Here is a 72,089-nt window from a genome sequence, read left to right as displayed (position 1 = left end):
TGCGAACCGCACTAAATTGAGTGTGGCCGCAGTAACTTCAATGCGGACCGCATTAAATCCCATGCGGCCGAATTGCCTGATTTGCCTGAGTTGCATACTCTCCGTACCTCACTTGTGCGGACCGCACAGAATGGTGTGCGGCCGCACTGTCCTTGTTTTTCCTGAGCTTTGTCTTGCCTTGATACTTGTGCAAGTTTTACTCCTTTTTGAGCTGATCTTTGACATCTTGTCACTTTGTTGATCAAATCTGCAATCAAGCATAACTTGTGAGCCTTTTGGGACTATTTTGTATAAATTTCTAATCAAAACTAAAGCAAGAAGGAGTATAAAATATATCAAAATCCCTAGTTATCAACTCCCCCAAATTTAAGCTTTTGCTTGTCCTCAAGCCGATTCTTGTTTTATAAAAAGATTATTGATTCTCGCAAGTATTTACCCCCTTGTAATTAGCAACTTTCAATATACATACAGCGGTGAGTGAAGAATCTTAAGGCTATAATTATCCTAAAAGTTGAGGAAGGATTAGATTTAAACATTTAGGGGACAAAAATATTATACAGTAACAAATTATTTTAATGGTCTCCAACATAATAACGTGAAACCTTAAATGAAAAACTAATATAGTATATATATACTCCTCTATTTAAGAATTAAAAGGAAACAGCTTTACTGCCAAGCTGCTCTCTTGTGTGTGTATGTGTGTATTCTGTACGTATATGGGTCTTTCCAGAATGTTTGTTTGAAGTTCAATGGGTTGAAGATGTGTGTGTTTTATATTAACATTTTCTATCAAATTGAGTCGGTCTCTATCCAAAAGTTTGTAGGCCTCAATACAGGGAAGATCTTGAATGAGTCGAGAAGTTGAATCTTCGTGAGTAAAGAATAATGTGTCTGGTTACAATATTGATCAGACCCTGTTTGAGTTCTTCACCCGCTAGAAATTACTTGTTCTAATTTGTAAGGACCTTGGCTTTTGGTAAAAATGTTTGATCAATAAGTCAGGAAGTGGGTAGAGTTTCAAGCTTAACTTACATATTCTGGATGCACCATCATAATTTAAAGGAACCAGATAGTAGCAGTAAAGCCACAAAAATTCTTTATTCATACGTTAGAATACATTCCTAGTATACTATAGAACAAAGTGATGACAAAAACTTCACTTCAAACATTTTTGTACAGAACAATCCAAGACTCCTATGTGAGCTACTTGATCAATTATATATTTTATCCAACTAGCAACACCACTATTCTGTAACTTACTGAAATATTATATTGAAAGAAAAGGATCATCAGCTGAAATGGGAATCACTAGCTCTACACCATTCTTCAGAGAGAGCATCATTTTTATGAGTGCTGAGAAGCAGTTTTTGCTTCTTGCTTGGATCCTGAATTGGCAGCAGTTGTTGCAGCAGCTGCACCTACTTTTATACCTCCAGCAGCTTTAACAAGCTTTAACAACTTCTTGTTTATTTTAATATTAAATAGAAACATAGACAATCTAGAGCATGATTGGATGTACAAAAGGTTGTATGGCCGAAGGGGTATTAATTCAAGTCTCATAACTGGTGTGAACAATTCTCCAATTTGCTTGTTCTCAGCGCAATCGCATGAGTGGTGACAATGTTAGATGTCCATGTAAAAAATGTCACAACATTAAATACATGGATATTGAAACTGTTAAATTGCACCTTTATCAGTATGGATTTGTTGAGAACTATTTTCTTTGGAAGTATCAAGGAGAAAAAAATGTGACCGGTCAGATGTCTTCTAGTGGTGATTTGTGTGGTGGCGCTCAACCTGAATCGGGATATGAGAATCCATATCGACAAATGGTCTTGGATGCAGCTGGACCCAATTTTGGCCATGGTTTGAGCTGGCAGTCTTATAATAATATTGAACCTGAGTCATCTCATTCTTATGAACCTTCAATGGAGACGGAGCCTAATCCTTCAATGGAGGCGGAGCCTAATCCTTCAATGGAGGAGGATCCTAATCCATCAATGGAGGAGGAGCCAAATCTTGAGTGCCAAAGGTTTTATGATTTGCTACAGGCCGCTGATGCAAAATTATACCCTGGTTCTTCCCTCTCTTAACTCACAGTGGTTTCTAGGATGCTAAATATTAAAATGGAGAATACTTTATCACAAAGAGGTTATAACCAAATGATGCAATTGTTGAATGAGGATTTACCAGAAGATAACACAATGCTTGATAACTATTACGAGACCAAGAAGCTAGTGCGTAGCTTGGGTTTGCCAGTTGAAAAGATTGATTGTTGTAATTCTGGATGTATGTTGTATTGGGGTGAAGATGAGGACCTCACATCTTGCAAGTTTTGTGTCCACCAGAGGTACAAACGTCGTGTCGGTTCTCGTAAGCGGAAATTAATCCCATATAAAAAATGTATTATTTTCCTTTGATTCCTCGATTGCGGAAATTATATGCATCTCATGCTACAGCCGTTGATATGAGATGGCATCACGAGCACATACAAGAGGAGGGTGTAATGCGTCATCCATCAGACTCTAAGTCTTGGAAGCACTTCAACAAAACTCATCCTTTTTTTGCTGCTGAACCAAGAAATGTGAGGTTGGGATTATTTACTGATGGTTTGCAGCCCTTTGGTCATTCAGGAAGGAAATACTCTTCATGGCCAGTGATTGTCACTCCATATAATTTGCCTCCAGGTATGTGTATGAAAGAGGTGTACATGTTCTTAACTATCATTGTTCCATGGCCAAACAACCCTAAACAAAAAATTGATGTTTATCTACAACCTTTAATAAAGGAATTGGCTTTGTTGTGGGAGATGATCGAGGCCTACCCTGCACTACTATTGAGTAGCGAGAGAGGGACAAAGCAGCTTTTACCCGATTTAGAATCGGGATCGATTTCCACAGAGAGCTAGAAGTTGGAGTCGGATATCTATCTAGTTTAGGATTATGTATGTGTTCCAAATTAGACTTCTAAACATTTTTGATTTTTTTTTTTTTTACTTATACTTTTATCAAACTACAATGCTAAATTAGACTAAGGTATGCTAAGAGTGAAATATTACGGGTTATTCAAATGGCACTAGGGTAGTGACTTTGGCCTAGGTGGTCAATTGACTGATACTTGAGTCTAAGACATGATTGACATATTTGGGGAGTATTATATAACCGTTGTACGATTTTACCCACTCTACACTTCTCGGTGGTGCAAGTGATCTTGCCAGAATTGACTTTCTCAAGACCAATTGGGTATGCAAATTTGCACAAGCAATCAAGGTTCAAGTCAGTTGTTACTCTCTCGAGGTTTAGCCCTTTAATTGGGGCTATCAATCTCTTGAATACGCCCCAATTCCTTGTTGGACCAATTTCGGAAACTTAGGCTCTCTTTCTCAAGAAGAGCCCAAGTCAACTAAACACAAAGTAGTGTTTGCAACCACTAATTCAGCAATTAAACATGAAATTAGCTCAAATATCAAACACCAATAGTCAATCTAGCCCTATAACACAAGACCCGTCAATTACCCACACTAGGGTTGAGCCATAACCCTAGCTTATGGGTCTAGCTACTCATAATAAAAGGATAAAAACAAGAAATAGATGAATAAAAACTCATATTAATTAAGTACTTAATGAAACAAGAAGATTCAATGTTGAAATGTAGCTAAAATTTCTCAAAACAGCTAAAAACATGAAATCACGAGCACAACTCTGAAGAGAAAACTATCTGATGACCTAAAAATGAGAAAATAAGCTATTTAAACTAAGCTGAAAAATATGGACAAACATACCCCAGCGGGGCTAGTGCAGACCGTACAAAATCACATGCGGCCACACTAAGGCTCTAGACTTGAAAATCGAACTCTCTGAACTGGGGCAATGCGGACCGCACAGAATGGATTGCGTCCGCGATGGCTTCTAGTGCGGTCCGCATGAAATGGAGGGCAGACCGCATTGGCTTCAATCTCCAAAAATAGCAACTCTCTGATCCTTGGTTGTGCGAACCGCACTAAATTGAGTGTGGCCGCAGTAACTTCAATGCGGACCGCATTAAATCCCATGCGGCCGAATTGCCTGATTTGCCTGAGTTGCATACTCTCCGTACCTCACTTGTGCGGACCGCACAGAATGGTGTGCGGCCGCACTGTCCTTGTTTTTCCTGAGCTTTGTCTTGCCTTGATACTTGTGCAAGTTTTACTCCTTTTTGAGCTGATCTTTGACATCTTGTCACTTTGTTGATCAAATCTGCAATCAAGCATAACTTGTGAGCCTTTTGGGACTATTTTGTATAAATTTCTAATCAAAACTAAAGCAAGAAGGAGTATAAAATATATCAAAATCCCTAGTTATCAACTCCCCCAAATTTAAGCTTTTGCTTGTCCTCAAGCAAACAAAATAAGACCCACCCCTTAAGAGAACATCCAAGAAAATTTCAGCTGTCCTAAATTAACCTCATCTAGCATCAATTGGGACTAACAATTGCCCTCAATCCAAATGAATCATTAACAATATTTACCCTTTGAAACACCATGGATTAAGTGCGACACAAGAGCATCAAGAGTTGACTCAACACATCAAAGAGCTCTTTCTATTACTTCGGTCATTGTGGAACCCAAACTCACACATCCTCAAATCTCCCTAAGCAAACCTCACCTTTAGAATAGTGGCACTCAGAATGAGGTCAATGGAAGTTCATTCATCTCTCTCAAGAAAAAGTCGCAAGTCCGGCTCTAAGTACCATATGCTTGCCCCTTATATGAGTCATCACTAATGTAAGCTTCATTCAACTCAAGATCAATAGGCTTTTGTGGAGACATGGTGAAGGCATTTGGTTCAGGGTAGAAAGTGTTTGGTCTAAGTAGGTTCCATCTTCCCTTAAGCACTTCTTTTGTGTCATCTGGCACACATTCACTTGACTCTTTGAGTTATTTCACTTCTTTCCAAGGGGTTAGAGAGACACATTGTCACTCTTTTTTGTTCATTTCAATTCTTTTCTTCTTTTTCAACTTTCCACACCTTTTATTCTTTGTTTTTCTTGACTCCCTTTTTATTCTCTTACACATCGAACATTCTTTTTGTCTTTTTCATTGTCTTTCCTTTTCTTCATTTTTGTGCCTTTTTACCACTTTGTTGCAATCGTCGTCTCTCCCCCCAAACTTATACTTTTGCCATATGCTAAAGGAAAGATCGGGTGCCAAGAGAGGGTATCTTTTAGAACGGGTATAGGCTTGTATCATGGTTCTTGAAGGAAAAAGGTCTAAGGCTCAAAAGGGTTGACTAGTATCATTGGTAGGTTATGGAAGTGTTTAAGCTATCATTTGGACCAAGGAGATCCTATAATCATGTCTCAAGTCAAAATTCACTTAGGATTTCGCCTCAATAAACATTCAGGGAATGTTCTAGACCAATGGCTCGGGACTTGGACTTGCAATGCGATTACTCACCACACAAGCTATGGGATTACTAAAGACACAGAGTCGGGGGCCCACAACGACCTTAGATAAGACTTGAGCACACAATGGTCCCAAAAAACCACTTGATGATTATCGGTCAACACAAGAGTCTCAAGGTCACGACTTTCACCATCCTAAACACAACAATTTATTTTTGACCATAAGATCAAAGGCAAATGTGCTAGGACCAAGTGAAGCTTTGCTTGAGGCACCCTTAACCACTAAATACTAAAAACAAAAAGAAAAACGGGCTCAAACCCTTAAGAAGGTTGTCACGCCATCCATCATTGGGAAGAGCCACCCGGTTCACACAAACTCCACCTTTGGAAAGAACCGTGGCATTAATAAAACCAAAGGCTTATTGCAAACTTCAAAACAAGAAGCTACAAATATAAATAAGAAGCTAAGAATGAAAAGTTGCGGAAAGTAAAATGAATATATACAAGAGGGGATTTTGTCGAATATACAATAGACGGGATGAATATGTACAATGTAACATAACTTTATATACAGACCCAAAGTAAAATAAAAGTGCGAGAAATGTAGCGAAATGTTAAAATTATATACAAACCAAAGATGAAAAAATAAAGAAGACACAAAAAGTATCAAACATATACAATCATCTGAATCCATAAAAGTAGGGCCTACCCCCTCAAATGAAAGCTGGCATTATCCCCAATGCCAACTAAACTAAGTAAGCACCAAAAAGGGAAAGGGAAAAAGAATATAGAGACTCCCTATGGCCTGTCTGCCTGCATGGGCTCCTGAGTGGTCCCTGGGTCCTCACTGTGCTCGGGAACCTCAGACTGGTTCCCTATGGCCTGCTACTCTGCTGCTGGGACCTGGGCCTGGAACTGGACAGGCTCCTAAGGTGCATCCTGTGGCTGACTGGAGGAGGCCTCCGGTGGGTATGCCAACTGGATGACTGCATCGTCCGCTCTGGGAATCACACTCTTACTCTTGGGAGGCCTCTAGGACTACTCGGGCTGGGAATGAGCTGCTGGTACTGGATCCTATAGCAATAAGTCCAAAGGCAGCTGGTCTGCCTTCAACCTGTCAACATCAACCCTTAGCTCCTTCACGGACTCCTTGGAAGCTCGTGTCTTTCTCAATTTCTTGTGCTCCCTAGCAAGCTCCTTGAGAGCCTTGCTGTGTGAATCAACTGCATCTGTGAGCACCTTATGAGAGTCGAGGATTTTCTGTTGGTTGGCCAAAATCTCCTTGAGGGCATCCTCTATGGACTGTGGGACTTGTGGAGGCCGAGGTGCCGAATGAGCCTCTATTGTAGTAGTGAGGATAGACAACTTGGATGACGTTGTCTACATCCAGTTGTTGATACTGAGAAGAGCCTGGATCAGTCGGTGTGTAGTCACTGGATAAGCTCGGGAAGAGAGTATTTTTGGGTCAGCTGAAGTGGATGGGCCAGGAGGAATATCTGTGGAGGTGGAGGCAGGCTGAGTAGGAGACACTACCACAACTGGCTCTTCAGACTGGCCAGTTGGAGCAATAGTTGTTCCCTTAAAGTTCTTGCTCTTTGGGTTGTCATCCCCCTGCATGTTGTACTAAGTGAATGGGGCCTTCGCTTTGACCTTGATATCAAATGGCCTCGTTTAAACTTTGAGGTCCCTGAAGTACATAGTCAAAAAGCTGGGGAAAGGGTAGTTTCTGTCACTCTCACTGCCCACAATTGTGATTATCCTAGACATTACATTTCCCATATTGATTGGGTACCCCGCCATAATCGAAGCCACCAAGACTGCCCGGTGAAGGGAGGGAGTTATCATGAGTAGTGGGGTCCAGTCTGCTGCACACAAGTATTTCCCACCCCCTTGACTCGAAGTTCAAACTTCTTCTCAGAATCTTGACGCACGCATTCAACCAATCGGGGGTGGTACCTGGGATTGCAGATACTGTGCCAACCAGGGACGGACCTCCTCTCCCATTTCCATTTTCTCCATATATAGTGTCTCATCATTCTCATCAAATCCAAGGTAGACATTTATTGTCTTTTCGTCAAATAACACCTTCAGGTTTCGCACCTTGATCACTTTGGTGCCCTTTTTGATGTGGGCAACGTTGGTGTAGAATTCCTTGACCAAGTGCTCGTTGGCATCCACACATTCACCCAGAAAGTACTCCCAGCCAACTCTCTCCCTAAACTGCCTCCTCACATTGGGGTTGTAAGGCAGTAAGTATTTATCCACAAAACTCCTCTCGGGGATCAACTTCCTCACCGGCCACCAATCCCTAAATTTGTGATACGCCACTTCACTCACAAACCGGTCTTGCCACGCCTCCGGTTTCCTAGTTCTAGCAACACCTCCCACTTGAGGTTCACTTCCTTCTCCAGCTACTTATTCTCCTCCTACTTCCTTTTCATGTCCTACTGCACCCTCTCCGGATAATGAAGCTATGGGAGAGGTGGAGTATTCCCCACTACCTTCACCTGAGCCCTCAGACGACCTAGAAGAAACATTTACTAACGCTTGGGCAGTGGGGGATGCTGAAGGTGTGTCTCTTTGCCTGTTCCTCTCCGACCTGTCAGGGATGTACATTGGCACGGAGTCTGAAGATATCTCCCGGGAGGGCTTGTACTCACTCCCAGACATGTCAATGGCTCTATCAGCAGTTTTAGTCAGTTTCCTGGTATTCTTTAGTTTGCCTGGCTTGAGGAGTCAGTTTTATCATTTTCTGTTTCCCTCCCCGAGAGGAATCTCCTCTGCCTGGTTGTTTAGATCTTTTACCTCATTGTTTCACCATTGTCTGCAAACACAATCCAATAAGCTTGTTAGTATCAGTAGAAGAAGTGAAGAGCAGAGTTGCAAAAAGAATTGCAGACAGTTGCAGAAGTTATGCAGTGCGGACCGCACAAAATGGTGCGCAGCCGCACAGAGGTCAATGTGGACCGCACAAAATAGCAATGTGGTCCGCACAGAGGTGGGGTTCAGACTATCCACTCTCTGTATCCAGGCAGTGCGGACCACACAAAATGGAGTGCGGCCGCACAGGGACCAATGCGGACCGCACAAAATGTAGTGCGGCCGCAGTCTCCAAACTTCAGATTTCAAGGTTATCAGGAATGTGGTCTGCATAGAATGATAATGCAGACCGCATACAAGTATCGTCGACCGCACATAATCGACTACGGTCCACTCTGAGTGCCCAGTTGCGGCACTAACTTAGGGTTCAAAATAATTTGCTTTGAAGTTGAATCTAACACCTAAGTAAGGTCCCTAAGTGATTGCCCATTGATTTTAACTATCTAATGCTACTTTAATCAAGAAATCAACTACCCTAACCTAACCAATTGAAGAGAATACGTGAAGGAAAGAAAACTAGGCAAGAAAGCAAAAAGTAAAGGAAAAATAACAAAATTAAAACAATTAAAAAGAAGATGGTGTTACCAAATGTAAGAAGCAATGAAGATGAACAAGTCCAAGCAGTTAATTGCAAGTAAAAGAAATGATGAACAGTATTTTTAGGGGTTCTGAGAGTCAAAGGTTAGAAAAGTGTAACAGGAGGGCCTCATCCCCTATTTATAGAAAAGGACCTGGGGCCCAGTCTTACCAACCAATGCAGAGCACACAGAATCGACTGCGGTCCGCACCACACAGCTTGATTTAAGTTTGAGAAGGCAACCCACTGCGGTCCGCACAAAATGTCATGCGGCCGCAGTGGTCCACCACGGACCACACAAAATGTAGTGCGGCCGCAGTGGCAAACTTCAGAGAGCTGGACATTTATCAGTGCGGTCTGCACTAAATGTAGTGCGTCCGCATTGATAACTTCAGAGACATGAACACTTTTTCCACTATGTCCTGCACTATACCAACACAATCCTGTAGCATCTCACACCCAGTTAGTCCAAAAATAAATCCTATAGTACAATGAAAACCAAATAAAAACAAGAAGAAAACACATGGGTTGTCTCCCAAGAAGCGCCTGATTTAATGTTGCGGCACGACGCAGGTCACTATCAAATCATTTGAGATGAAGAAGTGCCACCACATGGCTGTCATCAATTTTTCCCAAGTAGTGCTTGACCCTATGCCCATTCACTCGGAAAACTTCACCATTTTTGTTCTTTAAATCAAGAGCACCAAACGGGGTCACACACACCACTTCAAAAGGTCCACTCCATTTTGACTTGAGCTTTCCTGGAAACAGACGTAACCGGGAGTTGAACAAGAGAACCAAATTACCCACTTTGAACTCCTTGCTATGAGCATATTTATCATGAAGGTACTTCATCTTGTCCTTGTATAAAGACGAACTGGAGTAGGCATGGAATCAAAATTCATCAAGTTCATTAAGCTGCTCCATAAGAAGATTAGCTGCCACATCCCATTCAAGATTTAGCTTCCTCAAAGCCCACATGGCCTTGTGCTCTAACTCAACCGGTAGATGGCAAGCTTTCCCAAACACCAACCGATACGGAGACATACCAATCAGAGTCTTGTAAGCAGTCCTATAAACCCATAGAGCATCATCCAACTTCTTTGACCAATTGTTTCTATTTGCATTGACCCTCTTTGACAATATTCCCCCCGCTCTTTGGCATTCGTCGTATCTCTTCACAAAATCACCCGCATCTTTGAACAAAGTTGGCCAATCAAACCCACAACTAAGAACTTTAGAAGCCATCCTCACCCCACTGTAATGGCCACCATAGGGAGAGGAATGACAAGCGTCCAAGATAGTCAATTGCTCTTCCTCCGGGACACACCTTCGGATCGCACCATCCATGCAAATCTTGAACAAGTACGGCTCATCCCAATAGAAATCCAAACTATCCCTCTTGAGCTTCTTCCTTGGTTAGAAGAGAGCTCACACGGTACTATACCAGTCACAAGGAAATTAGCAACATTGGCAAATCATGGCATATCATTCATTGACACCGAAAGGAGTTGTTCGTCGTGAAATGAATCATTGATCTCTAGGCCGTCACGAGGCCTCCCCTCCTCCTCCAAGCGGGGCAAGTGGTCCGCCACTTGGTTCTCACTACCCTTCCGGTCCACAATCTCCAAATCAAACTCTTGAAGTAACAAGACCCATCGCATCAGTCTAGCTTTGGAATCCTTTTTCGGCATCAAGTACCGGAGTGCGGCATGGTCGGTATGAATAATAACCTTAGCACCCATAAGATACGGCCGAAATTTTTCCATTGCGAATACAATAGCCAAAAGTTCTTTCTCGATCACCGTGTAGTTCACTTGAGCATCATTTATTGTCTTGCTCGCATAGTACACCGGATGAAACATATTTTTAACTCTTTGACCCAAAACTGCCCCAACCGCAACATCGCTCGCATCACACATGAGCTCAAAGGGTAAGCTCCAATTAGGCGCACTAATGATAGGAGTGATGGTCAACTTATGCTTGAGAAGTTTATAGGCTTGCATACACTTTTCATCAAACACGAATTTAGCATCTTTTTCCAATTACTTGCACAAGGGATTCACTACTTTCAAAAAATCTTTGATAAATCTCCGGTAGAACCCCGCATGCCCAAGAAAACTTCAAACTCCCTTGACAGATGTAGGGGAGGGAGCCTTGAAATTACATCGATCTTTGCTTTATCTATCTCAATGCCATGCTTCGAAATTTTATGCCCAAGAACTATTCTTTCTTCCACCATAAAGTGGCATTTCTCCCAATTGAGGACAAGATTGGTTTCTTCACAACGGGCCAAAACTCTATCAAGATTGTTCAAGCACTCATCAAATGAATCCCCTACAACACTGAAGTCATCCATGAACAACTCCAAAATGTCTTCCACCATATCGGTAAAAATGGCCATCATACACTGCTGAAATGTAGCCGGTGCATTACACAACCCAAAAGGCATCCTAGAAAAGGCAAAAGTGTCATAGGGACAAGTGAATGGGGTCTTCTCCTGAACTTATGGAGCAATCAAGATTTGGTTGTACCCAGAATACCCATCCAAGAAATAGTAGAAGGCATGCCCAGCAAGTCGATCTAACATCTGATCAAGAAAAGGCAAAGGAAAGTGATCATTGCGGGTTACTTTGTTCAACTTGTGGTAGTCCATGCATACCCTCCAACCGGTGACGGTTCTTGTAGGAATCAACTCATTTTGTGAATTTGTAACCACGGTCATGCTACCTTTCTTCGGTACACAGTGCACTGGTAAAGTCCAAGAGCTATCAGAGATGGGGTACACAACCCCCGCATCCAACCACTTGATCACCTCCTTTTTCACAACTTCTTGCATTGCCTCGTTCTACCTCCTTTGATGCTCCAAGGAGGGCTTTGCATCATCTTCTAGAATAATCTTGTGCATGCAGAATGCGGGGCTTATTCCCCGAATATTAGCTAAAGTCCATCCAATTGCCCTTTTCCGCTTTTGAAGCACCGCCAATGTGGCATCAACCTGCATGTTAGTAAGGCAAGAAAAAAGAATAACTGGCAAAGTAGAATTTGAGCCTAAGAACTCATACCTGAGGTGTGGAGGTAGGGGTTTCAACTCCAACACCGGAGGCTCCTCAATTAAAGGTTTGGTTGGTGGAGTCTTTCTATTCTCGAGATCCAAAGATAATTTCCTAGGCTCATAAGAATAAGAGTTCATTCCATGTAAAGCATTCACACATTCCACACGGCTTGAATCCTCATTTACATCAAGATTCAACAATACGGCCTCCAATGGGTCCTCCACATTGATCATTACACTGGTGTCATCAATTATCACTGTTGTGACGAGGTCAACAAAAGATCACACCTCAGTACTGTTGGGCTGCTTCATTGATTTGCACACATGAAAGACCACCTTTTCATCACCCACCCGGAAGGTGAGTTCCCCTGATTCCACATCAACTAAGGCCTTCCCCGTAGCTAGGAAAGGTCTTCCAATATGATAGGAACTTCACTGTCCACCTCGCAGTCCAAGATCACAATGTCAGCTGGCAAGATAAATTTGTCCACCCGGACAAGCACATCATCAATAATACCCAATGGTCTCTTCATCGATCTATCCGTCATTTGTAACCTCATGGAAGTTGGCCTAGGTTGCCCAATACCCAAGGTTTTAAAAACTGAGTAGGGCATCAAATTGATACTAGCCCCCAAATCACATAAGGTTTTGGCAAAGTCTGCACTCCCAATGGTGAAAGCACCGGGATCTTCAAGCTTCGGGGCCATTGAATGCACTATAGCACTAACTTGGTGAGTCATCTTTATAGTTTCACAATCCATAGAATGCTTCTTTGTGACTAAAGGCACATTAATGGAAAAGCTCTTCATCATGTCAATGAACTTTTTAAACTGATTCTCATTTTTCTGCTTCATGAGCCTTTGAGGATAAAGTGGAGGTGGCCTTGGAAGGAGCCTTGGCTTTAGGCACAACTGGCTCCAGCATGTCTATTATGTGTTCCCTAGATGGGTTCACATCATTTTGAGTTTTCACCTCGACATCTTGAATATCAACCCTCACTTCTTCATTCACATTTTCATCAATCACATTCTCAACCACCAAAGGAACTTAATCCTCTTGCAACTCAACATCATCACTCAAAACTTGCTACCGCCTCGTCCACTCCTTGTAGTTACCGCCATTACATGATTGTTCCCACCCTTCGGGTTCACTACCGTATCACTTGGTAGAGCACCCTTAGGGCATGTATTCAAGGACAGAGAGATTTGGCCTAACTGCACCTCCAAGTTTCTGATAGAGGTATTGTGGGAAGCCAACTGTGCATCAGAATCCGCATTCTTCTTCATCATCTGTTCGAACATCATTTCAATTCTACCCATATCATTGCTAGAAGAACTAGGACCTTGAGATAGAAATGGGGGCGAATTGTTCAGTTGTGGGTACATTGGGGGCCTTTGAAAGCCTTGCCCCCGGTTTCCTTGGTTTCCATTATTCCATCCACCTTGATTGTTATCATCACCCCAATTGTTGTTATTACCATTCCAATTTCCTTGGTTGCTTTGATTGTTGTTCTGATTGCCCCAGTTATTGTTTTAGTTGTTGTTCTCCCAATTACCATTACTTTCACTACTGAAAAATTAGTTTACGGTAACGGTTGGAAAACCGTCCCCATAGACTGCCAAACAATTGACGTAGGGATTTTGGAACGGTTTACCACCCATTACATTAGCCGACGTACCCATAGGTCTACTGGAATGGTTCTTGCAACGATTTGCATCGCCGTGATAATAGATATGTCTATCGCAATGGTTTTCCCCTTCTCTGTTGGAACGATTATTTTTTTCAATTGGAACGGTTTTAAACCGTTACTATATTGTTTACACAACGGTTCTTAACCGTTGCCATATTATTTAAAGCAATACTTATGTAATCTATTGCTATGGTTATGTTGGATATAGCAACGGTTTATTTAAGCTATCGTAATGGTTATATTTGTATTTGGAATGGTTTTGTAGATCATTTTAGAACAGTTTATGGGACCTATTGCAATGGTTTACATTGTCTACTGGAACGTAATTTGTATTCTATTGCAACGGTTCTGGTAGGCTATTGTATCAGTTCAATTAAAACTAAAATATAGCACCTGTTATAAATAAAATTTATACATATAATAAATTATAATAACACTAAAATTTAAATATATCATAAAATGAAACAATTAATAATATAAAATTATCCATCAAGCAAATAATAATATCCATAAAGCAAATGTCCTACCCCATGAGTGCATAAGTTTAGTACATTTCAAGAGGGTAAACAAGTTTCAAAAAATGTTGGTAACAAAAGATTCCTAAAACATTCATCTATAACAATTCAAATTATCTCAAGTAAGGTCTAGTTCTTCAACGTCTTCATCATCCATTTCTTGATCTACTCCACCTAAAAAAAGGATAAATAAAGTTATTATCCTTCAAGAGAATCCGGTCTAAGAATACTCATAGCACAAATTGCCATGAAAAAAAAAAAGAACAGAGAGCTAGCTACTATTTAGAGTGCAAAAAACAGAGAAACCCCTCAGTTATTACACTCTTTTACAAAAAGCTAAAGCAAAAAAGTGCCTTCTCTTTTTCTTTTGCCATATTCTTTTTGCTCAAAATGGGTTGGAATATATATATCCATCATCGTCAACTTATTTCATTTTCCAAATAACATTCTCATTACTTGCTATAAATCAAACTCAATTATTTGCAGGGGCACACACCATTGGCCAATCACAGTGCTCTTCATTTCAGAACAGAATATACAATACATCAGATATAGAGGGACATTGCAATGTCATAAAAATGGAGGGAATGGAAGTTTGGCCCCACTCGATTTGGTCACGGACAAAAAACTTGACAACAATTATTTCAAGAACCTAATGCAGTATGTTCCCCATGGCGTGATGAATGTTGTCTTCTCTGCATCTTCCTCATCCATTAGGATTTGATGATAGCATGCATAGCAATCCACAAAAGACTCAATTTCATGTTTGGTGCAATTGTCAATCAGAATGTGGATATATGGCAGTGGAAAGTTGTCCTTGGGACTCGCCTTGTTGAGATCACGGTAATCAACACACACCCTGGTCTTGCCATCCTTCTTTGGCACAAGTACTACATTGGCTAACCAAGTGGGATACTGAGTAACCCGATTGACTTTTGCATCAAACTGCTTGGTGACCTCTTCTTTGATCTTCACACTCATATCAGTCTTAAATTTCCTCAGCTTCTGCTTTACAGGAGGGAATGCCGGGTCAGTGGGCAGTTTGTGAACCACCAAATCAGTGCTTAGACCTGGCATGTCGTCATATGACCATGCAAAAATTTCTTTGTACTCAAACAATGCCTTAATTATCTCCTCTCTGAGTTGAAGTTCAAGATGGACACTTATCTTAGTTTCTCTGATATTATCTGGGTCCCCTAAATTGATTACTTCTGTATCACTTAGGTTAGACTTGGGTTTTTATTCAAAATGACTTAATTTTTTACTAATCTCTTCAAAGGCCTCATCCTCATCATATTTCGATTCATCATCACACTCTATTTCTTGAATTACTATTTCAGAATTATATTGGCTTTTAAGACTGGGCCGGAGATTCCTCATGCATGTCATGCCATTGAAACCAGCATAAAAAGAACTGTACAAGGAAGAAAAGAAAAACAAAAATAAAACTATCAGGAGGGAAGAAAAGGGAAATTGCATTTCATTAAAGATAACAAGGTTTATACATCCAAACGAATGGAACATAGAATCTGAATTACAACCCTGGAATAATCCGGATAAACTGAAAGAAAATCAAAGCAAACTACCAAAACTCCCTCCGAGTAGGAAGAGGAGTAGCTTCCCAATTGTTAATCTTTGCACTATGCCCAACAAATTGCACATCCGCCTTGCTAGTACACTCTCCAGCTTCCAACATGTTCACATCGGTGAATAACCTCTCGAACTTTTCAATCAAATCTCCATCCACATCAAACACTGAACTGGGAACCATCGTCACTGGGTGCTTTCGGGTACCAGGCCTGACAAATGATCTGGAAAGACGCGAGACGGGCTTTGGAAGGGCCCATACCCTCTATTTCATTTTTCTGGCTCTTCTCACGTCTGCGACTGTTGTCTTGAATCCCAAACCAAATGTATCTAAGTTTTTAGGAAGAGAAACCGGTTGTATGATGCCTTGCAGAGATGCACCCAAACCTTTACCAGGTACAAAACCATTATTCAACATTTCAAAAGCCACCATGGCTAATGCGGCAGTTACCTTTGGAACTGGAACGCCCTTCCCCTCTGGAATTTTCTCAACTGACACTGTGTCAAAAAACTGATAGGCCCATGGCCCCTTGTCGTCTTCAACTTCAATGAATGGTACAATGGCATTGCTGTGAGCACACAGATTATCCTCACCGTGTACCACAATTTCCTGTATGTCCCATTCAAATTTAACCATCTGGTGCAGGGTGGATGGGATCGCTTTGGCAGCATGGATCCAAGGTCGACCTAATAGCAGATTGTAAGAAACAACCACATCGAGCACCTAGAACTCCATGGTAAATTCAACTGGCCCTATTGTAAGCTCAAGCACTATGTCACCGACTGAATCTTTCCCTCCACCGTCGAATCCTCGAACGCAGACATTGTTCTTGTTAATTCTTTCATCATCCACCTTCAACTTGTTCAGAGTGGAGAGAGGGAAAATGTTCACACTGGAACCATTGTCGACCAGTGCCCGGGTAACAACGGAATCTTCACATTTCACCATAAGATAAAGGGCTCTATTGTGCTCAGTGCCATCCACGAGCAATTCATCATCAGAAAAAATGACTCTGTTTACCTCAAAAATCTTGTTGGCTATCTTTTCCAAGTGGTTTACTGAAATTTTGTCAGGAACATGGGCCTCGTTCAGGATTTTCATCAAGGCCCGACGGTGCTCGTCTGAATGGATTAACGATGAAAATAGTGAAATTTGAGCAGGCGTCTTCCTCAACTTATCCACAATAGAATAGTCTTGCACTTTCATCTTATTCAAAAACTCTTCTGTCTCTTCTTCGGTCACAGCCTTCTTCACTAGTACTGGGTTATCTTTAAAGGTTTTGGCTTTTCTTAACTCTTCGGAGGCAAAGAATCTCCCCGACCGAGTCAATCTGTGTGTTTCATAGACTTCCTCTTTAACTTCTTTTCACTGGTAAGTCACTGTCACCCACTCATAATTCCACGGGACAACCTTGCTGCTGACTATTGGTAGCTGGGTTACAGGTTTGATAATGACAGGATCTGTGCGAGCACCCTCCACAATTACCACAGGTTTGTTCACTACCCCTGGTACCATCACTTTTTCTTTTTCTTGTTTCACTGCAACCTCACTTGAGGACCCCTTCTCGACTACCACAGATGGTTTACTATCTATACCTTTCAACTTGATCACTGACTTCTCATTTGTTGGCTTTTCAATTGGCCTGACCTCATTGGACCGAATCATCATGATAGTCTGTGAAGGCTTTTTGGGCTCTCCTCCCCTATGCACTATCTCGATCATATTTGTCTCATGATGGGTCGGCAACGGATTCTGGTTGATATTAGGCGCCTCCGGAGCTTGGACCTCAATCCGATTGGTATCAATAAGCTCTTGAATAGCTGTTTTCAACTACCAACATTTCTCTATGTCATGCCCCAGAGCACCAGAACAATATTCGCAACTCACAGAGTGATCAAGATTCCTCGGGGGAGGATTTCGCAGTTTTGGCTCGATCAGACTCAGCATACCCAATTGTCGCAACCTGTGGAACAAACTGGTATAGGATTCTCCCAATAGAGTGAAGGTTTTCTTCTTCTACAACCTCTCGTTCTTAAATGCTTGGTTGGGCTGTAAACCTGATCCAGGAGGGTTTCGTAAGCTCTTTGGGGTGGATAGGCATTTTGTGGAGCTGGGTATGTATTTTGTGGGACTGGCGCATGCCATTGTGCGTGGGCCGGAGGTTGGCTGTATATTTGGGCATGGCGGACGGAAAATTGGGGGTCTGGTGGTAGGTAGTAGTGTTATGGTGGGCTATATGGGGTATGAGGGTAGGTTTGGTGGTGGGGACGAGGCTGATTATAGTGGTGAGGCGAACCTCTGGGTCCGAACCAAGCTCCTGAATCAATCGTTGCTACATCCTCTTACTTCTTCTTTCCAATTACTCCCCCAGTTCTGCTTTAAATGGCCTGGGTGGTTGTCTTAATAGCTGAATAGTTCATGATTTTGTTTGTCTTGAGCCCTTCTTCTAACGTACTGCCCATCTTTACCACTTCACTAAAGGACTTGACTATAACTAATACCAGATGACCATAATAAGTAGGTTCTAAGGCCTGCAGAAAATAATCTACCATTTCACTTTCTTTCATTGGAGGGTCAACCCTTGCTGCCTGCTCTCTCCACCTAAAACCATACTCCCTGAAACTTTCATTGTGCTTTTTCTCAAGTTTCGTCAAAGATAGACGATACGGAATAATCTCGAGATTGTACTGGAAGTGACAAGAAAATGTCTGGGCTAGATCATCCCATGTGTACCATCTTCCGTGATCCTGCCGAGTGTACCACTCCAGTGCCGAACCACTCAGACTTTGACTGACATATGCCATTAGCAACTCGTCTTTCCCACCAGCTCCCCTCATTTTGCTACAGAAACCACTCAAATTCGCCACTGGATCACCATGGCCATCATACAAATCAAACTTGGGCATCTTAAACCCTGCCGGCAATTGCACATCTGAAAATAGACATAGATCTTTGTAAGCCACACTTACTTGACCTCCCAACCCCTGCATGTCTCTGAATGACTGTTCTAAGCTTTTAACTTTCCTGAATATCTCCTCCTTTTCGGGATTTTTGGATGGTTTCTCAGCTTCCACAAGAAAGATCAAAACGAGGAGTGTAAGAATAGGGTTCCGGAGCTTTGAAAGTGAGCTCCGGGGGGTAGTACTGGTTGTCATGAGCTTGGACAAAGGCTCGCTAGAGGATCTGTGGAGTGTAGCGGGAGGGGGCGCAACAAAGACAGGAGTGGCTGGTGGAGGAGGGTATGGAACTGGTTTGGGTGGTGGAGCGGGTGGTGTTTGGGAAGTTGTGCTCTGTTAGTGTTAGTAGATGGGAAAGCTGGGGGACGAATCGGTGGCAGGGTAATCCTGAGACTGAGCCAGTGGCGGGATGAAGGCAGGGTTGGCGGGGTAGGCTGGTGGTGGTTGCCCCTTTGCCCAGGCTTGGTACATTTCGGTCATCTGCTGCTTCAACTTATATATCTCTTCTTTCATCGAATTAACATCCAACTCTTCCACCTCTCTTGAAGGATCGATGACACTCGCATCAAGTTCCTGACTGGCCATGTCAATTTGTTCTTGGAACGGGTGTTGTATGGGTGAGTTTCCAGAATGCCATACAAACTAACCACCTACCTGTTACTTGACGATAACAGCAAACTTGTTAGCGATCAGGGTTTAACAGATAGGCAACCGCACATTTGGGGAATAAATGCACCTAAGTAGTTAACCGTTTCTATTAAGCATTTGATCGGTTGCTTGCGTCATCCCGGCTTTTCCTTATTTCTATTTACAACTTCCCTTTTTCTCTCTTTTTTCTTTTCATTCTTGCCTTTGCTTTTTCTTGGTTTTTATTCTCTCATACTTCTCTCTCTTGTTTTGCCATTGCTCTTTTCCCACAGTTTCTTATTTTCTTTCTCTTTTCTTTTCTTTTTCCCTCTTGTTTTTCTCTCCTTTTCTTTTCCTCTTTTTTCTATCACTCTTTTTCTTTCATTTGGTTATGGTCGAATCTTATCGAGATTTCCTACGTATCATGACCCCGCATGAATCAGACCGAGCGTAGATCTGGGAATAAATGTAAAATAAGTAATAAAATATTTTGGGATTTTCAAATATTCATAAAAAGAAAATGCTTTGATTACAACGACTCAAAAACTAACATACTCAAAAAGACACTAACGGACTTTGATGAAAAGATTAAAATACAGACTCAAAAATAGACTAACAGACTTCTATGAAAATTACGAATACATCAATGCCTCAACTGCTCCTGGGGTCCGCGGGACATCATTCGGTCTCGCCACGGGCCTACGCGCTAGATCCCCTTGGAGGTGATAGAGATCTTCCATTATCTGCGAACAAAGGTCATTACGGTGGCAAAGAACATGGATCTAGTCATATCCTCACAACTACTACACTTCATCGCGATGTAGTCACTGATCTTTTTGACTCTCTCTCTCTTATGACACCCTTTTCTTGCAACAAACGCCCAATCTGCTGGGCCCTGGCTTCCAAAGTTTGTTAGGCTACATGATTCTGTTCTTGAAGTTGTTGCAAATCTCTTTCTAACTGTGCCATCACTATGTAACAGTGTTCTCTTTCTGCCTTAAAGTCTTTTGCCTGCTTGATCATTTTGTTCTCTGCCTTAAAGTTTTTTGCCTGCTTGATCATTTTGTTCTCAAAGATGATGACCCTTTTCTTCAATCCCACAACCTCATTGTCATATTTCTCTATAACTGTCTAACCAGGCGCGCTCGTTCTTCTGCATTCTTAGCCAATTTTGTTCGAGCCCTGGCTAGTTCATCCTCTGCTTTGTTCAAATTGAAGCCATACTCACTCACCTTCTGCCTAAGGTTCTTTAAAAGTTTTTCATCATTTGTACTTCTGGCGGGATTTTCAGCTGTTGTTTTCATTTCTCGAATCTGGGCTCGAAGGGCCTCATTTTCTTTGGCTAGCTTTTTCTTTTCACCCTCATCTGCCGCGGCTTGTAAACCATTCTCAAATTGAAGATCCTTGACTTGCTTCTCTAGCATGCTTATGGTAACCCTGTACTCATTTTCCTTGGCCAACCAAGCCCACTGTTCTTGTGATGCCTCGACAAATTCCAGAAGATGGGGTCTTTTGGCCGGCCTCCCAAACTCAATTTCCCTTTTATACCAAGCAAGGTACCCTGGCGAAACTTCACCTTTGGATCGATCATGTACACAGGTATTTGCCGTCAAGTATTAACACTCGCTCCAAATCTGGCGGACTGTTGCTTCATGAAACTGACCATCAGGACTAATCTTGACTACTTGAGCATTAAGATCTTCATCTTTTAGAACTATTTGGCATCTCCCCAGCTGTCTCAAAACACGGTATGGGGCATAAGGTTGGATACTCCTGAGACCGATCAAGAGGAAATAAGGCCCGGTAGCTGGCATGTATATGATCTCATCTACAGGAAGCCATCCAAACGTCCACTCTATTTGGTTTGCAGTGATGGAAAGGAAGTGTGATACCCATCCTATGACCCCTTCTAGCAAGCTGATCCCATCAACCCTTGTATAAAACTCCTCTATGCGGGTTTTCTCTATCGACCCATAACTCATGAATTGAGGACGGTGGCATAGATGTTCGATCATCCACATCTGCAGCAACAAGTTGCATCCCTCAAAAAAGTCTCCTCCGGTTTTGCAGGCTGTGAGAGTGCGGAAGATTTCAGCTACTATCATGGGTGCGAGGGTGCTTTTGGCTTGAGTAAACAAAGTGCTGACGACCCCAGCTATCCGTATATCGATATTTCCCTCTTTCCTAGGAAACACCAGAAGTCCCAAGAAGACCACCATAAAAGCAAAACACATGTGTTCTTCCCATTTGAGACGGTTCCCTTTGCTACAAATTTTGTTTTCTGGATTGTTAAATCCTCCTATGTGACCGTATCTCTGGTATATAAACTGTGGAGTGGAAAATCCCGCGGCCAAATCTGGGTTGTGGACCCCCTTGCTTATCTTCAAAGAATCTAGGAATTTGTGCACATCGATGACTCTTGGAGCAACCAGATACTTATGTCTTAGAGGAACCTCAGCGTTTTCAATATATCCGGCTATTTCTTCCAAAGTTGGGTGAGTTCAAAATCTGAGAAATGAAACACGTTGTGGGCCGGGTCCCACAATGTAACCAACGCCTTTATGATGTCTCCTCTAGGCCTAATCTTCAATAACCCGGTGAGACCTCCCAAGTATTGACTGACCATATATTGCCCTGATTTACCCAGATCATCCCACCACATATGCAGCTCCAAAGGGATTTTGTTCATGACTGTTATTGGCAACTTTTGACTCGTGCTCATTCTGCACATTTATTAATGTGATTAAGAAAAATCATGACTCATTTGACTCAAGAAAAGTTAATAATTTTTTTTCAAATTGACATTTCAAAAATAAAACCTGGCTTTGCAAATACGGCCTTTCAGCACTTCCGGGGAGAAGATTTTAAGGTTGTGCTTGCTAACCGGCCAAAATTCAAAAAAGAGATCAAAGGTGGATGTTCTTGCAAAAACGGCCTTCAGGCGTCCTTTTAGGGACATTCAGCTAATTTTGACAAGAATGGCATCGCCTTACTTATTCACCACAAAGACAATAAAATTTTGGTTCTTTTTAGGCTATTTTTGTAAAAAGGGAAGTTGGACCCGATGGGGGTTGCCTACGTATCCCACATCCGGTGAGAATCAAACTAGCGTAGTTCGGGTAATTTTGACAAAACAAAAACCAACTCTTTTTTTCTTCTTTTTTTTTCAAAATGAAACAAAAAAAAAATCAAAATTTCGGTAGAGTTTCAGTATATTTTGGACATCGGTTTTTCAAAACAGAAAATTATCTCTCTGAGCTTTCTCATTAACTTTCCCTAAGTTTTCCTCTACAAGTCGGTCAACATGCAAATACGAAGCAACTGAATGCACAAGTAGCAAGTAAGATGCATCAGGATGGTCTTTTTATTTCGGGTACACCTATCCTAGATAGAACCAACCCCTGTGTTGAGTCTCCAAAGTCAAATCCATATGATGCAAACAAACGTTCTACTAGGGATCCGGCATGAGGCTGAGTTATTCTAAGTTCAAAACCTAGGTATGTGTTCTAAACTGTGTACCCGAGCGGACAACTCGAGCCGAGGAGGGGGCTACGTACCGAGAACCAAAAGGCCATCCGGCTTAGTAACTTGTCCGAACCTCTTTCTTATTTCAAGGTATGACACTAACAGAATAGGGAGTCTCGACCAGCGAGCACATCCCCGAAGATGAGAAGCAACATTTAGCACATTAGGCCCAAACATGCAATAAAGTGAGATAACAGATAAAACCAAATATAACAATTTATCTTAGCTCAAATTCTTAACCCTGAACCAGAGATTTTGGGTTTGTCCCCAGCAGAGTTGCTAGAGCTGTCACACCTCTTTTTTTACCTACACCCTCATAAAGGGGTATATAAGGGAGTTTTTTTCCAACTTAAAGTGACAATCAAAACGGGATTATTTTGTTTAAAATTCAGAGTCACCACTTGGGATAGTTTTATGGTGTCCCAAGTCACTGTTTCAAATGCCGAATCGAGGAAAAGATTGACTCTGTATTACAGTCCGCGAATACAGAAATTCGGGTAAGGAATTCTGTTAACCCGGGAGAAGGTGTTAGGCATTCCCGAGTTTCGTGGTTCTAGCACGGTCACTCAACAGTTATAATTGGCCTATTTATTTGATTTTAGTACATGTTTTAGCCTATGGTGCAATTTTAAATTATTAACTGCTTTTAATTAATTTTAGGAAAATTCAATGTCATCTAAAATACGTCTTGAACCACGTCACATAAATGCACCTGCGGTCCATGACATATTTTATCTAACGTTGTTAAGATTTGGATTTGGGTCACATAAATGCACACCCGAGTTTAGGAAGGTAAATTATTAAAATAATGCGCCTAAAGCAACTACGCGTTTGCAACTCTGCGAGGGGCATGGAAATTGGCGCGCCTCGATTTCTAAGGATTCAAGTATTAATTAAATGAGGGCCATGCATTTTGAGATTATTGTTCGGCACGGCACACATTGATTTATTAGAAGGACAATACTTAATTAAACGGGTCTAAGATGTTTGAGCATATTCTAGATTAATGTTCTAATTGCTCTTACTAGCCATAAACCCAAGTGGGATCAGCGGGTATTTTAATTACATGAAGAGGTTTGGGCCAGCTACGGGTCCAATGCTATTTGGAGACTTTTCAAAGGAAACCAGACCAAGCCTGGTCCCAAAACCCATATTTGATTGTCCCTTACTGCTGATTCAGTGTGAGAAATAATTGGGCTCAGAAGGAAGCCCAGCTGGGCAGCATGGTTACGAAAAGAAGGGCAATTGTAATCGGGCCAACGATGATGGCCCCAAAACATGATTCAACCAACACACTTGAGACGGCATGTATTATGCAAGAAAATTCTACATTTGAGTAGATATTAATAATCTTTAATTCAGATGCAAAATAGCTTTTAAGACCAACATAGAGTTCAAAGTGAAGATTCAACCTCTAATTGCAACAGTACATCCTTACACAAATTATCCACTAATTAACAGAACCCAAAGACCCCCCAGCTCATATTGAATTCAATTCTCACCCTTCAACAAGATATGAATTTCATATTTCTTCTAAAGCAAACAAGATACAAAAGAGCTGAAATCGAATGATGAAAATTACTATTTCTGAAATTAAAACTCCGGGAATCATTCGACAGTCTTTAAGCTCACATGACAGAGAAATAAATGAAGGACCATGCTAATTAACAGGATAAATGGATCTTAAATCAACACTTAAAGAACAGATGACCATCCCCATGAACACTCAACCATAGTCAAGGCAAACACCTTTAAAGGAACCCCCCCCCCTCACGAACCATATATCAATTTAACAGTCCTTTCCATGCAAATACCTCCAACTCAACAGACTAATATACTTCATGTTTCCCCTTAAGACAGAATGTAGCATGAAATTCCTAAAAAATATATTACACTACTACTACTTCAGAAAATGAATAGGTAAACTAGTCATTGTTACATTATACTACTACTTTTGAAATTCAAAAAAAAAATAGCTAACATTCATGGTTAATAGAACAACATTCATTTCTGAGATCTTCAAGAAATTACAACACTCCAAACTTGCATCTCATCGGTTCAGAAAATCAGGGAGTACCTGGAAATTGAAAAGGAAAGAAAGAAGTGAGGAAGCAATAAGCAACAGCAGCCCAGTTTTCAATACCCAGGAAGTAGGAGACCAAACAAACACACCAACTTGATTCAGCCAATGGAACAGTAACCTCAACAAACCAAAACATCAAAAACCAGCTATTCAAAACCAAAAATCAAGCCATTTTCGACCAAAGATTGAAGGATGTGAAACTTTCAAAGATTTTAACTAATAAAAAAATCAGAATCCTCCAGATAATACAGAATTTGATCAATTCTATCAAAGAAAACTGCTGGAAATCAGTGTAATTTTTAGAATTATTCAGCCGTTTTGTTTTCTCAGAATTTTCTCTATATTTTTCTGCCTTGAAAGGCAAGGAAATGTGCCTTTATAGGAAAGGGATTAGGGAAGCAACTAGGAATTAGTTTTTGCACTCTAGTCCCTCTCTAATTCTCATTTTAGCTTAGGTGTCCCTATTTTGATTTTCCAGCATTCAAAACAAACTCATTCCCACTTCCTAGAAACTTCTATTTCAGTTACAATAAGATTCCCCTATCTAATTACCACAAATTACTCCTTTACCTACTGTTATTTACCCTCCTCTAACCCGAACTTGGGCCCCAAGCAAAGACGGGCTTCTAATGCCTCACGTCTAACTTAACATAGGCCCTAAACCTAATCTCAAATCGGCCCAGTAATGAATCAAGCAAGGGCTGACAAAAGCTCAAAAATAATTAACAAGTCCGATTTAAACCAAGCAGAAATCCAAAATCAAGCAAAGACAAAATCCAATAAGGTACTAATCCTAATTACACAATTTTTTAAAAGCTAAAACCATTAATTCTATTAAACTAAACTGATTCGAATCACAAGCAAATACGAGAACCAGAAAAAGAAAACAAGCAAAGGACAAGAAGAAAAGAATGAGAGAAAGAAAGTACTTATGCAATCCGCCATGAATAGATGAAGACGATGAACTTGGCCAAATGTTCTTGGTCCGGTTCGGGACGAACAAATCTCGACACGAGCCAAAATTGTCGTTAATCAATTATTCTAATCAAGAACAATCGCTTAACGAAAGTTCTGAGTCAAGTCGAGTCTTGAAAGCATGGGAATCGAAACGTTATTTCTTTTCTAATTTTCAAACCCAGACTTGAAGTTAATATGTGGGGATTTTGGGGAGATTGGCACCGGATTATTCTTTGAAGGAGTATGGGGAATGGATGGTGAGAATTTGGGGGTAGTTTGGAGCTGGAATACCGGTGACAATGGCAGATTAGGGTTTCCAGTTGGAGAAGGCAAAGTACAAGGATGTTTGGATGAACTGAAGGTCTCTGAAGTTTCGGACCTTATTATGTGAAAGGGGGGAGGGGGGGTTCTTCGCCGTTGGATTGGAACGAAATCAAGGGCTGGGATTCAACCAACATTAAACGTGGTCGTTTGGTGTTACTGGGGTGACCGGACCGGGTTTGGCTTGGGGTTGGGGCGAATTTTGGTGGGTTTGGCCGGGTATTGGGGAAAATGTATTGGGCCTGAGGAACAAACAGATGTATTAGCCCAAACTCCTATTTCTTCAGTTCCCTTTCTTCTTTTTCCCAATTAACTCTTTTTAAATCCTTTTCCTTCTTTTTCCCTTTTTTTATTTTTTTGAAATAATGAAAAATAAACCTATACTAATTCCTAAATTAAATTAATCCTAACACTCAAATTAATTAATTACCACAATTAAAACAAAACCAAATTAAAGGAAAACTACCAAAATTCAAAGCTAGAATTAAAAAGGGAAAATAATTTATTTTTTTTTGAATTTTCCATTTGTGTAAAAACAACTAATTTGCTACTTGGCCGGACAAATGTGAAATTAAACCCTAAATGTAAATGCAACGTATTTTTGTATTTTTCATTAGTTAAATAAAGTAAATATGCACAGACAATATGCAAACAATACAGAAAATACCACAAACATCCACAAAATTGCAAATAATAATAATAATAATAAAACTATTTTGTTTTGAATTTATGGGAGTAATTCATATAGGGAAAAAATCACGTGCTCACACATACCATACACGTAGTGATGGAGGCTTTACTTACTCGTTCTCATATAACGGTTGAAAAAAGTAAGGAAAGAACAAGAAGCTTGCAGTTGCCAGAGACATGAGTATTTCTAAAATTGATACTTCAAAACTTCCTACATGGAAGTACTTTAAACCACTAGGTTAAGCTAAGTAGTTGTGGTACCTGATAGCCAACAACATTCTTATTTGACAATAATGAATCATTTTCAAACAATCCTAGTACTGAAATTTGACAACAATTTAGAAATAGCAAATATATTGCTAAGCAAGCTAATGTCGATTTAACTGAACGGTGAAAATGATCAATAAACAGCATTTATCAACAGTTCTTTCACCACATTTCAGTAATAACAACTTAATAATCATACAAATGTCCTTGGATGCATAAAGAAATTTGAATTAAAGTATTCTTAAAACTAATAACTCAATATATTTAAAATTGGAACTAGCTAGTATTAGTTACTTACTTCTGCACTGTCAATTCGTAAAGACTTAATAATTTGCGTATATTAATGGTGAACATTATCTCTTGACATTATTTTCCAATTGCATTGTTGAAATCTAGCATCATTTCTAGATAACGGTGAACAGTAATATCTAGAGAAACTGTAATTAATCTGGTTATATTGGCATTTCATGTTGTACTAAATTGGGTGCTTGTGACAAAACGCGGACATGGCCTACTTGGTTGTCAATATTGTTTAGAAAATCAGTAAGATATATGATCAAACTATTTTATAAGAAAAAAATAATTGTATCATGAGAAAGTAAGGAAGTTACTAGATCATGATAGCTGATGCAAGTGACAGTTTTAAAACACCACCAGATCCTTTCATAGAATCCCCAATATTCATAGAAGATATAAATGTTATTGAAAAATTGCATAAAGATAGCCATGAACTTTAAGAATGAATCAGAGGGAGTGATAGAAAATTACAAACTCTCAAAAACTTAGATACTTTAAATTTCACATTTATCTCTACACTGGCATACAAGTCTCATTGAATATTTACTGGCATACACGTCTCTAGTTAGACTAAAAAACTCCTTAAAAATACAGAATTGAATGCAAGTGTAATTGCAATAACTAAACCTTAGTCCAACTAGTTGGTAATTTCTAAGACGTGGTTGTTGATTGCCCCAATTGCCTTGAGGTCTCCATTGTTGTTGGTTGGAAGAGTTGCCCTGTTGGCCTTGATAATTATTCACGTATTAAACCTCTTCACTTTGTTCATCATAACCATCATTTTGAAATCCACCACAGTCATCATCAAATTGCTCAGAATTCTCTTGGTTTTGTTGCCCTCTATGCCTTCTTTTGGTGACAAGCATATTGACACCCTCCATGGCATTCACTTGGCGAGGATTTTGAACTTGTTGCAACTGTGCCTTTGCTAGTTGGTTCATCGTAGTTGTCAACTCAGCTATAGCTTTCCCATGGTCATGTAATTCCTTGTGCAAATGAGTAACTATGGAGTCACCCTTGGGCACATTGGCTCTACTTTGCCACGCAGAAGAAGTGCCAGCCATCTCGTCAAGAATATCACATACCTCATCATACGACAGCTTCATAAAGTTGCCCCCAGCAAGTTGGTTCACTATGCATTGGTTTGTTATATTAATGCCCCGGTAGAAGATTTGTTGGATCATAGCCTCGGTCATATCATTGTTGGGGCATTCTTTCACCATTGTTCTATAACGCTCCCAAATCTCATGCAAAGGTTCCATGGGCTCTTACTTGAAAGCCAATATCTCATCTCGCAATGCTGCCATATGCCCCGATGAGAAACATTTGCAATGAACTTGTCCACCAACTCATCCCAAGTAGTGATGGAATGGTCGGGAAGTCACTCGAGCCAATCCAATGACTTCCCTCTAAGTGAGAATGGGAAGAGTCTCAACCTAAGAGCATCCTCGGACACATTAGTCTGCTTGCTCCCCCAACATGTATCCACGAACCCCTTGAGATATTTGTAAGCATTTTAATTTGCAGCGCCCATAAAATACACACGCTGCTCAAGTAAGGTCAACATCACATTGTTTATTTGAAAATTGCCCGCTCGGATTCGGGGTGGGACAATAGCACTCGCATAGCCTTGGTTCGGAAGCACTCTGGGAGCCACTCTTGGAGGTGGCAGAGGAGGGTCTGGAATATTGTCATTAATAGTAGCATTGGCCTGGAAGCCTCTCCATTGTCCTTGAGGTACAAGAGGCACCTCATCATCTCCGACATCATCTACCTCCTCCCCCGCAATCACATTTCCAAGAGAGTCATTAACGTTGTTCGCTGCCATTTGGTACCTGAGTTGTGACACAAACATGTTAGTAACAAAGAAAGAAAGAAGAACAATACACAAAACTAGCTAAACAGATAGCCAAGACCGTTAGCTCCCCGGCAATGGCGCCAAAAAGTGATTGAGGCATACACTGCACTACTATTGAGTAGCGAAAGAGGGTCGAAGTAGCCTTTACACGATTTAGGGTCGGGATCGATTTCCACAGAGAGCTGGAAGTTGGAGTCGGGTATCTATCTAGTTTAGGTTGTGTATGTGTTCCAAATTACACTTCTAAACATTTTTGGATTTTTTTTTACTTCTACTTTTATCGAACTACAATGCTAAATTAGACTAAACTACACTAAGAGTGAAATATTACGGGTTGTTCAAATGGTTAAAAAGGCACTAGGGTAGTGACTTTCGCCTAGGTGGTCAATTGACGGATACTTGAGTTTAAGATATAATTGACATATTTGGGGAGTATGATATAACCGTTGCACGATTTTACCCACTCTACAACTCTCGGTGGTTCAAGTAATTTTGCCCGAATTGACTTTCTCAAGACTAATTGGGTATGCAAATTTGCACAAGCAATCAAGGTTCAAGTCGGGTGTTACTCTCTCGAGGTTTAACCCTTTAATTGGGGCTATCAATCTCTTGAATACGCCTCAATTCCTTGTTGGACCAATTTCGGAGACTTAGGCTCTCTTTCTCAAGAAGAGCCCAAGTCAACTAAACACAAACTAGTATTTGCAACTACTAATTCAGCAATTATACATAAAATTAGCCCAAATATCAAACACCCATAATCAATCTAGCCCTAAAACACAAGACTCATCAATTGCCTACACTAGGGTTGAGCCACAACCCTAGCTTATGGGTCTAGCTACTCATTATTAAAGGAGAAAATAAGAAATAGATGAAGAAAAACTCATATTAATTAATTACTAAATGAAACAAGAAGATTCAATGTTAAAATGTAGCTAAAATAACTCAAAACGGCTAAAAACTATGAAGTCACGAGTGCAGCTCTGAAGAGAAAATTATCTGATGACCTAAAAATGGGAAAAGAAGCTATTTATACTAAGCCAAAAAATCTGGACAAAAATACCCCTGCGGGGCTAGTGCGGACCACATGAAATCACGTGCGGCCACACTAAGGCTCTAGACTTGAAAATCAAACTCTCTGAACTGGGGCAATGCGGACCGCGCAGAATAGATTGCGGCCGCGATGCTTTCTAGTGCGGTTTGCATGAAATGGAGCGCGGACTGCATTGGCTTCAATCTCCAAAAATAGCAACTCTCTGATCCTTGGTTGTGCGGACCGCACTAAATCGAGTGCGGCCGCAGTAACTTCAGTGCGGACCGCATTAAATCCCATCCGGCCGCATTGCCTGATTTGCCTGAGTTGCATACTCTTTGAACCTCACTTGTGCGGACCGCACAGAATGGTGTGCGGCCGCACTGGCCTTGTTTTGTCTGAGCTTTGTCTTGCCTTGATACTTGTGCAAGTTTCACTCCTTTTTGAGCTGATCTTTGACATCTTGTCACTTTGTTGATCAAACCTGCAATCAAGCACAACTTGTGAGCCTTTTAGGACTATTTTGTACAAATTTCTAATTAAAACTAAAGCAAGAAGGAGTATAAAATGTATCAAAATCCCTAGTTATCAGGAGACGGGTGTAGAAGCATTTGACATCTCAAAAAAACAAAATTTTCAATTAAGGGTCGCTTTGATGTGGACAATCAATGACTTTCCAGCATATTCTATGTTATCTGGATGGAGAACTGTCGGTAACTTAGCATGTCCTTATTGTATGGAGGAAGCACAACCCTTTAGATTACGTCATGGTGGGAAAACAACTGACAGTCATAGAATATTTCTTGACCAAAATCATCCGTTTAGGAGAGATCATAAAAACTTTCGTAAGGGTTAGACTATTAGAAGGCTACCACCACCCCTTAGAATAGGAGAGGAAATCTTGGACCAAATTTGTGAGTTGGGACTGAGGAAAGTAACTGAGCTAGATGTAGAAGAAGTTAATGGGAGAATTTCTAGGTGTTGTGGATGGAAAAAGAGAAGCATCTTTTGGGATTTTCCTTATTGGAGCTCTAGCATGATCCGACATAATCTCGATGTCATGCATATTGAGAAAAATGTCTTTGAAATGTATTTAACACAATTCTTAATGTTGATGTCAAAACAAAAGACAATCCAAAGGCACGTGAAGATATGGTAAACTATTGCAATCGATCGCAATTGCCAAGGAATCCTATTGATGGAAGCTATCCCAAAGCTGCATATACAATAGAGAAGAATCAAAAAATTGCCTTGTTCAATTAGTTGGAAAATGTGAAGTTTTCAGATGGGTATGTTTTGAATTTGAGCCGATGCCTAGACACAGACAAATACAAATTATTTGGCATGAAAAGTCATGATTGCCATGTTTTCATGCAACGATTAATGCCTATTGTCTTTCGTGAGCTACTTCCTAGTAACGTGTGGCAAGCACTAACAGAATTGAGCTTATTTTTTAAGGATCTCACCTCGACTGTTCTTCAAGTGGTGGACATGGAGAGATTAGAGGCAGAAATCCCACAAATGTTATGTAAGTTAGAGCGTATATTTCCCCCTAGATTTTTTAACTCAATGGAACATGTGCTTGTACACCTGCCATATGAAGCAAGGATTGTTGGACCTGTACAATATAGATGGATGTATCCTTTTAAGAGGTTATGAACTTTTTATGCTCTTATTATGACAAGTATGCTACACATGATTTTATGAATTTAATGATATATCCATTTGCTTGTATAGGTACCTTCGAACTCTTAAAAAAATGATAGCGAATAAAGCTAGTGTCGAGGGTTCAATTTGTGAAGCATACTTGATGATGGAATCAACACAATTATTTTCTCATTATTTTGAACCTCATGTCATGACACGTAATCATAATGTGGCCCGTAATAATGATGGTGGTGTTATGGAAGATCTTGAAGGAAATTTATCAATATTCACCCATCCAGGCCGACTATGGGGAGAAGGAAAAAGAGAAGTTTGTCCCTCGAAGAAATCAAGGCAGCCCAAACTTATATTCTACTAAATTGTGTAGAGGTTGAATCATTTGTAAGGTATCAGTTTTTAATAATAATAAATATATCCATATAGTTTGAGTCTGTATTTAACTTATTTTGTTGCAATGAAGTATGTACATTCAACGGTTGCAAGAAGAATTCCCCAATCTATCTTAGGATCAAATAAATGAGAGTCTCGAAACGTGTTTTACTATTTGGTTCAAGGAATATGTAAGACTATAAAAATTATTATCTTTTAATTATGTACTTGAATTGGCTTATTATATTTAACTAAGTCTTATAATTTTTTTTGAAATAGATTTGATGCAACCACATTGAGAACCAATTCTTGCCATATTTTATTTAGATATGCATTGTTTCATATCCTTCTTTTATTTATTTATTTTGTAGATATGCCTCGAGGTAGAGGTAGAGGTAGCGCAGGCCGTGTAGGTAAATCTTCTGTTAGGGGTAATTTTGCTACTCGTGAAAATATGCCTACTGTTCCCATTCCCACAATCAGTACTCAACAAGGTGGTACGAGTTCCTCAGGTGGACCAGATCACATCAATCAAGTTCAAACATTAGGTTCTAGTAGTGCGCCACCTATTCAAATATCAGGCCATGGTAGTACCCCAACTATTAATTTGGAACCATCTCCAAATACCCCTAATCAGAGCAACACAAAAGGCGAGGGTACATCTTCTCAAAGCAATATAATAGGCGAAATTGAGTGTAGCAGTACCCGCGGGCCGCGGACGCTTCTTACTCTTTCTCCTACAGGGTTAGTCCATACTTGTACTATTACTTTAGTATATTTCATTGATATATGGTATGCCTTTAAATAATGTCTTCTAATTTGTTCAGGTCAGAGCCTTCATTTGAATGCTCTGAGTGTATAACTAAGTGTTTCAAGCATGAACTTGATCCTGATTGAATCGATTGGAAAAGCGTCTCAAATGAGATAAAAGAAATTATTTTGGAGAATTCAAGGTATAGCCATCACAATTGGATTTAGAAAGTATATTAACTTTGATATGTAACTTATTAATGTTATTACTTTATAAAATTATTCAGAAGGCATTCTACCGGGATTCTTCAATTGATACTGTGGTGCGGATCCAATGGGAGCGTAGGGCAGCAAAAAGATACAATAATTTTATTAGCAAACTACAATCAAGTGGGGCGCAGCCGGACACTATTCCAAATAATGCGTCGGAAAGTTGGTTGAGACTTTGGAAAGATCCTAAATGTGTTGAACGTCATAAATAAATGCAAAAAATCGTTGTGGTGGGAGCGGAGTTGCCACTGGGACTCACACAGGTGGCTCTATCAATGTTGGGGAGCATCGCAAGAAACTTTTAAGTGGATTGTCTCTTGTTCTGTTTTTAATATACTGTGCTTGAAATTATTGTTTGAGAATTTCTTTTCGAAAAATTTGGGTTGTCAATGTGTGCCGAAATTGTAGTTAGCAGTTGGATAACATCTGTTTTTGGCCTAAAAATGGTACTCCAAAATTCTGTAGTTTGTCTGTTTACATAGAATAGACCTACTGTATCAGCAACAGAATTCCCAAGAGGAATCCTTTTCTTAGGGCTCTTTGTGAGGCATGCATGTGTATACCTGCCTATTTGGGTGTTTGAAATTGTTTCTGCATTTGTTTTTGGTTGTGTCTATGCTCATATGGAATTATAGATAGTGGATTAGAAGAAAGATTGTTTCTTTCTTATGGTTTGCTGCTAGTATTTTTGTGTGTATTTTTTAAAAGAGTCAAACCTTGTGTCCTTTAGCTTATTAATTCTGGAATTTCTCCATGGAGTGCTGGGAAGTTTTCCACTTGCAGGAGATTCAGGAAACATTGTACCTTTAGGTGTCGTTGTTGTCTGAGAATAACACATAGGTTGCTTATTCTGTGTGGTACCAGCTTTGGCCTGTAATTCTGTATTGGTTCTAGTTCTACTCATCGTAGTGGTTTATGTACTAATAGAAGGAATCACACATATAATCTCTTTGGCCTGAGTATGTTATAGTCTATTCTAAATCAGCAGATAGCATTCAAGTGCTTTAAGCCCTGGTTCCAGTAAAACTTTGATTTGTCATATATACAAGACCTTAATGCTGAGGAATGGCATTGTCTGTAACAGAAAGTATGATTGGCAGCGGCTACTTAACAGTGTGAAGCATTTATTTCGTGGCCGTCAATGCTGATATAGTGGATAAAGCAAACTGATAATTAATTAAAAGTTAGTTAGTTACAACAGACACCCAGCTTCAACTAATGTTCATCTGGCGAATGGAGCCCAGTTATACTAATAGTGTCTCTAGAACGTCTTAAAATGATGGAATTGCTAGTGTTGCACTTCGTGTATTTCATCACAATATTCCCTGGTGTTGCTGCAAAATAGCCTAGTTCTTTTTCTAATGAACTGACATTTGGTTAGATATAAAAGAATATTACAGGATCCTATGACTAATGATGATTCTTTTCTTTTGGTTACTGAGAGGATCTCCAGCTGAGCTAATTTTAACTGTAACAAGTGTTAGCTCTGAATGAGCATTTTGAACTTACATATTACCTTTTCCTTTGATGTTGCAGAATTGCCACTTGTTTGAGAAGCCTGAGAAAATATATTAACTAGTAAATGGAAATGAAGATTAAATGCAACTAATTGTCATTGCATAAGAAGTCAGAAGCAGCAGTAATGTGTTTGCTAAAGACATGTTGAGTCTGTAGAAGATTGATTTTTGTTCCTAGAGCATCTGTTACTAGTAAATGGAAATGAAGATTGATTTTTGTACAAACAAGAAAACTACATCTGAATATGTTGTTCTCTGGATATTAATGGCTGCATGCCTTGTGTCACACTTGTTTAGCTTCACATAATCTTTACCTTTTTGAATACGTTGTTCTCTGGATTTGTGTTGTCTGAAATGATCATTAAGGTTACCTTTATTGAGGTTCCCTTTGTATAGGCTGTTAAAAAGGATCGAGATCCAACATCAAGTGAGTTGCATTTGCATGTCTATACACATGGTAATGATGGAAAATCTTTTGTTGTGAGAAAGCCCGAATCGTACATGTAAGATAGCTTTTTAAATAATTTTATTGACTTTACTTTCATATATTTTTTTCATTTTGTAAATTGAATGCTCAATATTATTTAGTTTTTTTATTTCATTAATTATTAACTCTTCTACAGGAAAATATCAGGAGATATTACAACAACAAACACAAACTCAATCTGATATTGATCAGTGTAAAGCATATTATCAAGCCGAAGGAGGATAAAAGAAAAGAAGAGTATATGATCTTGGATCTCAAGCAAAATGCTACTACGGGCCAAATCTTGATGGCTCTTTTGATCCGATGCTACATCGTCAGCGACACCTCCAAATGCTCAATCAACATCGACAGGGAATCTGGATGAGTTAGTGATGCGATTGATTCCTGCACTGACAGATCATATAGTTCCTGTAATCGTTGAGAGGGTACGCAAATTAGTTTCCTTACCCTCGCATCAGCCAAATACTGATCTTACCAACTACCCATTAGATGTGGCACCTATAGTTCCTACATCTTCTACTGCTGCTAACATTGATGAGGTTCATGCATTGGGTTCTGATGATGACCGTAACTCTCCACCCTCGCATAGTTAGCCTACTTTGTTGGACTTTATTGTTGGTCCTTGTGGATTTTTTGTACTTAACGATACTGTTATATGCATTATGCTATATATTGTGGACCTTGTTAAATATATTGTTAATTTATATTAATATCAGTGATTTTTTATTAAGTGTATTTAATAGCTTTTATGTAATATGCTAGAACAGGGTACATTTAAAATAATAAATAAAAAGAATTTTAAAAAGTCAGCAATTGTCACGACCCTAAATCTGGACCCGCTCGTGATGGCGCCTCTCGTGAAGACAAGGCCAGCCGACACTTTTCCATTTCAGTTTTTAACAGTCAAACAATAAGAAATAAGTCTAAAGCATAATAAATAGAATCTCAAAGTAGCAGATAATAGTATAATTTGCGGAAAACAACCAACTCAGCCCGATACCGTGTGTCACTAGTCATGAGCATCTAAAATTCGGAATAATCAAGAAAAGTCTACAAAGAGAAATAAGATAAGGGAAGAAGCTCTGGGCTGCGAACGCCGCCAGCTACCTAGAGAATCTTCGGATCCACCTGGGCTGAAAAGATCAACACTCAGTAGTGGGACCAGATGCGCCTGAATCTGCACATGGAGTGCAAGGAGTAAAGTGAGTACTCCAACTCAACGAGTAATAATCATAAATAAAGACTGAAAGTAAAAAAATCACGTAAGGCACATTACAGGCTATAATGAAGCAGTAAAACCAGTAAAACAGTGAATCAGTAAAGATATGAAAAATCATTTAAGTTTGGTTTAAACTTCATGAAATACCTTTTCAACAATTAAACAGGTAATGATAGACAATTAAGCAAGATAAACACATAAAGGTTCGCCCCTCGGGCACAATGTCAGCAAATCCACCCCTTGGGCAATATCTCAGAACAATACCAGCCCTTCGGGCTATATCTCACATCACAATGGGTACCCGCGCTCACTGGGAGTGTCATACTCCTGGGAGGGCCTCTTATGGCCCAAGCGCCATATCAAGCCTTCTCGTGGCATCATCTCTAAGCTCTCGGCCTCATATCAACAAGCCACCTCGTGGCGTACATATCTTAGGCCCTCGGCCTCAAATCATGATTAGTGTTTCCTTACAATATAGGCCCTTGGCCTTACTCATTCAAAAATCCTCCAAGCCACTCGGCAGTAGCAAAACATGATTCTCAACCTGATTATCATTTAAAAGATCATTTAAGTGTTAAAATAGTAGTAAACATGGCTGAGTATGAAAACAGTGAAATATAACATGACTGAGTTCATGTATAAAGTCAAAACAGTGAGAAAATATCAATAAAAATCCCCGAAGGGTTCAAATAGTTGACATGAGGCCCAAATATGGCATTCAACCCAAATAATGATGATATCAAATAGATTTCAGTCAAATACGCGGTAAAATAGTCATTCGGGACGGACTAAGTCACAATCCCCAACAGTGCACGACCTCATGCTCGTCATCAAGCGTGTGCGTCACCACAATATAGCACAACGATGTGCAATCCGGGATTTTATACCCTCAGAACCTCATTTACGATCATTACTCACCTCAATTCGGTCAAATCTCTAGCCCGTGACGCCTTTGCCCCTCGAATCGGCCTCTACTCGCATCGAATCTATCCAAAATCAGAATCACGACGTCAATATATGCTAAGAGAACGAAGCCCAAGCGAATATAATCAATATACAACACAAATCCCGAAATTACTAAAACCCGACACCGGGCCCACGTCTCGGATTCCGATAAAATTCACATCAATGGATTCCCTATCACTCCCCAAGTTCATTCATACCAAAAACATCAAAATTTATCAACAAATGACCCCTCAAATCCCAAATTTTAGGTCTCCAATTTCTTGCCCTAGTTCTTCAATTTTAGGCTTAGATTCCATGATTAATTAGGTAGATTTCACATTAGAACCGAGTTTTAAGTCCATGAATTTTACCTCCAAGTGATTCCCCTTGAATTCCTCTTCAATACTCTTCAAAAAGCTCCAAAACCGATCAACAATGGAAGAAATAAACTCTAAAATCGCGGAAAAGACGACTATTTCAACCTTCTGCCCAGGCCTGAAATCCTTCATCGCGAACGCGACCGGCCTCTCGCATTCGCGTAGACCAAATTCATTGCTTCTCCATTTTTTCCTTCACGAACGCAGACAATTCCACGCGAACGCGATGCTTTGCTATACCAGGCTTTCGCGAACGCGATGCGACTCTCGCGAACGCATAGCACATGGGCCTGGGGTGCCCAACGACCTTTCTCCTCTACGCGAACGCGACCCTAGTCTCGCTTCTGCGATGCACATGAATCCTCCACCTTCGCGTTTGCATTCTAATCCTCGCGAATGCATAGAACAAAAATATCATTACACAAAAACACCCTTCGCAAGTGCAAGTCCCCCACCGTGAACGCGAAGAACAATTCGTCTGCAACACAACACCAGCAGAAACTACCAACTCCAAAGTCCAAAATTGATCCGTTTAACCATTCGAAACTCACCCGAGGCCCTCGGGACCTCAACCAAACATGTCAACATATCCCATAACCTCATTCAAACTTGTTCCAACCTTCGAAACGCTCAAAATAACATCAAAACACCAAAATCACATCGGATTCAAGCCTAAGAATTTCAAGAACTTTCAAATTATGCTTTCGATCAAAAAGCCTATCAAACCTCGTCCGAATGACCTGAAATTTTGCACACACGTCACAAATGACACAACTGAGCTACTGCAACTTTCGGAATTCCATTCTGACCCATATATCAAAATCTCACCTATCAACCGGAAAATGCCAAAATCTCAATTTCGCCAATTCAAGTCTAAACCTTCCATGGACCTCCAAATTGCATTCCGATCATGCTCCTAAGTCCCAAATCACCTAGCGGAGCTAACCAAATCATAAGAATTCCAATCGGGATTAATAACCTTACCATGCATATACCCGGGGGTGATCCCACGTCACCCTATCTCATATAGGTCCGATAATACAACGTGACTGAAATTTCACAATCCAACCTAGCCCATTAACCTTAGAACCACATTTCCACTTCTGAAATCATCCACAAGATCAGAATCTCACATCTATACTCTAAATAAGCCCGAACCAGCTGTAATAACCCATACCTACAACCTCAGGTGCAATTACATGATATACCACATAACTCAAACACTTGTAGTGATAACTTCTAATCACAGCAGCTACACACAACAACCGAATATCGGTAGAAAATCTCTTATCAACTAAAGTCTCATTCCAACACTTTCATATACTGCCAATGATAAAGAAAACACACAGTAAGCCATAACCATTTCTCAAATCAACCATTCATGAAGCCACTTCTCCTTTGGCAAAGACCATAGCAAATTTCTGAGCCGAACCTCGATATTATCCTTCTAACATGCTGAAATCGAGACCGTTTGTATTCATTAAAGACCCCAACTTTCTCATATAATCCAACACAATTACTCTGGTGACATGACACATCAATTTAGGCTAAAGTCGAAACTTGTGCAATCCGCGCACCAATAAGCAAAAATCCGAACATACTCAAATGTTGAAAATGACTCAAATGAAAGAGCTATACCGCAAACTCACCGGTACCACCACACACAATGCTGAGAACCTATCACACATCATAGAAACAGAACACACGAATATAACCCGCAGGATCATACCTCCACATAGCTTCACTCCAATGCGCGACCTCATCCAAACACTAGTCCACATGAAACACCTCACGTCACTATGCTCAAAATCGACAACTATGTGCAATATGATGCCTAAAACCAAAGCAATCATCATAACCACCGCGAAGCAATTGACATAACAGTACACATACCCGAAGGGACACAATCGATACGACATCCACCGAGCATTACCCAATGCTCTCCCCGCTCGAATTCCACTGAAAGACTTCAATAAAATCGCACCATGGGTGCTGATAACCAACGAATCATATCGCCTTGCAACACAGACGAGTAACTCATAGATCACCTCAGAACACTAATAGCTCAATAACAACCGAATCAACACATCCCCTACCGATAGAAACTCGAATTCCACAAAGCTATCTCGATGCAGAACACATATCCATATAGGTCTACCAATGAACCCCTTATCAAGGAGTTCCTAAAGTTGTTCCTTCAACTCTTTTAACTCTACCGGTGTCATACGATACGATGGACAGCACCAAATCAATATCGAAATCAACAACCTTGTCCGGCGGTATGCCCGGCAGAAAGAAACACATCCAGAAAAATCCCTCATCACTAGAACTGAATCAATAGTAGGAGTCTCTGCACTGACATCCATCACGAAGGCCAAATAAGAAAGGCAACCCTTCCCAGCCATCCGCTGGGTCTTCAAAAATGACACCACCCTACTGGGAATATAATCCGTCGAACCTCGCCACTCAATCCGTAGCATTCCTCGCATAGCCAACATTGTCGACTTAGCGTAATTGTCCAGCATAACACGACACGGAAACAAATATTTTATACCCGTATTACATCAAAATCCAACATACCAAGCAACAAAGATCCACTCGGGTCTCCAAACCTCCCATAGTTACCACACAAGACTGACATACGCGATCCACAACCACGACCTAACCTGTCCATGAGAACTCCCAGTTTCCAACTCCATATAGCATACGAATCACCACATCTGATACCAACTCCACTGTCCGAATATACAACGCACCTCTAATACCCAATCATCCCACGAGAGGTACTACTATAGTTCTTCTATGCCAACAAGCAAACTCGAATATCAGTAGTCGATCCATCAAGAGAGTGCCACAATACTACTGAAGTGTCATCAACTCAATCATGTTGCCCTTCTTCTGAAACGTATACCCTCATCAAGCCACACCACTTAGTAATACCATTTCCTTAATCATCTGAAGCTGCCTGTGCTGCCCAAGAATTTGTGACCTTCCTTCCCAAACGGAATTGTGACCTTACACATGCCAATCTCGATCCTACACCACATACCGCATATACTATACCCTCCTAAGACAATCATGAGAACTTCATATCCCTTCCGAGCCACAAACATCTACGTACTCAACCAGCCAAGAACTTTCCATTGATCCCATCTAGAATAAAACCATTACACATCTCATGCTCCTCACACTCGTAGAAAATACGCATCTCTAACCGTGGTAGAAACCATCAAAAACTCTCTGAATTCCATTTGCACAACACTAAACTGCCAAGACTGAATCCTTCTAACTCAACCAAGCTACGCAGGCCACTAAAAACCAAGAGCATTGCTGTGAAACACTTGGATAAACTCATTACCTCATAAGCATCCAAAGAACTAATCATATCCTTACCCTGCTGATCCGGCCTACTACCAAGCCATCCCACTTATTCAAGTTCCTTCTGATTTACCTTCAACTTGATACTTCTTCTTGCTATAACACTACCATTCCTCAACCCAGACTCACCACATTAGACCCAAGCATAAAACCACACCGTCTAAGGCTCATAAGCCGCTGAATACTCTCCCCAAAGACCACATTCGAAATACTTTACTCCGAAGAGACTTCCTGCGGATCTAAATATGTTACCTTCACCTTCCTGATGTTGATAAATAGAATCTCATAGTTGATATAGAAATACCACAAATCTTGACACCCTCCAAATGCAAACCTCAGTTTCTGGCCAAAAAATACAACCTGAAAATCTCCAATTATTACATGCAAATCTTGAGCACTTAGAACCATTCCCTAGAGTCATCCACTCTACTCAAACCGCAACTAGCCTGATCAAATGAAACAAACAACCTGTGCCTCATTAGCACTCCTGACACTGCAGAATGTGACCTCACCTTAATGCAACCCAGCAACTTCCTGCTTTATGCACCGAGCATTTTTTACCAATAACCACTTCAGACACTCCATGATTCTCATACACCTATGAAGCATAACATAACTTTTGTCGATTTTTTTTTCTTTGCTCGAGCCATCCTCGGTCTCAATCTCCGTAAGCCATAACTGATTTACCCGCACGCCTCAAACTGGAACCAACATGGCACATAACCATGCAATCCACTAATCAAGAGCAGAATCCCCCACTTGGCTCAAAGCCATAGATCAAAACACACACAATAACTCATCATGCATATACTCCATTACTACCATAATACCATAGTGAGATTAAACTCCATCCTTCATAAGCTCGTGAAACACAAACCATCTGGTACTTTAAATCTTCTGCAAATCTCTCCTTCACCCTCGCAACAGTCAATCCCACTCTCTTAAGCGACCCAAATTTAAATTTTAACACATATATTTCACTTGTAAATGAGATCTTCTAACAGACAACATAAGGATCACACAATCTCAGAACACTCTGCAGGAGATAACCCACCTGCTTTGCCTCCAACTAACATTTTTATATACGTTCCATCGTCATAAACACTATGCAGTCACTTAATCTACCTGAGTCTGAACTCATACCGCAACATGAAATTTACTTCACTCCCAACTAAGAAACATGAAAAGATTCTTCACACGCCTATAACTCGGGGCTATACCTCGAATCAAGATGGAAACCAACCACCTAATAGTTCTTTTATCCTCCAGCAAACCCTTCTCGTCACCTCCAAATCATATGAATACATCTCGCAGTCACATCACACTCATCACGTAACTAATCCAGTCATTACTTCCCTTAATAGGGACACAACATCACATATAGATCCAAAAACACACGCTCACGCAATCAACAGCTCAAGGCTCAAGCTATAGGTAAAAATCCAGCCTCAAGTCCTCCAGATGAGCCAACATCAACACACAGAGATCACATCTCGTCCCTCGATCAGGAAATCACAAGCCATCGATGCATATCTGATACTGAGTGCTCATGCGCGCAACGAACGCGTGGAAAGAATTCAAAGAGTTATATTTCAAGCTGAATCAATAATGCACGATAAGAATTCAAGAATGTGAAGTTTTTCCTAAAGGTTCTGCAGCCTTTCGAGGATAAATACAGATGTCTCCGTACCGATCCGCGAGACTCTACTAAACCTGCTCATGACTCGTGAGACCTATATATAACCTAGGCTCTGATACCAACTTGTCACGACCCTAAATCCGGACCCGATCGTGATGGCGCCTCTCGTGAAGACATGGGCAGCGGATACTTTCCCATTTCAGTTTTTAACAATCAAACAATAAGAAATAAGTCTAAAGCATAATAAATAGAATCTCAAAGTAGCAAATAATAGTATAATTTGCAGAAAACAACCCAACTCAGCCCCATACCGGGGTGTCACTAGTCATGAGCATCTAAAATCCGAAATAATCAAGAAAGGTCTACAGAGTTCAATACAAACTAAAACAAAGAGAAATAAGATAAGGGAAGAAGCTCTGGGCTGCGAACGCCGGTAGCTACCTAGAGAATCTTCGGATCCTCCTGGGATGAAAAGATCAACACTCGGTAGCGGGACCAGATGCGCCTGAATCTGCACACGGGGTGCAGGGAGTAAAGTGAGTACTCCAACTCAACGAGTAATAATCATAAATAAAGACTGAAAGCAAAAAAATCACGTAAGGCACATTACAGGCTATAATGAAGCAGTAAAACCAGTAAAATAATGAATCAGTAAAGATATGAAAAATTATTTAAGTTTGTTTTAAACTTCATGAAATGCCTTTTCAACACTTAAACAGGTAATGATAGACAATTAAGCAAGATAAACATATAAAGGTTCGCCCCTCGGGCACAATGTCAGCAAATTCGCCCCTCGGGCAATATCTCAGAACAATACCATCCCCTCGGGCTATATCTCACATCACAATAGGTACCCGCGCTCACTTGGAGTATGCATACTCCTGGGAGGGCCCCTTACGGCCCAAGCGCCATATCAAGCCATCTCGTGGCATCATCTCTAAGCTTTCGGCCTCATATCAACAAGCCACCTCGTGGCATACATATCTCAGGCCCTCGGCCTCAAATCATGATCAATGTTTTCTTACACTATAGGACCTTGGCCTTACTCAGTCAAAAATCCTCACAAGCCACACGGTAGTAGCAAAACATGATTCTCAACCTGATTATCATTTAAAAGATCATTTAAGTGTTAAAATATAATAAAAATGGCTGAGTATGAAAACAGTTAAATATAAAATGACTGAGTTCAAGTATAAAGTCAAAACAGTGAGGAAATATCAATAAAAATTCCCGAAGGGTTCAAATAGTTGGCATGAGGCCCAAATATGGCATTCAGCCCAAATAATGATGATACCAAATAGATTTCAGTCAAATACGCGGTAAAATAGTCATTCGGGATGGACTAAGTCACAATCCCCAACAGTGCACGACCCCACGCTCGTCATCAAGCGTGTGCGTCACCTCAATATAGCACAACGATGTGCAATACGGGGTTTCATACCCTCAGAACATCATTTACGATCATTACTCACCTCAATCCGGTCAAATCTCTAGCCCGCGACTCCTTTGCCCCTCGAATCGGCCTCCACTCATGTCGAATCTATCCAAAATCAGAATCACGGCGTCAACATATGCTAAGGGAACGAATCCCAAACGAAAATAATCAATATACAACACAAATCCCGAAATTACCAAAATCCGACCCTCGGGCCCATGTCTCGGATTCTGATAAAATTCACATCAATGGATTCCATATCACTCCCCGAGTTCATTCATACAAAAAGCATCAAAATCCATCCACAAATGACCCCTCAAATCCCAAATTCTAGGTCTCCAATTTCCAGCCCTAGTTTTTCAATTTTAGGCTTAGATTCCATGATTAATTAGGTAGATTTTACATTAAAACCGAGTTTTAAGTCCATGAATCTTACCAATTTTACATTGAATCCCTCTTAAATCCTCTTCAAAAAGCTCCAATAATGATCAACAATGGAAGAAATAAACCCTAAAATCACGGACGAGATGACTATTTAAACCTTCTGCCCAGGCCTGAAATCCTTCATCGCGAACGCGACCAGCCTCTCGCATTCGTGTAGACCAAATTCACTGCCTCTCCATTTTTCCTTTCGCGAACGCGGACAATTCCAATCGAACGCGATGCTTCACCATATCAGGCTTTCGCCAACGTGATGCAACTCTCACGAATGCATAGCACATGGGCCTGGGGTGCCCAATGACCTTTCTCCTATACGCGAACGCGGCCCTAGTCTCGCATCCGCGATGCACATGAATCCTCCACCTTTGCGTTCACGTTCTAATCCTCGCGAGCGCATAGAACAAAAATATCATTACACAAAAACACCCTTCAGGAACGCGAGTCCCTGACCGCGAACGCGAAGAACAATTCATCTATAACACAACACCGGCAGAAACTGCCAACTCCAAAGTCCAAAATTGATCCGTTTAATCTTCCGAAACTCACCCGAGGCCCTCGGGATCTCAACCAAACATGTCAACATATCCCATAACCTCATTCAAACTTGTTCCAAACTTTGAAACGCTCAAAACACCAAAATCACATCGGATTCAAGCCTAAGAATTTCAAGAGCTTTCAAATTCCGCTTTCGATCAAAAAGTCTATCAAACCTCGTCCGAATGACCTGAAATTTTGCACACACGTCACAAATGACACAAAGGAGCTACTGCAACATCCGGAATTCCATTCCGACCCCTATATCAAAATCTCACCTGTCAACCGAAAAACGTCAAAATCTCAATTTCGCCAATTCAAGCCTAAACTTCCACGGACCTCCAAAATGTATTCTGATCACGCTCCTAAGTCCCAACTCACCTAACGGAGCTAACCAAATCATAAAAATTCTAATCCGAGATCATATACAAACAAGTCAAAACTTGGTCAAACCTTTCAAATTTCAAGCTTCAAACTGAGAACTGTTCTTCCAAATTTATTCTGATTACCCTGAAAACCAAAACCAATGATTTACATAAGTCATAATACATCACATGGAGCAAGTCATGCCCGAGAACTGGCGAGCAATACGCAAAAGCTCAAAATGACCGGTTGAGTTGTTACAGCAATATATTAAAAATTAATTAGCGACGGATACTTTCCGTAGCTAAATTTATCCCGTAAAATAGCGACACAATTTTACTATGTATTGCAGCGACGAAAGGCTTCAAAATAGCGACAGAAACAAGCAATATAGCGACGGTTATTTCCCTCGCTAACCTTTGCTACAAATATATGTCGTCGCTAATCCGTCGCTAATTTTGTGACGGTTTGGTATTTTTCATTGCTATAAACGTAGCTACGAGCATTTTAGGGACCAACATGAATCCGTAACTAATTCGTCGCAAAACAACTGTAGCGACGGAAAACATTAATTTAGCGACAGAATGTGACCGTTGCTAAATGCTATTTTTTTGTAGTGGAAATACCTCTGGGAACTCACACATAACTGGTACTGAATCCATGGAAGGATAGGTGTACGACCAAAATTAATAGGAAAGATCTTGGTGAACTTATCCAAAGTCTTCAATATCTCAGAAGACATCGTGGGCCTCTTCCGGGCTGTGTAGCACTACCGGGCTGAACCTCTCCAATTGCTAGAACTGTCAGAGTATGATATATGGGAACCATATTCTCCGGAGTGTGACTAGCGGGAGTTTGGGCTCCTCTCCTAGCCTGAGTGACAGTTGGTGCCATAGGAAATACTCCGTCCTGGGCTACACTCTCCATAAGGTCCAATAAGCGGACTAGGGAGTTCTAAAGTACGGGAGTAGAAATGAATCCCTCCGGGACCTGAGCAGGTCCAACTTGTGTAGTCTGAATAGGGACTTCCTCCTCCTACTCGATTTGAGGCTCTGTAATGGGAAGGGGAAGATGCACCTTGAACGAAGCGGTATCATGCGACACCGCTTTGTCGGAAAATTTTACTAGTTATATATATTAATACTGTAAGGAAACAAATAAGTAGGAAACAATGAAAATTGCTTAATATAAGTTGTCTCTTGGCGTGTTGGTTATGTGTCTGATTTTGCTCTAAGAGGTCAAAGGTTCAAACCTCAACTAGCACATTTGTTTGTAAATATTTGAGATAGCCTCTGTGGTTAAAAATTATGATGAAGCGGATTTGAACTCAGGGCCTTTTCTAACTTAAGACTCAACAAAACCAATAGATAAAAGCTATTTCTTGTTAAGAAATATGATAATTAAAGTTATTATTCTTGTTCTTTTATAAATTTCGACACCGCTTACAAAAATTCTTGCATATGCCCCTGGCAATGGTGTTGATTGCGTGCCCTAGGCTGAGCTCTGCCTCGGCCCCTACCCCTTACCCTGGTAGTGGCTGCAACCTGGGGCTCCGGCTCATGCCCGGCTATGGATGTTGTGCATCTCCTCACCATCTGCGAGGGAACAAGAATGGAATGATTCAAACTTCAATGATAGAATAAAATCACACGATAGAGAAAGTAAGAAGTGAAATTTTCCTAAAGCCCTACAGTCTCTAGAAGATAAGTACAGACGTCTCCATACCGATCCTCCAGACTCTACTAAGCTTGCTCATGACTCGTGAGACCTAGGCAACCTAGTGCTCTGATACCAATTTGTCACGACCCGAAATTCCAATCGTGGGGTCATGATGACGCCTAACATCCACTTGCTAGGCAAACCAACGTTAGTTGATTACTTAACCAGTCTTAACAAATTATAACAGAGTAGTGATAACTAACAATTGATAAACTCGGGAATGAACAAAGTATTACATAAATAACAATGTACTAAATTTACACCTAGAAATTTGGAATCACAAGTACATGAGTAACAAGAAAACTACAAATATAGTCTGAACTAAGTTACAACTGTTTGAACTATATAAACAGTAAAATATGAAGAAGGGGACTTCAAGGACTGCAAACACCAGCACCTCTACCTCAACTCTCCAAAAGTAGTTGAATTTGAGCAGTCTTCGCTACGCACTACTAGGACCAACACCGGAATATGCACAAGAGGTGCAGAAGTGTAGCATGAGTACAACCGACCCCAAGTACTCTATAAGCGTCAAGCCTAATCTCGACGAAGTAGTGACGAGGCTATGGCAAGTCACTCACAATAAACTTGTATAAAATAATAATAACAGAATACAGGAAAAGAAATAAAGCAGTAAACTCATATACTCAGACCCGAATATCAATTACCAGAAGGCCCCAGAATAATATGATCTCAAATCTCATATTACAAGGTCGAGATAAAACTTTACAACAACAAATAACTATAACACATCAACTATGTCGTGGCATGCAACCGGATCCCAACACTTAACACAATAATTGTTGTAGTGTGCAACCTGATCCCCAATGATTTTGACAACTCAACACAACCATTGACAAAAATCTCAACACGAAAGGAAATGAATGAGCGGAACATTAAAGAACTACCAGTAGAAACGAAGGATAACCAATACCTCATAATCCCAAATCTTGGCAAAACATTAATACCAGAGTAACTAAATGGCTCACGTGAATGGAATAACATAATAAAGTGCATCAACTAATATAAGGACAAATAAAGCAAGTAAAATATGAGTCAATGAAAATATATAATTAATGCAATTAGAAATATGTAGCAGATATTGGGTGATAGATATGCATATAGAAACAAGTATCAATTACATGGCATGTAACAAGTAAAGCATGAATAACAAATATGAACATGTATCAATTAAAATATGTAACAAGAGATAATATGGGATAAATGAAGACATGAAAGTAAATAGCCCAAACTCTGCCTACTTAAATCCCATAGCAGCACATATACACTCGTCACCATGCATATACGCCATTTTATCTCATAATTCAAATAGCAAACAACCAGCAAATCCTAATTCTCTCAAGTAAAAGTTAGATACTACATTTACCTCACTCCGAAACAAAATCAATCAACCACTCATGGCTTTGCCTTTTGAACAAGCCTCCAAACAAACTGAATCTAGTCAATTATCGTTCAGATAATTCAAAATAAGCTTTAGGAACTACCCATTAATGAAAAAGGTTCAATCTTTGTTGAAATTGAAAGGTCAACAAAAGTCAACCCCGGGCTTGCTTGGTCAAAATTCGAGATCCGGGCCAAAATTCGACTATCCATTCACCTTTGAGCCTAGTTATATGATTGGTTTCGAAATCCGAACTCAATTTGTGGTTTAAATCTTAATTTTGGGAAATTTTCAAATTCTACTCAAATCCCTAATTTCTACCATGGAAATCCTAGATTTGATATTAAAAACTCATAAAAAGTAATGGGGAAATGGTGTAAAATAAGTTAAATCCCGTTTTTCCCTGTTTTACCCAGCTTAGTCGCAAATACGACATTTTATTTGCAAATGCAAACTGCCCCCCCCCCCCCCTCCCGCAAAATTGCAAATGCAGAAAAACACTTCACAAATGTATCACAAATGCGATTCTGAGATCGCAATTGTAAACTGTTTCTTTGCAAAAGCGAAGTTCTAGCCTACCGGCCCAACATCACAAATGTGAACTCCTGTTCGCAAAAGCTAGGCTCGAAAATGTGAGCTAGACCCCACATTTGCTATATCTACAACAAACATCAGAACTGAAAGCACACTAGTGGATGCATTAGTGCCCAAACTCATCCGTAACATATTTGAAACTCACCCGAGGCCCTCGGACTCCAAATCAAACATGCACACAAGTCTAAAAATATCATACGAACTCACTCGCACGATCAAAGTATCCAAATAACATCCACAACCACTAATCGGACATTAAAACACATGAAATCCAAAAGGAAACTCAAGAGTAGCTAGAGGCATAATCAAGCGTCTGATTCCTGTCAAACCAACTCAGAATTACACTAATTTTTTAGACAAGTTTCAAATAGCAAAATGGATCTATTCCAAGTTCCAAAATCAAAATCTGAACCCGATAACCATAAAGTCAACCTATGATCAAACCTAAGGATTTTCTAAACATTCAGATTGCCAACTTTAGACGAAACAAGTCAAATAAACCTAGGGACCTCTAAATTCAATTCCGTGCATACGTCCAAGTCCAAAATTATAATACGAACCTACCAAAATCGTCAAAACACTGATTCAGTGTCATTTACCCAAAATATTGATCGTGGTTAACTTAGCCTCATTTTTAGTCAAAATTTCCATTTTCTTCAAAATTTTACATAAAGCTTTTCGAAAAGCGACAAAGACAATGCACCCAAACCAAGAAACATCAAATAAAGCTACGGGAGGTCTCGAATCATGAAAATTAAGGTTAGTATTCAAAATGACCTATCTGGTTGTCACACACTTCGATAAAAAATCTTCATTACCGTCAAATTATTTGCAACTAGAATATAACCCACTTTGAATCAGTGTTCAACCTTGCTCCGATATCAATTATTTGGATCAAAATTACCAGGCGTTATGCGAAAGCTAACAAAACAAATCTTGGATGACGGTAAATAAGGTAACAAAGAAATATGATTCACTAATTCAAAAGCGAATACAGATTTTTAGAGAACAATTCTGTAATACTCATTAAAAAATAGGGTAATAAAGTAATTTACAAAAAAATCAACTAATAAAAAAATAATAAAAGATGAAATGGGGGCAAAACCCTTCGCTAACAGAAACAAAGGAAAAAAGGTAAAGCAGCTTAGTTCGGCAGAAGCAAAACGCACAGCGAAAAGTATCCACAAATTCGGTTTGCTCTGTTCAAGCAACGAGATTTACGGAGGAGGAGAACAAGCTAGGTAATTGAATTCTAAAACTTTTCCATGGTAAGTCTGATTCCTTTACTCAATATTTAGCATAATATTAGCTATTATTTCATTAAACTAAGGGAATTTGGTGTAAAAAAATAAATCCTTGCCAGCCACTTTATAAAACCAAAGGAAACGTGAGGTTTCACTTTTTCTACCATCGAAGAGGACCACAAGTATTCAACACAGAAAGCTAATTAAACAAAGAAGAAGAAGATAAATTTCTAAACTCAATTCATAGATTTGATTCATAAATTTCATGGCTATAGAGTTGGGTTGAGAGTTAGTTGAAGAATTAATATTTATGAAATAATAGAGTCCATGGAATTTTTAATGAATTGGTGAATACACTATATGTTTGGGCCTGGAAACTTATATATTATTGTATATACCAATAAAAAAGATATTCCTTCATAAGCTTTTCCATCTCGGTAGTGATTGGTAACCAAATATGATTGCTACTAATATTGGTGATATTGGAATAAAATAAGATTACAATGGAATTTTGATAGCTGTGAGTTGGGATACTGAAATGGGTCATGACATTTCAAGTAAAATAAGAGGAATTATCGGGTAAATATAATTCGACGAATTAAGAGACAAATATAAAACTCGAAGGATTGGGTATTCTAAATTAGTGATGCATTTAGCCTAAATAAGGTAATTAACACGAGATCGATGTTGATGTGGTTATAGATTGATTGAAGAAAGTCGTACGGATCGCTCGAGGTGACGAGTTTGGTATTTCACACGAGTAATGTGAGTAGTAATCTTACCGCAATTTGTGTTTTTATAATTTGCATGATTTACACATGATTTTTAATATGAATATGTTACCGATTATTTTGAGTTGTATGTGGGACAAGTCTTTTACTCGATATGATACCGAAATAGTTATTTGAGATGATTACCGTTATTTTAAATATTCTTATTGTCACTAGATATGTTTTACCGTTACTTGAATTTACTGTTATCGCAATGAAATTACATGATTTGATAAGAACTGAAATCCCTTATATTGTTTTAAAATATTTTCCTACGAGTATATATACAGATTGCAAAGACAAGTATAAATGGGAGTATGCTTTGAAGGATTCCGTAGCTAACGGAGGGTTCGTTAGACCTGGTGCACCTTGTAATTATCGATTACTTACAGCCCTCGTTAGTGAGCAGGTAGAACTAGCATACCATTACTGATTTCCCTCGAGTAGGAACTACCGTTATATTTTACTTTTTGCGAAGAAGTCCACAGTTATACCGATTACATGATTCGTTCATTGAAATCTCCCAAATATGAATATTGATATTATATAGTGGTTACCGAGATTATTACTGAATTGTCAATTGTATTATACTACAAGAAAAATATGATGAGACTGAAAATTATTTATTGTTTCTGAAAGGGCATTTTTATGATATTTTTTGTTTAATATACTAGCATGTTTTCTGACTTGTCTCCAATAAAAATGATTGTAGTTAAGTGTTATTACTCACTGAGCTAGCGACTCACTCCCCATTATTTTTTATACAGAGAAAGCAATTGATGCAAGCGAGGATTTTGTTAATTAGAGCGCGCAGGTCGATACTTTTTGGTGAGCCCTGCACTCGTTCGCGTGGGGGAAGAGTTTTATTTATTTGCTATAGTCTATTATTTTACTCTTAGAATTGCTCCATCGTTATCTTATTAGTGTCGAGAGTATTTATTTGTTGATATGGACTAGTCACTAGTATTACACTTTCTTTCCATATTTTTAGAGTTGGTTTTGGTTCTATTATGTTGAGGAGGTTGGTAATATTAGTGGAAATCCGATTGTGGTTAGTTGATGAAAATTGTGACTGATTTAGGTGAATATTGGTTGGTTTTTATTTGTTTATGAGACAAAAAAAAATTTGGATAGTCCAAAAATAGGGGAAGCTCTATCTGATTTTCTGTAAAATACCGATGAGGCTTACTTGGGAGCACTTGCTCCTGAGCTCCGGTCACGATTCCAAATTGGGTTGTGAAAAAGTTGGTATCAGAGCTTAGACTTTAAGTCTCGGGTCATGGAGCAATGTTTAATAGAGTCGGGTTCATGGGTACGCAGACACTCATACTTATGATCTTGAGGCTACTACACTTCTAAGAATGTTTTCCCTTCTTTCATTCTTTGATCGTGCGTTTGTGATAACTTGATATTGACTTTGGAGTATTTCTTTCACAGATGGCTAGGACACACACACCCTCATCTGCTGGACGTGGTACTACCCAAGGTGGCGATCATGTTGGTGTTCATCAAACTAGATGACAGGCTACTCCTCAACCTGAAGTTGGTAACATGGGTCAACCCCAAGTTACTATGCCAGATCAAGTGCAAGAACAGGGGGTTCAAGATGCTCTATCACTAGTGCCAACTGTTGTACCTACTGTTACCTTACATGCAAATGCAATGGCAAGGTTATTGAATGTGTTAGAGGCATTGGTGCCTACTCAAGGTGGAGGTTTAGCTCCTCATGCTACTTTACAGACACAAGCACCTGCACAAATTCAGACTTTCGGGAATAAGGAGGTATCCCTACAAGAGTTCTTGAAATTGAAATTACCAAAATTCGCAGATTCTGATAATTCAGCAGATCCTTAAAGTTTCTTGGATGGGACACTCAAGACATTACGTGCTCTAGGATTTTTTAGTGAGAGAGCCATGGAGCTCGTAGTATACAAACTGGAGGATATGGCCAACATATGGTATGAAACTGTATTGCTAGGAAGGCCAACAGGAGCAGTACCACTGACATGGAACGAGTTCAGTTAGTTGTTCATGGATCATTTTCTTCCAGATAACCTAAGGCAAAAATATGCTAGAGACTTTGAGAGATTAGTTCAGACTCCAGATATGGATGTGTCAACCTATAACATCAAGTTTTGTAATCTGGTTAGATATGCTCCTTACTTAGTGCCTACCCAAGAAGCTCGAGTTTAGAGATTTGTTGATGGGTTGGTTGGTCGTCTATATACTGTAGTAGCCCCATAGATGAAGACTTTGTCCTACTCTAATGTAGTCGATCTCGCTAGAAAGATTGAAAACAAGGGACGTGACGAGCGTGCAGCCAGTGATTTACGTAAGAAGGCCAGGACAGGGCGATCTTTCAGTGGCGGTTTTAGTGAAAATTGCAGAGCAGGAAGTCAGGGACATCAGTAATAGGGTTCTTAGATAGGGACACACTTGTCTTCACAGTCCACATACAGGCCATATTATAGACAGGCTACTAGGGGACCATCATCCTCTGGACATCATAATTTTGGGTAGATATATGCCACTACTCCAGTCTACCAGGCCTGTGGTAGATCACATTTGGGCCAGTGTAGTGTTCTAATTGGAGAGTGCTTTCGGTGTGGCCAGTTGGTACATCACTTGAGGGATTACCCTTAGCCTCCGAGGGATTTCGACTAGGCTTCTATTCAGTCAACTGCACCCACTCAAACTACTCGTAATACTTCAGGGGCTACAAGTACAGAAAATAGAGGTCGAGGTGTTGGAGATCGTGCTACTGTGAACCAAGGACAAGGGAATGCTGGTAGAGGTCAGGCGAGAGTTTTTGCATTTACTAGATAGGATGCTCAGGCCTCGAATGTTGTGGTTACAGGTATTCTTTCTATCTGTTCATTTGATGCACTTGCGTTGATTGATCTGGGATCTACTCACTCCTATATGTCCTCATACTTTGCTTTGAGGTTTAGTAGACAACCTGAGTTATTGAATGATCCCTTTCTAGTTGCTACTCCTGTTGGAGAGTCACTATTAGCTGAATACATGTATCGTGCTTGTCAAATTCAGGTTGAGGGTAGAAATACTCTAGCTGACCTTATTGTACTTGATAGATTGACTTTGACATGCTGATGGAAATGGATTTGTCACGACCCCAGTTCGCCATCCGTAAATTGTCGTGACGGCACCTAGTCTCTACGACTATATAAGCCTAACAAATTGCGGGAAAAGAAACAAATAGAACAAAACTAGCCAAAACTGTCGGAATAACAAAATGAAGTGTTTAAGATGCCGCTCGGCATATACAATACAACTCTCAAACTGAAACTACATTCCCAAAACCCGGAATCTCATGAAATCACAAGCTATTGAATAACTACAAGTGTCTAAGTCCAGAATGTCTTAAAAAAAGTTAACACGGAAGGGCTACTACTTTGAGAGAGAATAGAAAGGGACTCCTCGGTCTGTGGATGCGGCAGATATACTTCGAAGTCTCTGCAAAATCGCCTTGCCTCAAGGGTAGTAGGGCTGAGTCGAAATACCTGGATCAGCACATGAAAAACATGAGCAGAAAGGGCATGAGTACACCACAGCAGTACTCATTAAGTGTCAAGCCTAACCTCGGTCGGGTAGTGACGAGGAAAGTCAGGGCCCTACTGAGGTTAATTGAAATATAAGGTATAACAGTATAGAATAAGACAACATAATTAAGTATAGTAGTAAGAAGTAACACAGGAGAGAAAGAAGAACAACAGCTACCACAGAGAAAAATAATCACAGAAGGAATACAGCTCAACACAGATATAACAACCGGGGATCTCCCAGGATACCGTCCTGTAGTCCCAAATGTAAATATCCAGTGGATCTCCGGGTGTCGTCCCGTAATCCAACTCATAGTGCGCGGGGATCTCCCGGAATATCGATCCGTAGTCCCAAATGTAAATGCTCGGTACTGAGGGAATTTACCGGGTGCAGTCCCGTAGTTCCAATATAAAAGTGCATGGGGATCTCCCAAGATACCGTCCCGTAGTCCCAAAGTAAACACACAGCAACAACACGAAGAATACACAATTTAATTCAAATTTCATACCAACATAAAATAGGTATTTCTAGCCTAGCATGCTGCACATAATCCAAATAAGGCAGTTTGAGAAAGTAAAGCAATTAAGTCAATTAGACATGCTTCCCTAAGCTAACAACAGGCTTAAATTACAAGTAGTATAAACAGGAAAGGAAAACACGATTAAGGAAAACCGGATTTTCAACAATTAGCACAAGTACGCACTCGTCACCTCACGTACAAGGTATTTCAAATATCAATAATACCAAATCCTAAAGGGAGTTTCCCCCACACAAGGTTAGGCAAGCCACTTACCTCGAACCGGCTTAAAATCAACCCAAAGCCACGCTCTTGCCACGAGTACTCGACTCCAAATGGCCCTATTCAAATCAATTGCATAATGTAAATATAACTTCAAGTAACTGATTCTACTAATTAATTCTAAGCTAATACACGAAATTAGGAAAATGACCAAAACGCCCCCGGGCCCACGTCTCTAAATCGGGTAAAATTTACAAATTCGGAATCCTCACACTTTCACGAGTTCATATATATAGAAATTACTCCAATCCGACATCAAAATCTTGATCCAAATGCAAAAATTAGGTCTAAGAACTTGTCCAACTTTTCTCCAATTTTTCCACCCCCAATTAGAATTTAAAGGATGAATTTAAGCATAAATTTGTGGAAATTAGTCAGAACCGAGTAAAAATTACTTACCCAAAATACCCAGGTGAAAATCTCTCTCAAAATCGCCAATCCCGAGCTCCCAAATCAACTTCTAAGGGTTTGAAACTAAACCCTCGATTCTGCCCCTTTTCTGACCAGTGAAACCGCATCAGCGGCTCTGGGACTGCACCTGCGGTCCCGCTTCTGCGAAGACAAAGTCGCACCTGCGACTTTTCATTAAACCCAATTTTCCTCTTCTACGACTGCCTTTTCGCACCTGCGACCTCGCAGGTGCGTTCTCCTTCTTGCACCTGCGGCATCTGGAGCCTAGACCAATTTCCGCTTCTACGATCACCTAGCCGCTTCTATGGTGCCACACCTACGTCCCACACACGCAGGTGCGGTTATGACAACAATCCAACAGCTTCAGCTACAAATTCCCAACTCCAAAATTCCTGTTAACCATCCGAAATTATCCCGAGGCCCCCGGGACCTCAACCAAAAGCACGAACAAGTCATATACCACTATCCAAACTTATACCAGTCCTCAAAACACCTAAAACAACATCGAAACATCGAATTAACCATGGATTCAAGCCTAAGAACTCAAAAAACTCCCAATTTACGCTTTCAATCAAAAATTATATCAACCCTCGTCCGAATGACCTGAAATTTTACACACACGTCGCATTCAATTCTACGGAGCTACTCCAACTTCCGGAATTGCATTTCAACCCCGATATCAAAATCTCATTATCGAACCGGAAACTTCAAAAATTCAACTTTCGGCATTTCAAGGCTAAATAAGCTACGGACCTCCAAAACACAATTTGAACACACCCCTAAGCCCGAAATCAACCAACGGAGCTAACGGAATCAACAGAATTCCATTCCGAGAACGTCTTCACACTGCTTCAACTACGGTCCAAATTCTAAAACATAAACTCTCATTTAGGGACTAAGTGTCCCAAAAACTCTCCGAAACTCCAAACAAATCTCCTGGAAGCTCACAATAGCAGAAACAAACACGAGGAATGCAGTTATTAGGGGATTGGGGCATTAATTCTTAAAACGATCAGTCGGGTCGTTATAGGATTGGTTATCATCTTGCTATGCTATCTTCAATTGTCATGCAAAGATAGTTAAGTTTGAGATACAAAACGAACCCAGTTTCGTTCTAAAAAGGGGTCAGGTTCCAGAGATTTGCTAAGTTGTATCTTTTAGGCTCAACGGCTTTTAAAGAAAGGTTGTTTGGGTCTCTTAGCTATTGTAAATGACAGAATGGAGGAAACAATTAGTATAGAAAATGTACCAGTAGTGAGAGAATTTTCTGATGTATTTCCTGAGGATTTACTAGGATTGCCTCCAGTACGAGAAATAGACTTTGGTATTGATTTGCCACCTGACACACAGCCCATATCGATACCCCATATCGGATGACACCAGCAAAGTTGAGGGAGATAAAGCAACAGTTGCAGGATTTGTTATATAAGGGCTTTATTAGTCCTAGTGTGTCACCATGGGGTGCACCAGTCTTGTTCGTAAAGAAGAAAGACGGATCTCTAAGAATGTGAATTGACTACAAGCAGTTGAACAAGATAACAATACGCAATAAATATCATTTGCCTCGTATAGACCACATGTTTGATCAATTACAAAGAGCTTCCCACTTTTCAAAGATTGACCTCCGGTCTGGTTCTCATCAGCTTAAAATTAAAGATGAAAATATTTCCAAGACTTCTTTTAGGACTCGATACGGGCATTATGAGTTTCTTGTGATGCCTTTTGGACTGACTAATGCTCCAGTTGAATTCATGGATTTAATGAATAGGGTGTTCAAGTCGTTCCTGGATAGATTTATAATAGTATTTATTGATGATATCCTGATATATTCTCGTAGCCAAGGTGAACACGAGAATCATCTCAGGACTGTGTTGCAGACATTGCGAGAACATCAGCTTTATGCTAAGTTCTTGAAGTGTGAATTTTGTCTAGACTCAGTAGCATTTTTGGGGCATGTTGTATCTAAAGATGGAATTATGGTAGATCCTAAGAAGACAGAAGCTGTGCAAAAATGGCCCAGACCTACTTCTCCTACAGAGATTCGTAGCTTTCTAGGCTTAGCAGGCTATTACCGGCATTTTGTGCAGGATATCTCCATAATAGCAGCGCCACTGACTAAGCTAACTCAGAAAAATGCAAAGTTTCAGTGGGTGGAGGAATGTGATCATAGCTTTCAGAAACTCAAAACATGTTTGACAACTGCACCAATATTAGCCTTACCATCAGGTTCCGGAGGATTTACAGTGTTCTATGACGCATCGAGGGTGGGATTAGGATATGTTCTCATGAAAAGTGGTCGCGTTATAGCTTATGCTTTGAAACAATTGAAAAAGAACGAGCAAAACTATCCTACACATGATTTGGAGATGGCTGCAGTGGTATTTGCTTTAAAATTTGGAGGCATTACCTATACGGTGAAAGTTGTGAATTTATACTGACCATAAGTTTGAAGTACATTTTTCAGCAGAGGGATCTAAATCTTCGGCAACGTCGGTGGATGGAACTATCAAGGACTATGATTGTTCTATTTTGTATCATCCTGGAAAAGTCAATGTGGTGGTTGACGCATTGAGCAGAAAATCTATGGGAAGTTTGGCACATATAGTTCCTACAAGGAGACCTTTGGTTGAAGATATGCATAGACTAGAGGTTACAAACGTCAGATTTAGTGTCGTAAGTTCAGAGGTATTGTTGGCTTGTGTTTAGGCTAAGTCTTCATTAGTCGAGCACATTAAGGCCACCCAATATGAGGACGAACGATTATGCAAATACAAAGATGAGGCCTTAGTTGGTAAATGCAACGATATGATTGTTGAAAGTGATGGTGTTCTTCGAATGGGTGACAAGCTATGTGTAGCAGATGTAGACGGGTTGAGACAAGCTATTCTTGAAGAAGACCACAACTCTAGATACACTATACATCTTGCATCCACAAAAATGTATCATGACCTAAAGCAATTTTATTGGTGGGAAGGCATGAAGAAAGATGTTACTAACTTTGTTTCTAACTGTTTGACTTGTCAGTAGGTCAAGGCTGAGCATCAGCGACCCGCAGAACTACTACAACAAATTGAGATTCCGGAGTGGAAATGAGAAAGAATTACCATGGATTTTGTGACTAGCCTACCCCGTACTCTTAGAGGTTATGATTATATGTAGGTAATTGTAAATCGACTGACAAAATCAACACACTTTTTGCCAGTGAAGACTACATATACGTACTTGAGTTAAATTCGGGGACCGAATTTCATAAGGTGGGGAGAATGTAATAGTCCTCATTAAAAATAGGGCAATTAAGTAATTTATAAATAAAAAATCAACTAATAAACAAAAAACAATAAAAGATGAAATAGGGGTAAATCTCTGCGTTAACAGAAACAAAGGAAAAAAGGGAAAGCAACTTAGTTCGGCAGAAGCAAAACGCACAGAGGCGATCGAAAGTATTCACAAAGTGGGTTTGCACTGTTCTAGCAAAGAGATTTACAGAGGAGGGGAACAAGCTAGGTAATTGAATTGTTAAACTTTTCCATGGTAATTTGATTCCTTTATTCAATATTTAGCATAATATTAGCTATGATTTCATTAAACAAAGGAAATTTGGTATAAAAAAATAAATCCTTGCCACCCACTTTATAGAACCAAAGGAAACGTGACGTTTCACTTTTTCTGCCATTGAAGAGGAGCACAAGTATTCGAGATAGAAAGCTAATTAAACAGAGAAAAAGAAGATAAATTTCTAAACTCAATTCATAAATTTGGTTCATAAATTTCATGGCTTTAGTTGAAGAATTAATATTTATGAAATAATAGAGTCCATGGAATTTTTAATGAATTGGTGAATACACTATATGTTTGAAGTTGGAAACTTATATATTTGTGTAAATACCAATAAAAACGATATTCCTTCAGAAGCTTTATTTGTCTCTGTAGTGATTGGTAACCAAATATGATTGCTACTAATATTGGTGATATTGGAAAAAAAAGAGTACAATGGAATTTTGATAGCTGTGAGTTGGGATATTGAAATGGGTCTTGATATTTCAAGTAAAATAAGTGGAATTATTGGGTAAATATATTCGACGAATTAAGAGCCAAATATAAAATCGGAGGATTGGGTATTCTAAATTAGTGATGAATTTAGCCTAAATAAGGCAATTAACACGAGATCGATGCTGATATGGTTATAGATTGATTGAAGAAAGTCGTACGGATCGCTCAAGGTGATGAGTATGGTATTTCACACGAGTATTGTGAAGTAGTAATCTTATCGCAATTTGTATTTTCATAACTTGCATGATTTACACATGATTTTTAATATGAATGTGTTACCGATTATTTTGAGTTGCATGTGGGACAAGTCTTTTACTCGATATAATACTGAAATAGTTATTTGAGATGATTACCGTTGTTTTAAATATTCTTGTTGTCACTAGATATGTTTTACCGTTACTTTAATTTACTATTATCGCAATGAAATTACATGATTTGATAAGAACCGAAATGCCCTATATTATTTTAAAATATTTTCCTATGAGTATATACGGATTACAGAGACAAGTATCAATGGAAGTATACTTTGAAGGATCTCGTAGCTATCAGCGGGTTCGTTAGACCTGGTGCACCTTGTAATTATCGATTACTTACAGTCCTCGTTAGTGAGCAGGTAGAACTAGCATACCGTTACTGATTTCCCTCGAGTAGGAACTACCGTTATATTTGACTTCTTGCGAAGAAGTCCACAGTTATACTGATTACATGATTCGTTCATTGAAATCTCCCTAATATGAATATTGATATTATATAGTGGTTACCGAGATTATTACTGAATTGTCAATTGTATTATACTACAAGAAAAATATGATGAGACTGAAAATTATTTATTGTTTCTGAAAGAGCATTTTTATGATATTTTCTATTTAATATACTAGCATGTTTTCTGACTTGTCCCCAATAAAAACGGTTGTAGTTAAGTGTTATTACTCACTGAGCTAGCGACTCACTCCCCATTATTTTTTATACAGAGAAAGCAATTGATGTAAGAGAGGATTTTGTTAATTAGAGCGTGTAGGTCGATACTTCTTGGTGAGACATGCACACGTTCGCGTGGGCGAAGAGTTTTATTTATATTTGCTATAGTTTTTTATTTGAACTCTTAGAGTTGCTCCATCGTTATCTTTTCCTTGAGTAGGGCTACAGTTCCTATAATAGGGCGAAGAGTTATATTTGCTATAGTTCCTTTGGTAGAACTAGCATACCGTTACTGATTTTCCTTGAATAGGGCTACCATTATATTTGACTTCTTGCGAAGAAGTCCACAGTTATACCGATTACATGATTCGTTCATTGAAACATCCCAAATATGAATATTGATATTATACAGTGGTTACCGAACCTACCTAAATTGTCAATTGTATTATACTATAGGAAAAACATGATGAGAATAAAAATTATTTATTGTTTCTGAAAGGACATTTTTATGATATTTTCTGTTTAATATATACTAGCATGTTTTCTGACTTCTCCTCAATAAAAACGATTGTGGGTAAGTATTATTACTCTCTGAACTAGCGACTCACTCCCCGCTATTTTTTTTATACAACAGCAATTGACGCAGGCGAGGATTTTGTTAATTAGAGCGTGTAGGTCGATACTTCTTGGTGAGACATGCACACGTTCGCGTGGGCGAAGAGTTTTATTTATTTGCTAGTTTTTCTTTGAACTCTTAGAGTTGCTCCATCGTTATCTTATTAGTGTCGTAAGTATTCATTTGTTGATATGGACTAATTACTAGTATTACACTTTCTTTCCGTATTCTTAGAGTTGGTTTTGGTTCTATTATGTTGAGGAGGTCGGTAATATTAGTGGAAACGCGATTGTGGTTAGTTGATGAAAATTGTGATTGATTTAGGTGAATATTGGTTGGTTGTTACTTGTTTATAAGAAAGGAAAACTTTTCGAATAGTCCAAAAACAGGGAAAGCTTTGTCCGATTTTCTGTAAAATACCGATGAGGCTTACTTGGGAGCACTTGCTCCTGAGCGGCGAGCGCCGGTCACGATTCCAAATTGGGTCGTGACAAATTCTCTCCCTAAATAAAACTTTCTTAAGGGTTACATTGTGGTATGTTGTATTATTGTCTGAAAAGGAAGGATCTTCAACTTATAAAAGTCCAAAATCTTTCCTTAAAAGTCAATTATTGTAAACTTATTGCTCTTTCTTCAGAAAATTTAAAATCTAAATATATTAATAAAATCAAATCAAACTCAAACAAAAAATGTTATGTTATGAGAGAGATTTGAAAAGGCGCATAAACCAGTTTCATATTAGGAAGGGGATTTGGATTAAGATGGCAGCCGATTCTATAATTTTGGGCCAAGAATTTGACTATCTGTAGAGTTCTACATCATTTTTGTCTTCTTTGGACTGTACAAGTTGTGATTTAAGTCGATGTATAATCAAGAAGCGAATTTAGAATTTGAAATTTATGAATTTCTATAACGATCTCAAGTTAATATATGTTGATTGAGTTCACAGTTAATATATATAATATATATATATATATATATATATATATATATATATATATATATATGGGGGTTCAATTCACATATACAAGTCTCAACTCTGTAAGGTCGACGCGTTAATTTGTCCTTTAACATTGCAAAACTTCACTGCCAACTTGAACTTCTCATTTCTTACAAAACCAGTCTTCAAATTGTTAGTCAAACGATATATCTATAGACATTGTGTGGAGCAAAGTTGTACATTTAGATTTGGTTTATGGAGACAATAATTAACTTACAACGTCATTTCAGTGATTTGACAAATCATCAAATAGTATATGAAGACTTTAGACAAAAATAGCAATGTTTACCCTCAAATTCGGATAACAATTAAACTTATATTGCGGTTTTAAGGATATGTAATTTCGTCCAATACCGATGGATAAGCAAGAAAGTAAATGAATAAATTAGAGAATAAAATAAATCAAACCAGTATGCTAGCCAGGTCTCGACCTCGACTCGGGATAATTTCGAGGTGGAATAATAAGAACAGTAAATGATAAAGCAACTCTGATGAACAGTAAGTGAAATATCAGGAAAATAACGAGTGTATATATTCTTATCAGTGAACAATGATGCTTACAAATGAATGGGATCCCTCTTTATATAATAGAGGAGTCCTAAATAAGGTACACTTATAATTATAGTAGGAAACCATATTAACATCTTATTAACCGTCATAGATTGATCTGTTCCGAGATTCACGCCACAATCCTAGACCAATCGCGGATATCTCGCCTTTTCCATTATCAAGTTGTACCGATGTCACTCGAAGTTTGTCTCTTTCTAGCCACAATTGATGTCGACCTCGGTCCAAAAAGAGACTTCAATTCCGAACTCGACGTCCTATCTCTTTGACAAATTCCTATCTCGACCAAAGGATGAAATTAGTTAGCCCCTATTTCTACCATATACAGATAGTCCCCTCGTTTTTTAGAGTAAAATGATAAGAAACGACTTGAGCCTCAATTTTTTGGAGACTCTGATAATGATGTCATCCCCGTGACGTAAGCTATTGAGGTGACCAAAATGTCCCGTCAGTACAGTTCCCCAGACCATTAATGTTTGTCAGTGGATGGTCGGCCACTAGCACCACCGAATCGTCGCCGTAAATCTATAAATGCAGGCTCTTAGGTTGAATCAAAATTTTACTTTCACCTCCACCAAGTTTTCTAAGTCTCTTACTCTCTCCATCTCTTCTCTTTCACCATCCATTGAGTCGACTTTGTTAGTACCAAAAATACCAAGTTTCACCTTTTTCCGCTTCCTTCTACCTGAATTAATGGTGAAAATGTAACGACACGACCGGTCGTTTTGAGCTTTTACACTTTGCTCGCCAGTTATCAGGCATTACTTGCCCCGTGTGATGTATTGTGACTTATGTAAATCGTTGGTTTTGGTTTTCAGGGTAATCGGAATAAATTTGGAAGAACAGTTCTCAGTTCGAAGCTTGAAATTTGAAATGTTTGACCAAGATTTGACTTGTTGGTATATGAACACGGATCAGGATTTTTATGATTTGGTTAGCTCCGTTAGGTGATTTGGGACTTAGGAGCGTGATCGGAATGCATTTTGGAGGTTCGTGGAAGGTTTAGGCTTGAATTGGCGAAATTGAGATTTTGGCGTTTTCCAGTTGATAGGTGAGATTTTGATATAGGGGTCAGAATGGAATTACGAAAGTTGCAGTAGTTTAGTGGTGTCATTTGGGATGTGTGTGCAAAATTTCAGGTCATTCGGACATGGTTTGGTTGGGTTTTTTATCAAGAAAGTAATTTAGAAGATTTTGGGATTCTTAGGCTTGAATCCGATGCAATTTGGTATTTTGATGTTGTTTTGAGTGTTCTAAAGGTTGGAATAAGTTTGAATGAGGTTATGGGTTATGTTGACATGTTTGATTGAGGTCTTGGGGGCCTCAGGGTGATTCCGGATGGGTGACGGAAGAATTTGGAATTGAGTTTGCAGCCGAAGCTTTTGGTTCTGTCATAACCGCACCTGCGGTTGGGAGGCCGCAAGTGCGATGATCGTAGAAGCGTAAGGCAGCCACAGATGCGGCTAATGTGATGTCCTTTAGGAACCGCAGAAGCGATGTCGTGGGCGCACCTGCGGCAGCGCAGGTGCGAGTGTTTAACCGCAGATGCGGAGATTGTCATTTTAATGAAGACCGCAGATGCGGTGGAATAGTCGCAGAAGCGGGACCGCAGGTGCGAAAATACCTGGGTCAGAAAGTATATAATGTTCCTTCGCGCATTTTGCTAAGTTCTCCATTTTTTAAGACGGGAAGCGAGCTAGGGCAGTGAATTCAAGGGAAAATAGAAGAGAATCAGTTGGGTAAGTTCCCTGAGCTTCATTACTCATGTTTATGATCATTTTTCCATTATTTAATCATGGTATTAGTGGAAATTAAGGAAGAAACTTGAGGGATTAGGGCTTGAGATTAAGAGACTTTTGAGTGGGGATTTGAGGGGCCATTTGAGGTCCGATTTTGATGTTCTTGATATGTATAAACTCGTGGGAGGATGGGGATTCTATTGATGTCAATTTTTTCGGATTTCGAGACATGGGCCCGGGGCCGGGTTTTTAGCGATTTCGGGATTTTTGATATAAATTGGATATTTTCGAGTAGGCTTTGTTCCCTTAGCATATTTTAATGGTTATGTACTGATTGTGATTTACCTGATTATTGTTTAAATCTGGTTTTATCCTCAGTCATGTTTTACCTGATTATTGTTTAAATCTGGTTTTATCACTTTACCTGCCAGCTGGTTAAGTATGAGCATCAGAAGCCTGGTGGATTGTTTCAGAGGATTGAGCTTCCTAAGTGGAAGTGGGAGCGGATCACTATGGATTTCGTTGTTGGGCTCCTACAGACTCGGAGGAAGTTCGACGCAGTATGGGTCATTGTTGATAGACTGACCAAGTCAGTACATTTCATTCTTGTGGCAGTCTCTTATTCATCCGAGAGGTTAGCTGAGATCTATATCTGGGAGATTGTTCGTCTTCATGGTGTGCCTGTGTCTATCATTTCGGACCGAGGTACGCAGTTTACCTCGCATTTCTGGAGAGCAGTTCAGCGAGAGTTAGGCACTCAGGTGGAGTTGAGTACAACATTTCATTCCCAGATGGATGGCCAGTCTAAGCGGACTATTCAGATTCTGGAGGATATGCTCTGAGATTGTGTTATTGACTTTGGAGGCTCGTGGGATCAGTTTTTGCCTTTAGCAGAGTTTGCCTACAACAATAGCTACCAGTCAAGCATCCAGATGGCTCCTTATGAGGCTTTGTATAGTAGGCGATGTCGATCTCTGGTTAGATGGTTTGAGCCGGTGGAGGCTCAGTTGTTGGGTACGGATCTGGTTTAGGAGGCCTTGGACAAGGTCAGGATCATTTAGGATAGGCTTCGTACAGCTCAGTCCAGGAAAAAGAGTTATGCAGACCGCAAGGCTCGAGATGTGGCTTTCATGATTGGTGAGCGAGTATTGCTCCAAGTGTCACCTATGAAGGGCGTGATGAGATTTGGGAAGAAGAGCAAGCTTAGCCCTAGGTTCATTGGCCCGTTTGAGATTCTTGATCGAGTGAGAGAGGTAGCTTATAGACTTGCATTGCCGCCGAGCTTATCAGCCGTGCATCCAGTGTTTCAAGTGTCCATGCTTTGGAAGTATCACAACGATCCATCCCACGTGTTAGATTTCAGCACTGTCCAGTTGGACAAGGACTTGTCTTATGAGGAGGAGTCGGTGGCTATTCTAGACCGGCAGGTTCGTCAGTTGAGGTCGAAGAGTTTTCCTTTTGTTCGTGTTCAGTGGAGCAGTCAGCCTCCTGAGGCATCGACCTGGGAGTCCGAGTCTGATATGTAGAGCCGTTATCCTCATCTTTTCCCCGACTCAGGTACTTCTTTCTTCTATCCGTTCGAGGACGAACGGTTGTTTTAGAGGTGGAGAATGTGACGACCCAAAGGGTCATCACCTATTTTTAATTATATTCTTTGCTTCCGAGGCCTTGAAAACCTCATTTAGAGTTTCCCCGATTTGCGTGCACAGTCCGAGCGCGTAGTCGGAAAGCTTAAATATGAAATTCTATGAAAAATGATGAAATTTGGGTTTATAATAAATAAATTTGACTTCCGTCAACATTTTGGGTAAACAGACCCGTACTTGTGATGTGACGGTCCCGGAGGGTCCGTAGGAAAATATGGGACTTGGGCGTATGCCCGGAATCGAATTCCGAGGTCCCAAGCCCGAGAAATGAATTTTTAAGTAAAATTGTTTTCTGAAAATGTTTAAGGAATTTTGAAATGAAATCTGACTAGAAAGCAATGTTATCGGGCCCGTATTTTGGTTCCAGCGCCCGGAACAGGTCTTATATATGGTTTAAGTCATTTCTGTAAAATTTGGTTGAAAACGGAGTCCGTTTGACGTGATTCGGACCTAAATTGCTAAAGTTGATGTTTTATGAAGTTTGAGAAAAATCCTATGATTTTGAGGTTTGATTCATTATTTTTGAGGTTATTTTGGCGATTCGATCACACGGATAAGTTCGTATGAAGTAGTTGAGTTAGTATGTGTGTTTGGTTAGGAGCCCCGAGGTCTCGGGTGTGATTCGGTGTGTTTCGGAGGGTTTCGAACTTAGAAAATATTGCAGGTTTCTCAGCTGTTGAGTTTCTGGTACTTCCTTCTTCGCATTCGTGGGAGTACCCACGTGAACGCGATGGGTTAATTGTTTCTGAAGGAATTTCCTTCTACGCGAACGCGTAGCTCAGGTCGCGAATGCGAGGCTTTGGGGGGGTAACCCTTTGCGAACGCGGTCTTGGCCACGCGAACACGAAGGCCAATTGGGCCTGGGCAAGGGATGGGGTAGTTGTCTTACGCAAACCCGAACCTTTGGACGCGAACGCGAGGGCTCGAGGAGATTACTCTCCGCGAATGCAAGCCCGTGTACGCAAACGCAAAGGCTCACCCAGCCTGACCATTGCGAACGCGAAGGGTCAGTCGCGAATGCAAAGGGCATTTTCGCCCAGTGATTTTAAAAAGGCCAAAAACAGAACACTTTCGGGATTTTATAAAAATTTCACAAACCTCTTCTTCTCCAAAGCACTTAGGCGATTTTTGAAGCTTCTCTTCAACATAATCTCTTGGGTAAGTAATCTTTAACTTGTTTTCTTCATTTTCCATCAAAACCCACTAGATTTTTAGGCCTAAAATATGTAATTAAGGGTAGAAATTAGGGATTTGGGTAGAGTTAGGGCTTTTTGATTATTTGTGATTTAGAACTCGTTTTGGGATCGAATTTGAAAACAAATTATATATTCGGGCTCGTGGGCGAATGTGTGATCGAATTTTGGTCCGAACCTCGTGTTTTGACCAAGCAGACCCGGGGTCGGTTTATGGAATTTTGGGAAGAATGATTGGAAAGTTATAATCGAACATTGGAATTGATTGTTTAGCACTTATTGATGATATTGAGTCAATTATGTATGAAATGAAAGCAGGTGGTATGCCTACCATAAGATCAATGAAATGGGAGCGGGTGGTACGCCTACCACGAGATATAATAAAATGGGAGCGGGTGGAACGCCTACCACGGGATATAATGAAATGGGAGCGGGTGGTACACCTACCACAAAATATAATAAAATGGGAGTGGGTGGTACGCCTACCACAAGATATGAGAAATGGAATCGGGTTGCACGCCTGCAACAAGATGAAACTGAAAGTGAAAATTGCCTTATTTCTTTTTATCCGTGTTAGAAGTTAAATTGTAGTTTTCTTATTATTCTTTGATATTCTGTTTTATCTCCTACCCCCGAAGCATGTTCCCCATCCCCAGCTTTGATTGCTTATTACCTGTTTACGTTTTCCGCCATATATTATATAACTGCACAGGTTTATCTGGAGTCTGGTCCTAGCCTCGTCACTACCTCGCCACGGTTAGGCCAGGAACTTACCAGCATATGGGGTCGGTTGTGCTGATACTACACTCTGCACTCTATGCAGATACCAGAGTATCCTTTGGTCAGCAGCAGTAGCTCGGGAGCCAGGCTTCAGTCCACCGAGACACCGAGGTAGACTTGCAGGCGTCTGCAGGCCTAGCGTCTCCTCTATCTTATTTCATATTCTGTTATCTCATGTATTCGAGACTAATAGTGCTATATTTCTTTCAAACGGTTGTATTTAGTACTCTTAGTAGTCCGTGGATGTTGTGACACCAGGTTCTGGTTAGAGGCACGTGATGGTCTTTGAGACATTTTCGTTTTCTATTTATTTAAGACTTCCGCTAAATTTCATATTCCGCTGTTATTTAACGGTTTATTTCCTTGTTATTATAATTGGTAAGAAGTTTTAAAATAAAGTAGTTAATGATTTCTAAGCTCATGGCTTGCCTAGCTTCTACGAGTAGGAGCCATCACGACTCCCGAGGGTGGGATTCCGTGTCATGACAGTATGTATATATGTATATGGATCGGGCTGCACGCCGCAGTGATATAGTGCTTAGGCTGTAGGAGCCCCTCCGGAGTCTGCACGTCCCCAGTGAGCGCAGTCGACTATATATATGGATCGGGCTGCATGCCGCGGCGGTTACTATATGGTACCTATTGAGTGTGAGTGTTGAGTGTGAGCACTGATTGGTAAGAGTTGAGTCACGAGTGACTAAGAGGCTTGCCCGAGGGGTGATAGATATATACATATGCATGAGTGATGCTTTTTCTGAGGGGCCTGTTTATGAACTTATTGATTTTCTCTTCCCTTTAAAGTGAGTTTCTATCGAATACGTTGATTTGTTTACTGCTTTCACTCATCTTTATACTTAACCTCTGTCGAATATTTTGAGCAAATGTTTTTAAACAACTTTCATTTAAGCTGGGGCTTTATGAGATGTCCAGAATTTAATCACTGGTTTGGCCTTGTTATTTCCACTGAGATCTTCATGTTATGAGGCGTTTATGATTCCTGTTTTGCCCAAGGGGTTGTATACGAACTATGTTTTGCTCGAGGGGCCACTTACGATTTTCATCTCTTTAATTATAAATTTTATTGAAACTCTTTTGAAACTGTTGGAAGCATCTTCAAATGATTTTTACCAAAAGTTGGATTTTAAATGAGACGATTGACTCGTATTCTGATTTGAAAGCTTGTTGTGTTTACTGAGTTTATCATAATGTGGATTCATCATTTCTTACTGCTCAGACTTTATTTTCTTTTATTATTTACTGAGTTGGAGTAGTCATATTACTCCCTACACCTTGTGTGCAGATTCAAGTATTTTTGAGCTTGGCGGTTTTATCGGAGTTAGCAAGGCAGCTGCCTGGCGATCGCGGCTCTGCTTTCTCCCTCTTTATTCTTCCTTATGTATAAATTGTGACTTTTCCCGACCATGTTTGTCTTGATGTAGTTAGACAGTTGTAGTAGATGCTCATGACTAGTGACACCCCGATGTCGGGCTTGTATGTTATTTCCGCACTGTTCATTCAGACTCATATTATGAAATATTTGTTTAATTAAAGGCTTAAAAATGACTCTTAATGATTAAAGGGTTAAAATGGGTATTGTGTCGGCTGGCCTTGTCTTCACGAGAGGCGCCATCATGACCAGGTGAGTTTTGGGTCATGACAGAAAACCCCAAGATCGTCCCACAAAAGGAGAAAGATTCTTCCTCTTCCTCCTGGCCGGCCGGCGACAATATGCCGGTGGAACCTCTCCCTCACGAGTACGTTCCCGGCCTTGTGTCTTAAAATCCAACTTCCAAGTCAAGAACCCTCCATCGATCCCTAGCCGATTTGAACACGTGTCGAGATACATCTGCTTGATAACGGCTTGCCATCTCGAGGCTGTGAAGAGAGACTATAACTGGGGGGCTGAGGTCGTGGTACAAATCCCCGCTCTCGAAGAGAGTATTATCGCCTATGTGGAGGGGTTTCTAAGTGTCTACACTTACCCCTTCACATTGGGTTCTCTAGACCCAGTTGTTGTCAACTTTTTCAAGAGGTAACAGGTCACCCTCGGCCAGGTTCACCCCTCATTCTGGCGTATACTGATCATGCTCCGCTTCTTTTCCAGCAAGGCCGAGGGGCTGGAGTTCACTCTCAGCCACCTCATGTGGTTATATCGACCTCGGCATTTTCGAGGGTTGATCAAGCTCCAAGGTCGAGCAACGAAGGCCTTTTTTGCGAGCGTCGATGAGGACAAGGTCCAGGGTCTGATGAGCCAATTCGTATGGGTAAGGACCTGCGACCTCATCCCAAAGGAGAAACTGTTGTTCCCCGAGAAGTGGAACCCCGATCATAAGTAATGTATTACCCATTAGTCTTTGTACTCCATTTTTTGCTTTATATAATGCTTTCATCTGTTATGCAGTGGTTGCCTGGATGCCTCTCGCAGTCCCTGACCTCGAAGACTGGGTTTGAAAATTGGCCTCAACTTCCTCCCATGCCAAGCGCTGCTGGCGTGACTTGGCAAGGGGCAGATGGGAGGTAAAGAACCATGGTGAGTGTTTTCTTCCTTATATCCAAGGTACTTCCCATACTTCTCTTTTTTACTAAGCTTCTTCTCGTGCAGGCCCGAATAAAGACATAATCTTGAGGCCCCCGAGTGGCAAGGAAGAGGTCGAGTCCCTAATTTCGAAGTCGGGGAAAGATAACAAGAGGAAGAGGGTCTCGGAGTCCGAGGACCCCCAACCTAAAAGGGCTCCAGCTCGAAGACACATGAGAAATGGCATCCCTCTGACTATAGAGTCGGTCTGCCAGTTGAGGGAAGAAGAAGAGGAAGATGAGGGCGATGACTCGGCGCTGGTGGTTCTAGTGAAGAAATCGGTCGAGGCTGCCAAGCCTTCCAAGCCGGAGGCGATTGCCGAGACCAGGCCTCGTGATGAGGATGCCTCAAAGAAAGATTTGGGCAAAGCCCCTGAATCATCCGAGGTATAGGTTATCCCTCGGCCATCAACAAACATACCGGAGGAGGCCGGTTCTAAGACCCCCAGGGCTAAACAGAGTGCCCTGAGAGATTCGCTTGGGGCTGTGATAGTATGTCACTCTCTTTCTCTACCAGCCTTTTCTGAGGAGGCTATAAGGGATGCTCGGGCTCTACAGATCCCTAACATAGGCGGAGCCCCTAGTGAAGAGGATCCCTTTCGCGATTGCTTTACCGGGGTCGATGATGCCATTGATCTCAATGATGCATCTTCCCTCTTTGAAGAGGTCTGATGCCTTTTATCTCGAGTAAGTGCTAATTCCCGTTGTTGCAATTTTCTTTTCCTTCTTCTCCTTTTAACCTAACTTATATCTTTCTTCTCATATAGGCTTTTACCAAGTCTCGGGCCAACCTAAACCAATGCGAGGTCAAGCTC

General features: G+C 40.2%; 1 long non-coding RNA gene and 1 pseudogene across 3 annotated transcripts; both read left to right on the top strand.

Moving 5' to 3' along the window:
• Window positions 1–31,685: 31,685 nt before the first annotated feature.
• On the top strand, window positions 31,686–35,953 carry LOC104247439 (uncharacterized; annotated as a pseudogene).
• A 14,566-nt stretch (window positions 35,954–50,519) lies between these two features.
• LOC104247440 (uncharacterized) lies at window positions 50,520–68,802 on the top strand. Of its 3 annotated transcripts, none has more exons than XR_716214.2 (5): window positions 50,520–50,674; window positions 51,353–51,415; window positions 52,188–52,248; window positions 52,858–54,277; window positions 68,744–68,802. It is a non-coding gene; the product is annotated as an uncharacterized lncRNA (long non-coding RNA). The 3 variants fall into 3 exon arrangements; XR_716215.2 differs by lacking the exon at window positions 68,744–68,802 and adding an exon at window positions 51,711–51,829 and having other exon boundaries at window positions 50,526–50,674; window positions 52,858–54,657; XR_716213.2 differs by lacking the exon at window positions 68,744–68,802 and having other exon boundaries at window positions 52,858–54,657.
• The last annotated feature ends 3,287 nt before the right edge of the window (window positions 68,803–72,089 follow it).

Source organism: Nicotiana sylvestris, chromosome 8 (genome assembly GCF_000393655.2).
Source record: "Nicotiana sylvestris chromosome 8, ASM39365v2, whole genome shotgun sequence".
Taxonomy (NCBI): Eukaryota; Viridiplantae; Streptophyta; class Magnoliopsida; order Solanales; family Solanaceae; genus Nicotiana; species Nicotiana sylvestris.
The sequence above is the reverse complement of the archived record's forward strand: the minus strand, read 5'-3'. Positions and strand labels throughout refer to the sequence as shown.